The sequence below is a fragment of the Pogoniulus pusillus genome, chromosome Z (assembly GCF_015220805.1).
Source record: "Pogoniulus pusillus isolate bPogPus1 chromosome Z, bPogPus1.pri, whole genome shotgun sequence".
Taxonomy (NCBI): domain Eukaryota; kingdom Metazoa; phylum Chordata; class Aves; order Piciformes; family Lybiidae; genus Pogoniulus; species Pogoniulus pusillus.
This window is the reverse complement of record NC_087309.1, coordinates 104627710-104699798: the sequence shown is the minus strand read 5'-3', so window position 1 is coordinate 104699798 and position 72089 is coordinate 104627710.

Sequence of the window (72089 nt, the reverse complement as noted above, 5' to 3'; positions counted from 1 at the left end):
TGTGATGGGAAGAGATGTGGTAATATTTTTTTGACGGTGAAGAAAAAAAAATCTTCTTTCATCCAAAAAGGTTATTTGAACCGTTGACTCATTTCAGTGAAAACTCATCTCTTTCCTAAAAATTCAAGCCTTCATTTGAATTTGCTTTCCTTTACAGTGAAATGTGATCGTACATTAATTCTGAAACATGTCTACATTTCACTGTTAAAGAGCCTTTATAGATCTCCAATGTATCCCAAAACTAATCTAACTGGTTTCAATGCAAAGCACTTTTAAGGGAAAGCAATCATTTTTATTTTTGTCAGTTCCAAACTGGCTTTTTCATTTGATTTTTGTTCAGTGAACTGAAAAATAATTTACTGGAAAATGTCAGTTCAATGTAGCAACTGAAAACTGAAGCTAGAAAATTCCAAATAGAAAGTAAGCATGCAATTTTTAACAGCAAGACCTATTAACCCTAGGAAAAAGTTTAGTTAGAGTCACTGAATTATTGAATTATTTCAGTCAAGACTGAATAGCTTTCTGAAACTGCCATCATAACTCTGCCTGAATTTGGTGACTTGCTGGGATTAGTGAGGTTGCCTTTTGTGGCTTACTGCAAGTTAGGTTTTGTGGCAGCCGGATTCATATAGCCTTATAAATTCATAAAAGTATGCAGCCAACACAGAAATCTGGAATTAGGCTGGGAATAGTCAAAAGTCTTTTTTGTTCATAATAAAGTAAGAGCAAGGAATAGACCTTCCTTTTCTCTGTCATCCAGTGAGAGATATCAGACTGATTTGTAAACCATTTCTCCTAGCTGATCCCACAGTGCTTGCAGTGTTGCTGAGGTTAGCTTTCAAAATTGAGTAACCCTCTCCTCCTTTCCCCTAACACTTAGGCACTAAGTGAATGTAAGTAAAAAAATAGTTAAAGGGTTCTGTATTAAATTCTAAAACAAAAGTAACCAACTTTGTCCTGCCCAAGCAGCCAGGAAGACACACCTGTGCTTTAGCAGGGACACAAAGTGCGTATGAATTGTTGTCCAGTGAGATGCTTTCATGCACTTAAGGATTTAAGATCACCCAACATAAAAATGTGGAAGTGTTTTCTCTCTTTTTTCTCTCTTCTTCTCACTTTTACACTTCCTTTCCCACTACTTTCCCTCTCCCTTTCCCTCTTCCTCCCCCTTTCCCTTTTCCCCTTTCCCCTTTTCTCTTTCCCCTTTTCCTTTCCTTTCTCCCCCTTTTCTCTTTTCCCTTTCCATTATTTCTTTTCCCTTATTTCCCTTTTCTCATTCCTCCTTTATTTCATATTTTCCTGTCTTCCTTTTTCCTTCTTCCTCTTTCCTCATTCCCCCTTTTATTTCCCTTTTTCATCCCTGCTTTCCCCTTTCTTTTCTTCCCTTCCCTCTTCCCTGCTTCTTCCCTCTCTGAAAGCCTTACTGGACCATTTTTCCCAAGGCTGGGACTGGCCAAACATGCATACTGACTTCTTCTTTGCCTTATTTCCTGTTTTAATTGAGTGTCGAAGGTTATACATTGCTATTAGAGCAAGACATGAGTGGCAGCAGAGGTCAGGGACTTTGTGGCTTTCTATTAGAGCCATAAAAACAAAATGGAATGATAATTTCACCTGCTCTAACCTCAATTTTTCCAGGATGTGATAGACACTGACCTTAGTGTTTGACTGCTATTGACTATGTAAACCGCAGTCACCCTAATTCTGCTTACTAAACAACAAATGTGCCCTTTATGACCAGGATGGGAAATAAAACAATAAAACATACACACAGCCTAATCCAAGTGACATAAAATGATAAAATAATGCCTTACTGGGGAGGTTAGACCCTTTCTTTGACTGGTGTGCCCTTGCACTTTTTTCTTCTGCCAATTTTCAATTTCTTCTTTTTTGGCAGAGCATCCTATTCCTACCTCCAAGTGTTGGGACGTGGACAATAAATCTTAACTGTTAGGGGAGTACCATCTGTGACACTTGAAAGATTTGTAGATCTCAGGAAAGATGAGTTGATTTATTTTGTATGCATCTATGTTGGAGAAATGGAAGGTGTTCAAAGTGGTTTAAGGAAATTCTTTTTATGAAATACAAGAACATTCCGAAAAAAAAACCCTTACTGTCTGAAGAATAAAGTGAATAAAATTAAGGCTGTGTCATACCAACAATCATTATTTGATATTAGTAAGTTAAAGCATAGTATCTATTTATCATGAATGTCTAAGATGAGGTCTGCAGCTGGATCCACATACTGGTCAGATCAGCGGAGGTACCTCCTTTCACCTACTCTCTGATCCAGGCTCATAATGAGGTAAACCCAAAATGTTGTACTTCACTGGTTTGTGACTGGGATAGCTGATGTAAAAGGATAAAGTTCAATTCCAAGTTCATTAATAATTACTATGAGAGAGCTTCAAAAGGTGCTGAGATTCGTTCTCCTTTGAACTTTAATTTCTGACTTTGACAGAAACCTATGAGAAAGATATTTAGTAGAGTAATCCATTTGTTTTAGAAATCAACCTGAAGTTTGAGGAATCTTCTAAGACCATAATCAATCACAAATATTCACTTGTTCTACCCATCCCCACAGAGTACTTTTGCTCAGACTGTAAATGAGATTATGCAAAACAATATGAGCCACATCTGTAAGCTTTGCCATAGCAACAGTGAGGAACTCCAGAGGGTCAGAAAGGAGGACAGTCCTCTTTCATTTCCTATTGATGGCAGTATCCATGGAAACCCCTTTTAATAGTATCTGCATCAGGCTCAGAAAACAGGTAGACTCTCTCCTGAAAGGGGATGCATAAAAGAACACAATCTTTTGGAAGGTCAGCTCTTGAAAGCCTCGAAGAACCTCTTATCTGGGAAAGCTGGAGGACGGTAAATCCTCTTCTTTTGCTAAGGAGCTCAACTATAGAGGATCACATTAGCACTCTCTTCTCATGGACAGAGGGAAGTAAAGCCTTTTTAACTTGCCTAAGTTATTACACCTCTGGGAGACAGTTTCCTTCACTAGGAGGATATACAAAAAAGGTGGTTACATCAATCGAGAGATTAATTAAGAGCAAAATTCACTGGGGAAAGACTGACAAAAACATATGCACTGTCTGTTAAAAAAAGGGGGAAAAAAAAACAGGAAGAAGCAAAATAAAAAAATTAAAAAAAAAAAATCAGGAACACCATATGGCCAGAGCCCATAAACTAAGAATATGTACACAAGAATATTATTCACATGGTAACATTCTGAAATATCTATAAACTCAGCATTTTATGGATAAGTGGTTTGGAGGAAATGGTGCCACCTCCTCCCATCTGGGCTGTTTGAGTGAGAAACAAAAATGATCATATTTTTAAATCAACATGGACATGATTTTGAGTAACAAAACCTTAGAACTTTATAACTTTGTGATTCATTTGCAAATATGAACCATCATGCACTAAGGTTCAGTTAGGAAGCAGTTTGTGATGATTTTAAAGCCAAAAGTGCTGTCTAAAGTTATTAAAAGCAAAGCAAAGCAAAGCAAACCATAGAAAACATCCCAAACAACCTACCAAAAAATCCAAACAAAAAACCCCCAATCAACCAAAACAAAAAACCAACCAACTAACCAACTAGCAACAACAACAGCAACAACAACAGCCAAACAAAACAAAAAAAAAAAAAAAAAAACAAAAACAAAAACACAATACTACAGTAAAAAATGCACTATAAAAAAATCAGGACTCTGAAATCTTAGTATAACCTTTCAGTTAAATTCATTAGCTTTGGGAGTACATACCACAGAATAAATCTTTATTATATTACAATGAAAAAAGGATTCTTCTTCTATAGCAGATATTGCCCTTCAGTTAATTGCAGAATGTAGCAATGAATGTGGCATTGTGACAAACCCTGTCTTTTTTTTCAGCTACACCTGGCATGTCACAGATAGATCTCCTAATCTCTCCTTCCTCTCTGAAGAAAGGGAAAAAAAAAAAGAGTTCTCCTAATGAGTCAGTAGTTTGTGGCTAAGGACTGAATATATTGATTGCATAGTCTGCATGACATGCAGTCTGCCAAGGAAGCAACTTGAGGCCTAATTGATGAAGGAATCACATTATTGGAAAGATCTTGTGGTTTAAAGAATTCCATACATATGATGACAAGACAGCTTCGTGATATGTTATAAGGAAACTCAAAAAGTGCAGGTAGATCTGCCTTGTAAAATCATGAACTGCAGAAAAAATTAAAGAAAAATACAGTCCAGTGAAACACTGAGATATAATTTTATAATTAATGCTTGTAGCCCAAATATTTATGATTTCTGAATTGCTCACAAAAATTCCGGGACCTCTGGAGTTTATGTAGTCTGAAACCTTGCTCCACATAGAACTCATTCAGGGACTTGTCTGGCTGAATCTTAAACACTTTCAGTATGGGACATCACACAGCCTCTCTGGGCACCTTGCTTCAGTATTTAGCTACCCTCATAATAGCTTTTTCTTTCCTTATCAGACTTTATCATGTTTCAGATTTTCTCTGTTGTTTCTTCTTACCATCAGACATCTACAAGAAGACTCTGGCTATGTTTTTTCCCTTCAGGCAACTGCAGACAGCAGTGAGGGCTCCCCTTATCCTCCTCTTCCCTAGAATAACCAGCCCATCACTTCTCCATGTATCTTCCTGGCTTCAGCCTTGACCATCCTTCCACAGGACTCATTGCTGTGCATCAGAGCCTGTCCTGTGCCAGGAGCCCAGATCTGGACCCTGCACTCCTGATACAGTCTCACCAGTTCTGAGCAAGATCAGTGCATGGCCCTGCTGCTGCACTTCCCTCATACTGCTGCAGGGCTGGGTGTGGGTCTGCACCAGTTTTGCTGCCCAGGAGCACTGCTGCTTCATTGCAATGTACTACCCCTACAGGGCATATCCACAGAGATACTGTTTGGGTGAATAACACTACTTTGCTGAGGCCAGTGCTCCAGACAATTTTCCATCCACATTACTATCCACTTATCCCCATATCTTACCAATCCGATAAGAAGAAAACTAGGGGAGATTGTGTTAAAAGTTTTGCTCAGATCAGCAGCCACTGTCCTCTTCTTGTCCACTGCTGGTTACCTCATCACAGAAAGCAATTGGTCTGGTTGGGCAGGATTTGTCTTTGGTAAACCCATGCTGGCTGTTCCTAGTTACCTTCTGTGCTAGTCTGAAGTAAGCAAGAATGTTTTGGCGAGAAGAACTAGATTATAGACTGTGAAAGGAAAACAATTGTGATGTCTACTTCCCTCAGAAGTTTCGCTAAAGAGTTTGGGAAGAAGAAATGAAAACATTAGGTAACACTCTCGCCATTTTCTCTCACTCTTGCTTGGGCTGCTGGCTGAGCTTCATCTCTCTAACACACCCTCCACTCACCTTTGCTTCTTAACCTCTTGGCCGAACTTCCATTCTTCCTTGGGACTGGGATAAGGTTGAGAGGGGCAGGGGGAAGGTGCAGGGGTGGTTGAGAGCCCCTCCTGGGGAGTCAGGTTTCTGGGAGGGGAGTTGTGTTTCTCTATTACCTTTTACCTTGTGTATTTCTGTACATAACTGTATATACTGTAAATATCTGCTTGTATATTGTGCTAGCTGTAAATAAATAGCTTCATTCATATTCCCAGAGCAGTCTGAGTCTAGTCTGGGTAATTTCTGAAGTGGGGGAGGAGGGCAGGGAACATCCAAACCATCACACCTTCTTGTCCTTTGTGTGTGGCTTCCAAGAGTTTTGCTCTTTACCCCCACAAGGGGCTATAGTGAGCCTTGATTTAACCTCATCTTTCTTTAAAGTGGGTTCAGAGTTTTTCTTTACCCTTGGGTCCCACAGCCTTGTGTGTGTGCAAGTGTTCCCTACCTCAGTCCTCCATCCTGTGAGTTTTGCTGCCCTTCTGCAAGCTGCAGTGGAGACCTGGGAAGCATTGAAAAGGACAGAATCAGCAATTCTGAAGTCCATGAATGTAATTCTATTCTGCTCAATTCTCTGAGGATGTTAAATTTCACTTTCATGGTCACTGCAGCCAAAGCTGTCATTGATCTTCCCATCTTCCTCCAATTCTTTCTTGTTTGTGAGTAAGAGGTCCAACAAAGCATCACCTCTAGTCTGTTGATTAATTACTTGGATCAAGAAACTGCCTGGACTTGCCAGAAAATGGTATTGCTTTTGCCTGGCTGTGTTGCTCTGCCATAAGATATGTTAGCATCTGTATCTGCATTTATAGACAGAAAATTCAGATTGTTTGAATTCACTGCTGATAAACAGAAGAAAGAAAAAATTCACGGTATTTCAAAACAAGTGTGGGAAAATGATTTTTGAAAATCCTGTAAGAGAAAGGCAAAAATACATGTTTTTTCCTTTTTGTCCTCATCTTCCCAAGCCTTAAACTGCCTAGTTTGGTAGGTGCAAGTTGAACACCAAGGCCAGTGCCAGCCAATACTAGTTTTTAGCAAGAGTGTAAGTCCTTGAGGCTCACGCTTTGGGTCAGAAAGATTGAAGCTTGTTGGCAGGGATCCTGTTTCTGAAGACAAACTGACTTTGGGGAATAATCTGAACCTGCAAGTTTCAGTTTTTACTTTCATACCTGAGGAGTGAATAACCAAGATATTGAGATCTATGTAGCCAGTTTTTCTTTTTTGAAGCTGGGTATCAGCCTGGAATGTATGAATCATATATATTCCATATATATTGACTAACACGTATATTCTAGAAAAGGATATTCTGGGAGGCTTTGTGGGAAGTAAGTATGCATATGTGAACAGTGCACTTATATATAAGAGAGGAATAATGAACCATAACAACTATTCACATTTCATAGACAGCCTGGGCAGGTAGGTGATCTCTCTTTGTTCTAGCCACACAGCTTTTGGAAAAGGCTTAAGTAATATATGAAAATTTAGTGGGAGGTGTGTGTGTGTGTGTTCTCATTTCTGAGCTTGACTGTACTCAAGGTCAGAAGAGAAGATCATAGAATCATAGAATGGGCTGGGTTCTATGAGTTTCTCTAAGGCTACTACTGTCCTTTAAAAGTCTTTGAACCTGCTTATCTGACCAAGTTCAAGTAAAGGAAGACATTTGTTTCCCAAAGCAAAAAGAACTGCCTAAATTTATACTCACAGGAGTATACACCTCCCGCTGCCCCCCTACCCTGTATTCTCGCCCCACCCCCCCCCACCCCCCCCGCCATTGAGCAAAGTTACTTGCAAATTTTTTGGCTTTTTAAAAGTACAAGAGCAAAATGACATCACTCACCTCGAGAAGTCAGTTTCTAAATTGCAGTGGAAGCCTATCTTTCAGAGTTCTTTGGACCTCATTTTTATTTCTGTAGAGCAAAAGCAGTAATCTAATCACCAAAGGTTCTGAGTTGGAAGCGACCTTAAAGATCATCTAGTTCTAACTGCCCAACTGTAAGCAGGGACACCTTTCACTAATCAGGTTGCTCTAGCCCCATCAAACCTGGCTTTGAACACTTCCAGATATGGAACATGCACAGCTTCTTTGGGAAACCTCTTTGAGTGCTTCACTGCTCTCACAGTAAAAAAATTCCTCTGAATACCGAATCTAAATCTACTGTCTTTCAGTTTGAAACTGTTACCTTTGTCCTATCACTACCCTGCTTGATAAAGAGTACCTCCTTATGTTTCCTGTAGACATCCTTCATTCAGCCTGCTGTTCTCTAGGCTGAATAACCCCAACTCTCTTCCTGTACACATACAAGAGATGTTCAGGCCCATGTCCTCTTCCTCTGTGGGTCTCAGACCTGAATGTGGTACTCCATGTGGGGTCTAGGAAGGAGAATCACCTCCTTTGAGCTTCATATTCCCCATCAATTCTTTCGTGGAACAAGTTCCAGCATGCCTCCTTGTCCTGCATGCCATTAGTAGTTTCAAGTCAGACAAGGCAGCTGACCCAGGCTGGCTTGCAGCCATGTCTCAGACTGTAAATATCATACTCATTACAAAGGGAGAAGTTTGCTGAGGACATGGGTCCTTCTGCTTGGACATTATTCCTGCTTCAATTCCTTCTGCTTCCAAGAACTGTCTTCCCCTTTGTGATCACTGCACTTTCCCTCTGCTAAGTATAACTTCTTATACTTCATATTGGCATTAGTATTAGTTTAACTGTTTCATTAGATCTGTGTTCACTTCAGCCCATGGATTTCCTTTCCATTTCCTTCTCTCTCTTCTCTTCTAGGGAGGGGTCAGCAGCTGTTGTAGTTTGGCCTTGGACATAGGCTAAACATAGACAGAGATGGAGAAGCAAGTTGTTGTCAACATTTTCCAGGGACTTCTTTGATTGCTTATTCCCTGCTGTCTTGTTCCACTTTTAGACATTAGAGTGATTGAAGTCATTCATGAGGACCAGGGCTTGTGGATATGAGGCTGCTCCTATGTCTGCAGAGGCCCTCATCCTCTTGGTTGTCCTGATCAGATGACCTGTAGCAGACTTTCCCTATAACATTATCTGTCTCTACCTTCCCTTTGATCCATATCAAGAGGCTCTTGGTTGGCTCCTCATCCATCTCCAAGATCCTGTGAGACAATCTTACAAAGTGGAGCCATTGCAGTATTGCAAGAAACATATAACAAATATTCATCAAGAACCGCTTTTGTCTGCAAGAATTATCATACCTTTCTGTGACTGCTTTGATAAAGGCTAATTTAATTATCTTTACAACCATGCAAGCAGTCAAAATTGCAGGTTGTTCTTTATAGTATAGTAGCACCAAAAAAAAACTTCTACAGGTAGGAGTCTGTCCATCAGGAGACAATAATCTTAACAATTGCCAATAGAAAAGTTAAAAAACTAGATTAAAAATTGTACTTCTTCTTACTGCTGTCCTCTAGAGTAGTTCCATTCAATGAGCCTTTGGGGAAATGACAACATGCTCCTTAGGGTCTGATGCATTTGCATATTTTGGATATGAGTGTGAACACAGTAAAAGAATTATATTTGAAAACATAATATTTTCATACATGAAACTTTCAGCCTCAGGTAACCACCTCAAAATCAGGGACTTGTGGGAAATCTGGGCAATAAGGCCAAAGGGACAAGTCAGGGAAGTGATTTGGAGATACATGAAGAAGGCTAAGACAAAAAAAATATTCGAGGTTTAAATTGATGTGTGAAGGCATCTACAGCTACTGCTGATCAGTGGAAGTCATGTCATTGTCTTGTATACAGAAAGACTTCCTTCTTTTTTTTTATATGAAAATACTATCTTCATCCCCAAGAAAATAATTGTGAAGAGGAACTATTTTTTTTTTTTTTACCAAATCTGCATAAATATACCTCTCGTTTTCTTCTTCCAGGCCACCCAAAAGTTCTCTGTCCTAGAAAGCTTAAAATACATTTTTTTTCCTTTCTTTTTCTATCTTATGACTATTTCTTTATTGAAAGCACACAACAAGAAAAACTGTCCTCAATATAAGACATTTCTTTAAGAAGTATGTGAGGACAAGTAAGGGACTTGAATGTTCATTTCTCCTATGAAGAAAGCCTGAGAAAGCTGGGAATGTTTAGTCTGCAGAAGAGAAGGATGCAAGGAGATGTCTACAAATATTTGATGGTGGATGCCAAGAGGAAGGGGACAGGCTCTTTTCAGTGGCACCCAGCAATAGGACAAGGAATAGTGGATGTAAGCTAGAACACAGGAAGTTCTGTGTCAGCATGACTACAAACTTCTTTACTGTGAGGGTGATGGAGCATTGAAACATGCTGCCCAGAGAGCTTGTAGAGTCTCCTTCTCTGAAGACTTTCAAGGCAACCTGGATGTATTGCTGTGTGGCCTGCCCTAGGTGATCCTGCTTTGGCAAGGAGGGTGGACCTGATGATCTCTGCAGGTCTCTTTCAACTCCTAATATTATGTGATTCTGTCTTTGAGTACAAGGACCATGTCCATGGTTATAGCTGCTAACTTAGTGCCATTCTGTGGAGGCCATTGTATTTTATAAAAGCCATGACATTTTTCCAGCTACTGCTATCAAAGCAGATAATCATGATAACAGATAATCAAAGATGTTTGGATGGCAGAGTATCACCCCTGCCTCCACGCTATTTCAAGACATCTACCCTGTCAGATGATGGCCAATGCTCAAGTGCCAGTGGAGTCAATTGATTCACAACATCAAGGACGGGTGGAGCACTGTGTCATAACATGTGTAACAGCAGCTCATCTCAAAAAGCAGGATGTTTGGAAGTGCCTAGTATTGATTGATCAGAATCACCGTCTGACACTCTCATCAACTGATAATGTGTTTTTGTAGCTTCTCTGGAGCTCTATTCGTTCATATATAATAGTTTTTATTAAATCTAAGAGGCTGTGGCACTCTTACTTTGTAGAATTGCTTGAAGGGGTGTTCACTGCACAAATAAAACTATTGTCAGTATTGTGCTGAAAAGGAGATGGTGGAGAAATGGGTACTATTCTACTCTGCTCCTTCTCTAGTTAAGAGATGTCCCATCCTTTATAGCAAGTCTGCTATAGCTTGTTAACATTTTGCTTCTCTGTATTCAAAAGACATTTCCACTTATTAGAATATAGGTCTTCTATGTGTGTTTTTTCTGTTTTCTAGACAAAGTTTTGCTTTTGTGGGTTATTTTCTGGTTTTCAAGAGATCCATCTGCTCCTGACAATATAGAGTGTTGCTACAGAAAGTAGTACTCTTTGCTAATGTAACTGTTCTTAAGAGGAATAATGGAAGGAAACCAATAATTTAAAAAGCAGAATTTGTTCTAATGCTTTGTAGCAGTACTTACTTCCTCTTCTTTAACTAAATTTCCAGGCCTTTAATGGAAAAATCTGTATGAAAAAAAAAAAACATTATTAGCAAGAATTAAGTGTGATGACAACAAATGAAGTGTGACCGCAAAAAGTGTCCCATATGGAGCTGAGTTCTGCAGCAGGAGAAAACATATACATTTACCTGTCCAAAGACCATGGACTTTTGTGAAACTCAAAATCATGCAGGTACCTTTATAGAGGTCTGGTAAACCCATTTTGGGAATAGAATTCTTCCTATAGAGGAGGGAGGAAAGCCACCCCAGACAAATTGTAGTAGAGTCAATTACAGTAGACTGAAAGGGGTACTTTTATAAGGCTGTTTTGCTTTAACACTGGTGTTAAGTATTTGTCTTCCTGTATCACTGTGGTAAAAGATAAGCATATTCTCTGTGAACACACTGAAAAAAAAAATCAGTTGTCTCCTAAAATCCTATCATTTTCAATACCTTCTTACAGACTGCACTGCTGCCATTCTCATGAAGCAGCTTTGAAAAAGCTAAGATGCTGCTATGGGATCCTAACAATCTTTTTTTTTTTTCACTGAAAAGAGTTAAGAAACCTGAAGAGACTGATGAGACAAATCCATTCACTTGAGATTTATCCTTTCTGCATATTAGGAAGAAATTCTTTATGGTGAGGATGGTAAGACAATGGAACAGGTTGTCCAGGGAGGCTGTGGTTACCCTCTCCCTTGAGGTGTTTAAGGTCAGGTTGGATGAGGTCTTGAGCAATGTGATCTAGTGGAAGGTGTCCCTGCCAATGGCTGGGTGGTTGGAACCAGATGATTTTTAAGGTCACTTCCAACTCAAGCCATTCTACGAATCTACCATCCATGAATAAATGGCAAAATTGTAGTTCTGTAACTTTTAAATGTAACTCAAAGTCCGTTGCCATCCAATTTGCATGTTCAATGAAACTACTCTGTGTACCAAAAAATTGTGCTGGTTTTTAGCAATTTATTTCTAATTTACAGGCATTTTAAAATTACATCCAGGGCCTCTTTTTATATTGTCTAGAATTAAAAAATATTGCTAAAATTAAATTAGTAACATTTTTGTCTGATCTGTTCAATGCACAGATGCTAGATTTTATTTTATTTCTCACACTGAGATTGAAATTCTATTTTAATATGCAGAACTGCAGTCTAGGGAGCCATAAAATGCAGAGTGTTTTCATTACATGATGGCTCTGCACCACCAGTTAACAAGAACGCTGATTCATCAAACACTAGTGATCCAAACATTGGGACCTAAAGGGGAAATTGACCACGAAGAAGAAAAAAGGGTATACTGTTTTTGTAGCATGTGACTGTTTGCTTTGGAGTTAAACTCTAATTCTGCCAATTTTTATTCTCTCTTTTTTAAAGTATATCCATTTGTTGCAGATCAAAGCAATGACAAGGTTGAAGTGTGCATTATTCTTCCATTTGCAGACTATTAGTTATGGAATTTTAAGGGTTCAGTTTTAAGTGGTGTTGTGGAGGCAGGGAATTAATATGTCTGAGTCAGGAATATATAGAAAAATGCAGTTATTTTATTTTTGTGAAAACTCTCCCCTAAAACTATATACAGAAAATAATTTAGTTTTAATTAGCAGATTCAGTTAGATTGGGAAGATCTATAAGGATACCATAGGTAAATTTGACTATTTGGGAAGTCAGAAGTTGGAAAAGACTAAGCTAAACTTCCCCCATTATTAATCAGGCTGAGTCAAAGGTTTACTCACAGGTGAGTCAGGATGGTTGAAAGGAAGGGCGGTCCAGATGCTTGTCCCCTTGCTCTCTTTCAAAAGCTGTCCAAGGATCATTAAGGGCTATCAAGCTGTCCCGGGTTTGGGCTGATCCCGCCCCCGGGAAGAAAATTCACAACACAAACCCCCCTTCTTTTTTGAAAGTCAGGGAAAGATGAAATTGTATTTTCTTATAGTATAACAATGTAAAGAGAGATAATAACTAGAGAAGGAAGGAAGGGAAAAAACAATACAATAATCTTAAGGGAGATGGGGGAGGGGTCAAGCGGCAGTGAAGCAGCAGAAGCAGCAGTAGCCAAAACAGCAGCCGGGGAAGATAGGCGAAGCTGAAGCAGCCGAAGCCAGCGGGAGAAGGGGGAGAACAAACTGTGCTTCTAGACATTAAGTTCTTGATGCTCCAATGAAATTATATTAATTTATCTATTGTTGCCATTTATGTGGCCTATCCCTGGAATGTTCATCTCTCCCCTATGTCTGAGCTAGAGGATCAGCTCAAACGGCCACACAAGCCTATCAAGGGTGCTTATGGTGGAAGCCCTCCAAGGCAGAGAGGCTCTGTCCCTCAGGAGCTTGTCCTTCGGAGTGCCAGGGGACTCTTCTTGCAGAATCTATCCAGGTGGGGAGGAGAACTCTAAGGCAGGAACCCCAAGGTGGGAAGTCTCCCAATATTTATACCCTTCCTAGACAAAGAGCAGAGTTACCACTTCCTAGGCGTGAAGAGCACAGCCAATCCCCAGCCTGATTCCAGTGCTGGCACTGCACGGAGCACCCCTCATATTGGAAGGGCCCCTTGCTACCCACCTTCGTGCTTTCAGGGCAGGGGAAGGGGAATAGGTCTTTTCACGCCTTTTCCTCTCCCATTCAAACCACAGAGGGAGAGGAATTTTGGGGTATACCAGACTCCAGGACAAGTGGTGACTGTGTTTATCCTGGTGCCTGCATAATTTATGGGCTGAGTTTGTTTGTGTAGTATATTGCTGTTAAAAATGTAATAAGTGGATTTAAAAAAAAAAAAAAATTGGTAAAGACAGCAGAAAATTACAGGTGTAGTTTTTTTTTTTTTTTCTGCATGCAGTCGGTAGCATTTTAGGGAGTTATTTTAAATATTAGGTTGGTAATTTTCTTATGTTGATTGCACACTTTCCATGAGCTAACCACCTTAGCTGGCATGGTGAAATGTTGCAGTCCTCTGTCACAAGACACTGACCAAGCTCTTCTGTGTTAGTCATGGTTGATTGGTATTTCATGGAGTATGATGATGTAAAACAATCAATTAGAAGCCTCCCTGTTTCAGAGCATAAGCTACCATAAGCAGCATAAGCAGCACAGTGTTGCTCCATATGGTTTGAAAACGGGGGGACACATTTCAGCTTCCCATCAGAATATTTTAGGATGACCAATATAGGGAAGAGTCTAAAAGCATGTATGAGAGGCTGCATCTCATTTGTCAAATAACAAGGAACTGAACATAACAATAAAAAAGCAAGAAATACAAGATAAGGAAATTCTTCCATGCAGGATAGTACTTTTGCATTATAAATCTTTGCATTTAATCTGTTAGCTCTTAAATGTTTCTTGGATGCTTCTTGATATCTGGTCTTTGACCCCATAGCAGTTTTTCTGTTTTTCAAATGTAACCTATAAGGAGCTTCTCAAAACTACCTTTATATTTAACAATCCAGTGTGCAGTTCCACAAACTGCTGGAGCAGCTGCAGAGTGGTATCATGCAGCTTCAAGACAAAGCTGAAGCTCACCCGCAATTTATTTAATCTAAAATCAGGTAACAGCCAGTTTTAAGAAGCATTTCAATATCCAGAAATAATCATATCTGACAGTGAGGGTCTACAGGCAACTTTGTGCCTTGTTATCTTCTGGGGGTTCTCTAACCTTTTTGGAAGCTGAGATCCTTAATTCATGCACCTGAGATGGCAGCATATAAAATCCCATCCTTGTAATGTTCTGTTCAAAGTGAACTTTTCCCTTATTTTTATATATGTATTCAGAAAAAAAAATCAATCCTAAATTTGCCATTTATTCTTTTTGCTTAGTAAATCATATGAGTACATACTGCATCAAGAAATGGGTGCACACATGCCCAGACTTGGAATTTCCCTGCAGCACTTTATCAGCAATTATATTTTAACTGACCCCTGCAGTATAAGCAGATTTAGGGAAATCTTATCAAGGGAAGAACATTTGGAAGTCCCTGGAAGTAAAGAAATCTGTGTTCTCCATGTATTTGTTTATAAATGAAAGGCAATACTATCTCACCCTCTCCATCCCCACAAGGCAGTTCTTTCCTTTGATTTTTCTGATTTTCCAAAATTATAAGATAAATTATAATTGTAACCTGTTTTATGTTTGCTGTTTGTTTGCTTGTTTGTTTTAAAGGAATATAAACAAATCAACTTCTGAGCTGTGACCTTGAGCCCTTCAGAAAAACTACATAGCCATAGCTCTTGGGTGAGAATGGTTCCATGCTCTTAGAAGAAAAGTGGGGAAAACAAATCAAAATACTAAGAACAAAATCATTTGAATTCATCTGATGTTCTCTGATGCTGATATAATGACACCATTGATTTCCGAGTCTTTGGGACAAGCTTCATAGGCATATTTGAAAATCTTCAATTTTATTTTTTTCTTTAAGAAAGAAGAGAGGAAAAAAAAGAGAAGGCAAGAAATCCAGCTAAGAGCCCAATATTTATTAGAACTTTCTTTTTCATTTTAATATGTTTTCTACACTGTGGTATGAAAAAAACACAATCTCTTCCTCATGGTGTAACATTCCTTTTGTCCTGAGTGACTTGATAAAACTTGATCAACTTTGTTAATGCTAAATACAAATAATGAAAAAACTTTTGTTTATCCAGAATTTCAACTACTTTTGATGCCAGCACACTTCCCAAAAGTTCTCTCTATGCCCTTTAATTCCTCACAGGCTAAGTCCACCCTTTCATCAGAAGACAGCATATTTGTTCTTTCTGTTGTACTGCTCAGTTGGAAAGGAGGGACAAAGGCTGCCTTAGATCACTGCAGGTTTTATTCTGATGATGGAGGGTTTTTTGGTTGTTGTTTTGGATTCTTGTCCAAAATGATGCAAGTATGCATGAAAGTATTGTAGGGACTGTGTGGGATTAATAACTAATCTGCCTCCGGATGACAATAGGAAAGCAAAGACTTGCTTCCTTACATTTCACTCTTTCATTTTCAATTTTGCTATCATTGGACAATCCCAACAGGCTTAGTCCCTTCCTTCCAGAAGCTCCTTTGCTCAAACTCCCACTTCCATTTTCTTATATGTTTTCCACAAGGCTGTCTGAAGAGTTACTCTCAAGAAAAAATCTTTTACTGGAAGAACAACAATGTATGATATAATCTAAATTATAAATGTTTTGCTTGCAGAGTCTTAGAGATTCAAAAACAGGACATAAATAATACCAGCTTAAAAACTAGAAGTAATCACTGTTAATAATTAATAGTTTATTACCAATATAGTTATTGGTTGTGCTTTTTGCCTATCAAATTGAAATATTTAAGTTGATTCAAAACAAAATATTTGTGTCATCAAGTATTTTGTAAGTACAATAAAAACATTTCCTTCTAAGTTTGTTTTTTTTTTTTTTGGTTGCTTGTTTTTTTTTAAGTGCATTTTTATGTAGGAAAAAAATGACTTGGTTTCTTAAAGCTTTTCTGTTGCTCAGCGCTGACCTTTAAGTATTTCTCCTGCTGTATCTGCACATTTCAGCTGTATGAATGAATGAAGATAGTACGTTTTAAGCACTGAGACCCTCCCAGCTCTTGGCAGGTCAAGTCTTCTTTTCAGCATATGAATATGAATAACACTGGGTTATTGTTGGAAAATACTTAATCTCTGAACTGATCATTCGCAGTTGCAGACTACTGAGCATACATCTTCTAGAAAGTGTTTTGGCAGTTTTATTATTGGAGCTGTGGTGAGCAGATGGCTTCACTCAGCAAATAGTGAAAATGCTGTAAAGACACACAGAAAATCTGATCTTTTCTTGTAATAAGTCTTGTGCAGGAAAGTGAGGAATCTATTCAGGCACCAACAAGGACATATGAGGAGAGATCAAAGCACCTGGTATCTCTTTCTGATGAGCATTAAAAAAATACATGTGCCACTACTCGTGAACTGATGCTTTTTTGCTGGTAATCCTCCTGTATGCCGCTCAGAGCCTTTTCATGACAAGCTCAGCCCTCAGAGAGGACTTTTAATATCACTGGACCATAAAACCAAGGAGTGACTGGGTGCAGAGTGATTTTTCACTATTCATATAATTTTGAAAGTCAGCAAAGTTACTTGAGTTCTTTGAAGCTCTAAAGGGCTGCAAGGAAAATAGGGAAGCTGTAACTCCTGAGCTGTACATAGATCCCTACAACATGTCAGTTCACAGACTCTGAGTCCCAGCTCAGGAGCTGGCCACACTGAGACAAGCATTTCTAGCAGTGAGCAGGAGAGATGATATGATCAGGTGGCAGATGAACCCAACTTTGAATATTTCAGCCTCAGCTACAATCCCTGGCCCACCCACTGGACAATAACAGGAATTACAAAAAGATATTATCTTCTTCTGCTTTAGGTCTGCCTGTGGCTTTGACAAATCCTTGACTCTCTCAGATAGTGAAATGTGTGACCTGAGGCTGGTGGAGCACATGGGGATGATGATGAGCAGTTGGATGTGCTACCTATGACCTGCAGTGATGAGCATGTTTTCATGGGCAGAGGAGCTCTATCATGTGAGCTGACATTACCAGGTAATTTGTTATAAATCTTATGCCCAAGTCAGTAAGAAGAAAAAAAAAAAAACCACCAAATTTTTGTTCTCAATGTTTTTCAGTTTGTTTTGCAGTTGTTACTTTTTCCATAATATTTTGTATTTGTATTGCAGCATTTGTTTATAGAGAGCTATCAGTACCCTCAGTGTCAGATGAAATGAAAAGATCCTTGCTTTCTACTGGAAGCCAGATAGGGCAACATTAATTCATTCTACTGCCTGGGAGATCTGTTGCAGAATACTGATTTTTTCCAGTCAACAAACAAGGGGACAAACACAATAAAACAATCAAGAATGATGTATCATTAAAGGTACTTTGTGGGTTTAGTTGACAAATGTAATTTGAATTAAACTATTTATTGTAATACTGCATTTAGTGGTAGACTTGTAAGTGCTTTGCAATACAATTTGTAAAAATAAAGCAATAGATTACATTTAAAACCAATTGTGCTAAATGTGACTCTTCGTGTCTGTACAGTGATATATGTGTACAACTAACACATGTAACACTAGAATGATCAGGTGTGCTGCATAGGCTTAATTTTCTGTGTTTTATTGTTTGCAGTTTTCACACAAAATTTTTGCTGTACTCTTGCATTATTTTCATTTTCCTTTGTTTTGCCTACCTCAAAATATGCAGTGAATCTGTAACAACCTTCTAAGGGCTCTTTGTGGATGGAGTTAAATCACTTTGCAGCACATTTTCCATCTGTTTTTGCTGCTCCTAAGTCACTTAAGAGCCTTCAGCATCTTATCTGTTTTCGCTAGGTGCAATGGCAGCAGCAACAAATAAATCTGAATTAAAAATCTGCCAAGTACAATGGATAATACACAATGCACAAACACCATATTTTCCTGTACATCAGAACACTGAATCAAAAGATGTCAAGGACTTGAAAATAAAAGAAGGTGTTTAGGTGTGAAAAAAACCAAAACCATGTGCCACTTTTAGTAAACCAGGGAACTGGTTTTATTCTAGGCAGCTGTCATGCTACAGGCAAGATGTGTGCCCCAGGACTCTGGAACCATTTGATAAAATAAACGTAGTCTCTTTTCCACTATCCCAATAAGGGCCCTCAGTGACACAGAAAGCTTAAACAATCAAATAGTTTAACTTATTAAAGCTGCAGATATGACGAATTTGGGATTGTTGGTGACAATGGCACTAACAGCAAGACAACCTCAGGATTAAGAAATCCTGGGCAATATGTGGCACTGCCAGGTGCACGAATCTTTGTAAAAGCTGTGATAAAGAATCGAAAACCAGCAAAAGGTCATATATATAAGGTGCAATATCCCTATCTTGAGTGGAGAAAAAAGAGCTCAGCCCACTGACCATCCTCATCTCTGTCTTTCCTACCCAACTTCTGCTGTTGTTGTTGCACTCTTTACTGCTGCTCACTTGCTGGGGCTGATGCTGCCCCCAAGAGATGTTCTTTTCATGGCTTTTGCATCCTAACACTGTGTGACCCTACCTTCTACATGATGTTTAGCATGATTTGGGAGAAGAGTTTAATAACATAGTCATGTATGTTAAGCACATTCTCAGTTTTGCTCATGAGCATATTGATGAGCGTTAACTGTAATACTAAAATATAGTGGTTAATTATGCAAAGGGCTTTGCTAAGGCATCCTGACCCTCAAAATCTGTTTTGAAGTTGTGTGTTTATGTTATTTTATCCTGATTCATCAGTTTTAGTCAAAAGAGGGCCAATATTACTTCATAAAACTCCTTCCTTCAGTTCTTTGGCAGGCCAGACCCATGGATCTTCATTTAACATTGTTGTTGAAATAAATAATAATTAGGAATTATTAATATTAATTGTATATGAATATTAATTTTATTATTTTATTACTGAGTCCAGCATCAGTAAGTTTCCAGATGACACCAAGTTAAGAGCAGGTGTCAATCTGTTGGAAGGTAGGAGGGCCCTGCAGGCTCTGCAGACCCTTGACAGGCTGGATGGGTGGGCAGAGGCCAGTGGGATGAGATTTAACAAGGCCAAGTGCAGAGTTCTACACAGTGGCCACAAAACCCCAGGCAGCACTACAGGCTGGGGACAGAGTGGCTGGAGAGCAGCCAGGAAGAAAGGAACCTGGGGGTACTGATAGATAGTAGCTGAAGATGAGGCAGCAGTGTGCCCAGGTGGCCAAGAGAGCCAATGGCATCCTGGCCTGCATCAAGAACAATGTGGCCAGTAGGACAAGGGAGGCTATTTTTCCCCTGTACTCAGCACTGGTCAGGCCACACCTTGAGTACTGTGTCCAGTTCTGGGCTCCTCAATTCAAGAGAGATGTTGAGATACTGGAACATTTCCAGAGAAGGGCAACAAAGCTGGTGAGGGGCCTGGAACACAAACCCTATGAAGGGAAGCTGAGGGAGCTGGAGTTGTTTAGCCTGGACAAGAGGAGGCTCAGGGTGGACCTCATTGCTATCTACAACTACCTGAAGGGAGGCTGCAGCCAGGTGAGGGTTGGTTTCTTCTCCCATGCAACCAGCAGCAGAATGAGGGGATGCAGTCTCAAGTTGTGCCGGGGGAAGTATAGGCTGGATGTTAGGAGGAAGTAGTTGCCAGAGAGAGTGATTGGCATTGGAATGGGCTGCCCAGGGAGGTGGTGGAGTTACCATCCCTGAAGGTGTTCAAGAAAAGCCTGGATGAGGCACTTAATGCCTAGTTGACTGGCTAGGGCTGGGTGGTAAGTTGGACTGGATGATATTGGAGGTCTCTCCTAATGTGGTTGATTCTATGATTCAGGAAAATTCCCTGAGATTCTTTGGATTTTTGGTCTACAGGAAGTAGTTGCTCAAAGGTTATTTATAAATATGTCATTAAACAGGTTAAACCATCAGAAATTGGAAAAATAGGAACACAAAACCAGGAAAATTCCCACTATTCTCATGGAGTCTTAGCACTAACTCTAGCATATGTACTCATGATGGTTTTGTCCCTGAGTAAGTTTCCTGTACAAAGATACTTCCAAAACTCATGATAATTATCTCGGGGTAAAATACAAAATATTCCAGGCAGATGGAAGGAGAGAATAGCTGAGTTGCTGCTGTTGAGCTAGTGCAAGCTGCAAACACATGACCATTGTTATTCCCAGTTAACAATCTGCAAATGGGGTGCTTCTCCTGGTGGACGCTCAGTGCAGAAAGGCTCAGTTTCTAAGTCACCCCCCATTAAATACATAATTTTGAAATCAAACTGGCCAATAGACACTCACATAATTGTTCTGGCCAATGAATTCAAACCACTGTACCTCGTGTGATCATTCAGGCACGTTGAGGGGCAGCACAAGACAACTGACACACAGTGTTAGCCCTCAAGGATTTGCTAGGGCCAGACCTTCCGTTGTTTGCTCACCCACTGAACTCCCGGACCCACAAGAAGAGGAAGAGACCACGAGTTAAACTGATATGGCAGAATTTGTGATCTATCATGACAAACAGAAACATCCGCTGATGATAAATGGTCTTGGTCCTGAAGATCTTGCTTTCCTGCCCCACAGCAAGCTAGGAAGTTATCCCACAGCAGCATGTTTGTTATGGGGGTTAATGCTCATTAGAGCATTAACTCAGTACCATGAGTACTCACATGTTTTACTCTTTTTTAGTTTTCATGTTCCTCTTATCCTGAGCAACAGATGTTTCTGTTTTCCTGGTGATAATTTGGGGACTCATACATTTTCTGCATATCTTGCTCTAAAACATGTAGGAAACACTCATTACAGGAGTTTTTTCTTAATTTTTATTTTTATATCCGTATATACATACATGCATACACACACACAGATATGTACCTATATACCCATATATATATACATATATATATATATAAAAAAAAACCCTAAAACCATAACCTGTAACATTTTTTTGGACATGAGAAGTGGAGATGAAAAACTAATTCTCAAGATTCTAAAGTTCAACTTTGAGAAACAGGGTGTGGGATGTGGAGCAGTGTAGATTTAAGCAAATAGACATCAAACAATGGTATAAAACCCTGCAGTAATTTATGATCTGGCAGATGGGAGTGAGAAGAGCCTTTCTCTGTACTCTAAAATATAATAATTACCAAAAGGAGGCTGTATACCTTTTCTTTTAAAGCAGGACTTTTATGTAGGAAGTAGTTCCTTTAGATATATAAATAACAGTGGAGTTCTTAGAAATTAATTAAATTTAACTAAATTAGATACAAATCTGCCAGAGTAACCTAAATAAGGCTGGGGAATAAGCTGTTATGTTTTACACAGGTGATAACGTGGGTGCTGCTTTTCAAGAAAGTATCTTATTCTGTAGATATTTTCACATCTACAAGTGAAGCTGATCGACAGCTTTAGGGTGAAATCTTCCTGACTTGGAAATCTATAAGAAAAATAGGGAATGCAGAGTTTCCAAATATGAAGTAGATAAAAATAAGTCTTTGTTCAGCTGCTTTTTGTACAACTGTAGAAATCAAACATGTTTTCAAAGTCATGAAAACCAGTAGCTCAATAACATATATTTAGCATTTTAAAAATTCATGTTGCAAAGCAAATGCACTACAGAAGATTTAATTTTTCTCTGAAGAAACAGAAAAGATGCTCAAGAATGTTTACATTAAAAGTCATTATTGTGGAAAGAAGCAAACCACAAGAATCTGGAGACAAAGAATAGTGTACGATGTGATGGATTTATTAAAGAGGAAATCCAGACTAATCTGACTAATTTGTCCCCTTGATCTGTATTATCAAAAATTCACAGGCATTCTCTGCACTGCACAGAACACTGAAACTGCTCCCAACATGCTTTTGTAGTTTCCTGAGAAAAGAGACACAGCCACCTTTATTGCTACTCAACACATACAAGACTTGGAAAGAGTAAAGAAAGCAGCTACATCAAACACTTAGCTGGAGAAGAGGAAGAGAAAGCAAAGGGAACGAATCCAATTATTTTGTATTTGTTTTTCTAAATGGTTTTTCTGTCAAGGATTGCAGAAAAGAAATCCTTCCTTCCTACTCTTCTCTTTTTTTAATTTGTCTGTCTTCTATAAGGCTGAGAGTAGACAGCACCATATGACTAAGCTATACATTGCTGCTGAGACTTCTGCCAACACTAATTAACCTCCTCCTACAAATATCAACAAAGTACAGCCTAGGCTTTGTCTGCATATGATTTGAAACAGCAACAATAACAGGGAAAAAACTCAAATCTTTTGGAATCATCTTGCAGTTGATATTTATTTGGTTTCTTTCCCTTGAAGATGATCCTCCATCTGAGCTAAGTGTTCTCTCCCTTTGACCCTACAAATATTTCAGTATTTGTTATAAACTTGAAACCACAGCTGCAGATGTAGTTCAAAAAGCGTTAGTGCTAGTCTTCAGGCTTTTTGCAGCTGATGAACTTTTGGATCCTGCAGTGTGCAGAGTGCTCCCAACACTCCACCAAACCTCAAAAGGGCAGAGAATGCTCGACATCTCTCAGTTATGACTCTAATTACTTCAGTAACTCCTCTTTGGACTGTTAGTAGACTTTAGGTCAGGCAAAACACACTGAAATGCTGAGACTAACAGGTGAAATTATTGACATGCACAGGTTCTGCCCTTCAGCTTTGTGGCAATGCCAAAATCATGTATTTAGCTTGTGGAATCCATTGAATCACACAAATGTGGCAATGATCAAGATATGGACAATTTGTTTGAGACTATTTTAGCTGAAGAGAGCTGCAATGATATCCAATCAAGGCATGTGAGCAACCTAGAGTGAACAAGACCCAGACTCGGGAGGTAGGTCTGGCAGCAGAAGTGGTGCTGTTGGAAACCAAGTTTCCAACACTATCCATTATCACCAGTACTGAGGGAAACCTCATCAAAAGGAGCTCCTCACTAAATCTGGCCAATAGAGATCTTTCTTCTGCACCGAGCTCCCTTTCTATTAACCCGCTCTTAGCTTTTGAAAGTCTTGAGAATTATTATTTTGTGTGTCACTGAAAATGACCAAATTATGGTGCTGGGGTCTTGTAGATGATTCAGTGTTAAAGAAAGAGGGTAAGACACTCCTTTCCATAAAAGATGACTACTCATTAATATTAAAGCACAACTTATCTTAATTATCTCTAGAAAAAAAATTAAATACAATTTTGGCTAAAATATTTAAGTATTCCCAGGATGATTTCAGAGACATATACATAAGAGAAAAAAAATGTATCACACACACCTCTCTATTCTTAGATCTGTGCCAAAATCTTAGTGTTGTTATGTTTGTTTGGGGCTTTTTTTTGGTTGTTGTTTCATCTGTTTGTTTTGTTGTTTTGTTTTGTTGATTTTGTTTCTTTGTTTGGTTAGGTTTTTTGGTTGGTCTTTGTTTTTTTGGGTTTTGGCTTTTTTTCCCCTACTCTGTATTTTTCATCCTCCAAGGTATGCGGAGGCTTCTTTGAGTAAAAACAGAAAAGAATGTAATTGTTGCAAACTCTTTCTGCAGGACAAGATTGTTTTAATTCTGTTCTCACATTTAACTTTCTCCTTATGCATATTTTTCCTGAAATGTTTGGTTTAGGCATGTTGCACTCTCACCAGAATCTCTTAGTCCACTAATTATGAAGTTGCTAGTAGTTGTTATGATGAATTCAAGTTATAGTTTCATCTGTTTTATTTGGAATGTCTGATGTCCTGTAAGTGTTGCTAGATGGGGTCATCTCACAGAGTGTACACAAAAGGTGTAGCTGTCACGTTGTCTATGAAATATGTGTGATTGTCTCTCTTCAGAGTAATTTTTTTCCTGTACTCAATGTACTTCACAGAAATCTAGATTGACTACTGTGTCTGTGCCTTGTACAGTGCAGCTTAACACTGTCTGATTCATAATGAGCTTGTGCTTAATATTGAAGGCAGCAGAGAGTAATTAAAGGGCAAGATCAGGCCATATATTATCTGCACCTTGAACATAACTCTTCTCTGTAGGTCAGAGACAAATACAGTTAAGTATGGCAGGGCTTATATAAAGATTTTTTAAAAGGAATAATGTTGATATATATAACACACTTGGTATTATACAGCTTTTCCTACCTGAAAGCCAAAGTCAATCTGTGGCTATGCTGAACATTTCTTAGAGGTTTCACATAGCTCTATGAAACACTAACTTTATTTCTGGCTATACCTAACTAATCAAGGATGTCATCAAAAAAAGGATGTCTGTGTGCCCAATATAAGGTGTTTTCTTAAATGTTTTGCTGAACTGGGGAGTGGACATCTCTGAGACATTCTGTGGAGCTTCTGAATTCCCAAACAGCCCTAAATAAATCTATTTAGTTATAGAGACTTCTTTTTTTTTCGTTTTCTTTGTTGTTTTTTTTTAATACTGTACAGTATGTAACACTAGGCTTGACATTTTTATATATGTGCTCTTGCTGAGAGGCAGTTGTTGTTGGGAGGTGTAATTTAGAATTTTCCAACCATTGCACATTTAAGCATCTCTGTCCTGTCATTACACTAATATGTTTATCATCATATTTCCTTTTTGTAATTTTCCTTTTTATCTGAGTGTTGTGCTGTGTATTATTTTAATAAAGCTCTATAAAATGTATCTAACTAAACCTACCCATGGTTTGGGTTTTTGTTTAATGGTGAATTTCATCATTAAAGTTCAGATATCTAGCTAAATTGAAGTTTCATTAATATTTTTTATTATATCTCTTCTGACTAAAAGTGAGAAAGCAGCAATATTTGTTCATGGCGGTACTTTCCAGTAGAATGCTGAAGTGGTTCAATTTATATCACAGGATTTCTTTGAATTATTAACCAGGTACTTTTCTGTTCTTTTACTCTGCATATTGAGGCTATGGAGTTGTTCAGATTTACATTTTCTTTTAAACCCCAAAGCCTGTATCCATCACGTCTTAGAATAACCTTCAGACACATGGCATACTGCATAAATAATTGATACTATCAAGGCTTATGTCAAGGTACAACACAAACATTTAAGGTAAAGTTGACTTGAGCTAAAAGATGATATTAAATAAAATCACATTTTTTCATGTCTGCTGTTGGCATTGCCACTGACCTTCTCAAAAGAGAAATTGAATTGATACGATCAGGGCATTAAATGTTTAATAACAGCTTACAACATTTAAATTTTGCCTCATACAGACTTGTCTCAATCAGTGGTTTAATCAGTAGATGAGAACAGAAGACTGATCAGCCTGCAGAAACAGTGGTGATGACAGCCCTAGCAGGGCCAGAGCTGTGAGCTGCCAGGAGAGTTGGTCTGGTGGCCTTGTGGCTCACCAGTCTGCTTACCTTGGCACCCAGGAAGTCCTGAGCATCCATTTGTCTCTGAGGATTCACAGTTTACATGCATATCTCTTCATCAGAGCTAATCTAGGAAGAGTCTGATTGGATGCAGAAATGAGGGTGGGAGGAGAAAACACAGAGCAAACACAACTGAAGAAATTTTCCCTGCTTGTTTGGCCTGTGGTCTGAAGCTGTGAGGCCACATTTCTCTTCTCATTGTCTCCTCCTAGAGTTGGTTTTCTTAAAGGCAAGATGCATGGGAAGTGGGAGACCCTGACCCCTTGGACTCTTATCATCTGTGCTATGTATACTGATGCTATGCACATTGATGCTATGCACATTGATGCTTTCCCTTGCCTGCTGTCCCTTGTTCCCTGGTTGTGATAATCTATCCGAGACACGTGGCCTGGGTACATGCATCTAGCTGTGACTATTCACATGTTGAAAGGCAAAATGCTGCCCTTTATCACAGCATACACGGTGCTAGTCTGGGTGAGTCATGAAGGAAAAAACTGACTTTTTCTCCATGAAGGAAGAGGTGCAAACCCCATAGTCTGGGTGTCTCACAGAAGGTTGAAATTTAAGTCATAAAAAGTCACAAGTTGAAATGCATATTATACATTAGAAAAGCTCTAGTAGAATCTAAATTATGCTCACATCCAGCACAAGATATTAAAGGTTTTCATTTAGCTTATATTTTGGGGCACAACATCCTACCTGATAAATTAATGCTAGGCAGATTCTTATCTAGAAATTTCAAATTCTCTCCACAAATGTTATGTGTGATAAATTGATTTAATGAAAGATGGAGTTTGCTGCACACAGATCTTTCTAACATTTTCCCCTAAAAACATGTCAATAATATGTGTTGAAGAAAATAGCATAAATAAGTCTAATGATCTGCCCTTCTATATGGAATCAAAATTTTCAAAGGCTACATTCTCAAGAAGGACTATGGTTTAGGAGAAAACTGACATGAATCAGGGAATCTGTACAGTGTTTTCTCACAAGGTACTTCATTTGAAAATGCTGATTAATTTTAATTTATGGTATGCATATATTTTTGTTGGGTTTGGGGTTTTTGTTTTGTTTGTTTGTGGGTTTTTTGTGTGTTTTTCACATCATTTCATATACTTTCTTTAACATAACAGTAATGACTGGACATATAAATTTTTCCTTGGTTCTTGGCTTCTAACAACCTTGTGTGGATTCCAGACTAGACAATCAGTATTATGTCAGGCAGGCAGACAAACAGCAGGAAAATGCATTACTATGGAGCCCTTTGTGGAGTCATGGCATCATAGAGCCATGACAGGTGGGCTTCATCCTATCAGTGTTTGCACATGTCTGAGAACAGAGGCTCTACAGCCTCTCTGACACCTACCCCAAAGCTTTATCCCTGCTGCATATAACAGTAACATCTCTCATGTCCACCCTTGTCCTCACCCCTTCTAATACTCATGCTGAACCAGCCCAGAACACTCCACCTCCCACTGTGGAAACTCTGCTCCAGGTCCAGCCATCATGGTAACTTTCCTGTGAACTCTATCCTGTACATTAAGATCTGCTCTGAGCTAGCAGACCAAAGTTCAACCATGTTCTCTCAGTATGGTCTCCTCAGTGCCAAGCAGTGAGGCAAGATAGTGCCTGGCCTTACTGCTGTGCCTGAATGAAGAGACCAACTCTTGACATTCTTTGCTGCTCTGCTGACTCTTTCTGCCCACCAGGACAACTACATGTCTTGTGCCAAACTCCTATGGCAAATGACTCACAGCCTGTGTAGACCCACAGAATTATTCTGTGCTGTTGTGTCATATGCAGGCCTTTGCATCTGACTTCACTGAGTGTAAGGGGACCAACTGCCGCCAGCCAGTTTCTCAATCTTCCTGAGGTCCTGCTGAATGTCAGCCAGAGTATTGACTGTTCCACCCCTCCCTCACCACTCGGTCAAATATCAATTGCAAACCTGCTAAAAGTGTACTCTGCTCTATAATTTAGGTTGTTTATAAAAACGTTGTGTTGGTTTTTACTCTAGTCCATTGCTAGATGACACTACCTACTGGTTGAAATACCCAGCTGAGCCCCAAAATCAAGTCTCTTACCTACCAATTTATCTACCAATTTATCATTTACTTATCAGGCCATATCCTGCATGATTTTTTGCTACAATTTTGCCACCAGAAACCACGTGCCTTTGCTAAAGCCAAAGTATACAATATTCATTGTCCGCAGCACCAGCTGTCTCATCACAGGAAGCAATTACCTAGGTCAGGCAGAATCTGTTCTCAGCCAGCTTCTCGTATTTCAAGTGCACGGGGAAAGACCATTTCAGTATTTTATTGCTGAATTAATACCCTGCTGATGGGGTCCTCTTGGAAGATGCTTGCCAGATCCCTCAGCTTATTTCAGCATTTCAGCTGCTCAGTTTCACTATACTTGAGTAGGAAGAAATTCTGAATGGTCCTAAAGAATAATTATCATTTAAATAAATGCATAGGATTCTAAATAAATCTCAGAACTTACAGTACACAAACCTTATGTGAGACTTTACAGCAGTGTGCAGACCAAGAAAGTTAGGAAACATAATCCAGTAGTCTCTTCTGACTTTAATTCTGCTGAAAATAAGAGCTGTAAGTTATCAAAATAAGTCAATAAAGGAAGTTACTCAAATAGCTAAGGGATATATAGTCATACAAGGAGATACATTTCTATATTAGGGGGTATGTCTGGTCTTAGAGTAGGAGACATCTTACATGTAATGCTAGTGAAGAAGTCTAGATGATAGTTGATGTAGCAGTGTGATGGTTTGGGCTCTTACCCGCCCCCCCACACTTTGTATTTGCCCCAGCTAACTCAGACGGCCTCTAGGAATATAGATGAAGCAATTTATTTACAGCTAGCAGAATTTACAAGCAGCTATTTACAATATATACAGTTATATACAATTATATACAGAAATATACAAAGGATAAACAATACAAAAGCACAACTCCCCTCCCAGAAACCTGAGTCCCCAGGTGGGGCTTTCAAACCACCCCAACACCTCTCCCGGCCCTCTCAACCTTACCCCAGTTCTCAGGAAGAAGAGAGGTGCAGCCAAGAGGTTAGGGAGCAAGGTTAGTAGGAGCAAGGTTAGTAGGAGCAAGGTTAATGAGATGTGACTAAGTCTGAAGGCAAAGGCAGAAGTGAAAGACAAAATGGAGAAAGTTTACTTCTTCTTCCCAGAGTTCTCAGCGTGACTGTGAGAGAAGGAGACACAATTGTTTTTCATTTTACTGCCTGTTATCTAGTTCTTCTACCAAAACATTCCAGCTTGCTTCTAACTAGCACAAGCAGGTAGAAGGCCCTTTTAAGTAACACAGGAAGATGAACTTAGTAAAAAAAAGTGAGAATAAACCATGCTGTATTGTGTCGTGAGACAGTTTCGGAGGGACATTGAGGTGCTTGAGCGTGTCCAGAGAAGGGCGATGAAGCTGGTGAGAGGCCTTGAGCACAGCCCCTGAGGGAGCTGGGATTGTTTAGCCTGGAGAAGAGGAAGCTCAGGGGTGACCTTATTGCTGTCTACAACTACCTGGAGGGTGGTTGTGGCCAGGAGGAGGTTGCTCTCTTCTCTCAGGTGGCCAGCACCAGAACGAGAGGACACAGCCTCAGGCTGTGCCAGGGGAAATTTAGGCTGGAGGTGAGGAGAAAGTTCTTCCCTGAGAGAGTCATTGGACACTGGAATGGGCTGCCCGGGGAGGTGGTGGAGTCGCCGTCCCTGGAGCTGTTCAAAGGAGGATTAAATGTGGCACTTGGTGCCATGGTCCAGCCTTGAGCTCTGTGGTAAAGGGTTGGACTTGATGATCTGTGAGGTCTCTTCCAACCTTGGTGATACTGTGATACTGTGAGACCTGCCAGGCAATGAACACACTTTGGTGGGCTGACTTTTAGTGTTTGTGAAGCATAAGTTCAAACTCAAAACTGATGTCTTCAGCCCAAAATCCACAGTTGCAAGTCCTATCCTTATATATAGATGAAAAGTGTGTACTTTAAAGTTTCCTGGCATCAAAGTGTCACTTTTTTCCCTGAATATAAAACTTGCCAATATAGATATTTTAGATCTATGTGATGCAAGCAAAATAGTATGCCTCAACAAGAGTAGGATTCTCAGTTGTGGTATTTCCTCCACAAAGCATAACAAAATGAGTGGACTATATTAATTTTCTGCAGGAGCGTTGAAATTTAGTTAAGAGATGATTGCATTTCTGGCAAAGCATGTGCAGTTATATTCCCCCCATGAGCACATAATATGTGACTTAATACATGTTAGTTGATCTGTACTACACATACAGGCTCCTAACATAATGTGCATTCCTTGAATGGTGATGATGGGAGCAAACCTACTCTAGCTTATATCTTTTTCTGCATAAAGTAATGGCAGAATAATTGAATCTAAAAAATGTCAACGTTTCAGACAAAAAAGGTGTTTATGAAATCTTACATCTCGAAGAGCTTGTAAAACTAGTAAATCTTTCAGTGATACCATGTGAGTGTTTTTGTTCAATGATGAGGACATTGAAAGCACTAGATGAAATGCTTTTTCATTCTTGTCAGCTGTCAAGCTCCTCCAGTAACAATAACCTGAAATGATGTTACAGGTTTGCTGTGGCTTTTTGTTTGGTTAGTTGGTTGGTTTTTGTGTGTTTTTGCGTGTTTGTTTGTTTTTCTAATTGTTCACCCATATCTTCTATATCCCTAGAAACGCGCAGGATCAGGTTGAACAGAGCTTCGAGGAACCTGATCTACTTGAAGATGATGCAGGGGTGTTGGACCAGATGATCTTTAAAGGTCACAGTATCACAGTATCATCAAGGTTGGAAGAGACCTCATAGATCATCAAGTCCAACCCTTTACCACAGAGCTCAAGGCTAGACCATGACACCAAGTGCCACATCCTATCTTGCCTTGAACAGCTCCAGGGATGGCAACTCCACCACCTCCCCGGGCAGCCCATTCCAGTATCCAAAGGTCCTTCCAATACAAACCATTCTATGATTCTATGACTATATGTGAGCAGTCCACTACTAATATGTGCATGCACTGACAAACTTATTTTGTCACTTACTTATGTATATGCTGTGGATAAATCACAGAAGTCCAGGACATGCCCAGACCTCAATGAGTGCTATTTCTTTAGCTTCTTGAAAACAGATTCCAGGAATTTTGAGGCACTATCCTACCTTTTCTAGTCTAAACTGAGAAAAACTAGAAGTTAAACAAGAGATGTAAGCTGGTCACCAGCAATGATGAAAAGGCAGAGGTCCTCAACATCTCTTTACCAAAGCTGCTGGATCTCAGGACATGCCTAAGTATCTGTCTATTTGTGGAGTGTGAATGCACTTTAATAACTCCAGTGCTTCATATCTGGCTGATGTAAAAGGAGTCACCTTTTATATCTTAATGAATTTTTTTAAAGGCAAAATATAATCTTATTAATTAGATCATATATTTCAGTCTCAGATAATTTAAACAAGGAGATGCAGAATGTTTATAATGGGTGTTATAAATTGCCAGACTTTTTGCTAACTTACTGTGTAACCTTCACATGAAAAATGCAGGAAGATTGAAAAGATTTTTTTTTTCTTTTATTATCTTCAACATACACCTTTTTTGGTTGAACATGGAAAAAAACAAATTCTAATTGATGAATTGTTATTACCAAAGGTAAAGAACTGAGTGAGGATAAGGAATTTCTGCTGCTTATTATACAGAATGCAATACAATTAAATTTGGATTCTTCTTGGTTTAATTTAGTTTATCCCCTTAGGAGAGATCCATTCACCATATTTAATTTAGCTGTACAATTGTGTAGTAAATAATTCCCAAAAAGGAAAGCTTAGTTAGTTGACAACCTGAATTACAAACTTCCTGTTTTCCACCTTACCTTTTCAAAAGCTTTTGTTTCAATTCTGTCAAAACATTTTGAAGGTAAAATTAGACCTCCAGAAATGTTCAGTTTTGCATCCTTAGCGAAGGTTTTGTTTATTTGATGAGGCAAAGTCCTGATTCTGCTGAAAGTGTAGGACCTTTCCTCCAGAGATGCCCTTAGTCCTAGCAGCATCTCTGCCAGGGCGCTACTTACCCAGGGCAGGGCTCCACAGTCCTCCCACCCAAATGCATATGGCCGTATTGGGTCCCTTCTCTCCCTGTCCTGGCCTCCCCTCCTCTGGGTGGCAGCCCTTCCTTTGTGCATTTGTTAAGAGCAACTCTCAGAGAAACCTACATCTGATATTTCTCCAAGCCTGATGTTGTACAGTTAGATCTAGACTGTGGGGAGATAGTCCTTCTGCTCCATTTGCCCAGAATGCATGAAAAACAGAGGAAGAGTGACCACTGCCTTAATCTACCTACTTGCAAGAAGCTTGTACGCAAAGTCCGGCTCCTGATTTCATCATTTGTGTGGCACAGTGCTTGTGTGTCAACAAAAGAATTCTTAACTTTCAGAAATAAAATTTGAAAGATATGAGATTTTAAGGAAGCATTTTTTTATCTGCTCACTAGATTGATAAAGATGTCTCATATTTAAGTTATTTTCTGTAGAAATGGAGAATTAGATCACATACTTGTTTAGAATGATTCTTGTGAAATTATTAAATATTCTAGGATTTCAAGGGGAATGAATGTCTTGCAATCATTGTCTGAGATACCAGTGCTAGTGGTATTAGCAACAGATTTACAACTAGTTGATATGCAGCCAATATTTTTCTCCATTTTGATTTTGGTCTCCATTCTGGTGAAACTGCTGCTGGAGAAACTGATGGGAGTCTTGCTAGGAATGGATCATGGACATGGCACTTCCATCATGTGCCGAGAGATGCAATTTGTTTTATCAAGCATGGATTTAGTAGAAATACAGACCTCATATTTATATTTCCTGTCAGGTGTTCACTCTTCACACTCTGAAAATAAATGTGCAAGAAAGGACAAATATTAAAACTGACTTTTATGCAACTCTAAGGTTGCATTGTTTAATGCCATGAGTCAGAATTGAAAAGTTTAGGAGAGAAAGGAAAATAAAATCTTCAAAGGTGTGCAAAGTTCTTTCCTAGAAACTGAAGAAAATCGGTTTATACGTGCCTAAAGACCTGAACCTTATTTGCTGCTGCAGTGTTAAAAGAACAACTCTATATACTCACAAAACTGTCTAAAGCCTTATCTGCTTTATAAATTTGTAAACTGACAATATCTGGGTGAATTACGGCAATGTCAGTAGCATCCTGACAGAGTGAGAGAGTTTGCTCTGCTAGATACTCTTTTCTTTAAGCTCAAATCTCTGATGTTCCTTCACATTTTTCTTTTCAAACTGCAGAACCTGTAAGTCACAAGGCTGCAGTTATTTTTGCACTTTATAGCCTTTGGTGAGGCTAATGACACAAATGCCTTTGTCAAGGGTAGATACTAGCTTTAGCATACTGGAACCAATGACTCAGTCTGTGCCTTGCTCAAGATGGAAGCTTAGCAACCTGCATTTTCATTATAGATCTGCAAGAAAGGCAGCACATTACACAGGCATCATTTCTTCAGCAAAGCTTTAGGTGAGGCTAACATGGACACAAAAGGAGGGGAGAAGAGCTGGTAAAAACCAGGGACTATGTTCATTGAAAAGGTGCATGAAAGCTCTGTGACACTCTTCACTCACCTATCAAACATGCAGCAGCTGCACTAGGGTTGAAAGAGTGCAGTGACAACATCACTTTGTCAGCTTATTCATCATCACTAATTGAAGGGTGCTGCAGAGCTGGGGACACAGGTGTGCATGGATTTAAAATATCTAGGGTCAGGCTTCTGGGGAAATTAAAGCAGTCTGAACCTGGGAGTTACTATGGGATATGCTCATTCCTTCAGCTTTTCTAGGTTGAGGATGATAATCAGGTTTCATTAAAACCTAGGCTGGATAATCATAGGACAGTACAGAAGCTGGTGAATTGCAAGAGAAAGTTTAAAGTACATTAACAAGTAAGATTAGTGTTGATATCCCTGTTCACTTGTCAAATCTGACCTAACTGGGGTTTACTCAAGTGCCTTTATGTGTTAAATCATAATGTCCTTTACCAGACACTAAGGTCAAAGAGTGAAAACTATCAAATATTTCATGTTTGCAGCTGTTTGTTCCCTAACTCAAGCATTCTTACCTGAATTTACTCAAAACTAAGTCCACCCATTATCTGAAAATACTGAGAAAGCAAATAAACTTGAATACAGTATTCTCTTTTGCAATGTTTCTTGGTGAAATAGTCTAAGAGAAAGAGACTAACACTGTTCTATTTTTTCACCTTAGTTTTCTAAGGGAGTTGGGAGTAGTGGTAGATAACAGGGTAAAAGAAGAATGGACTTCTCAGCCTGGGAGATGAACCTTTGTCTATGGGAGAAATTTTATAGCAATTTGTTTTCCATTTTGTGAAAAAAAAAAAAAAAAAAAAAAAAAAAAAAGGATGCATTGAGTAGAATTGAGTAGAAGTAGCGTCTCGGTTCTAATTTAAATTTCCAGAGACTCAAATATATTCGATAGAACCAATAACATTTTTTTAGAGTGCCCTTACCTCTTTCCCCTTCCTTCCCAAAAGAAACAAATGAGATGTAGAGAGGGGAAAGGTAAATACACTCTGATTTGGAAGTTAAAAAAAATGAAAAGTTTAACAATAAATTAAAAAGGTATGAGGTAGGAAAGTTACAAAGGTATAGGGGAGGGAAAACAAATACAAAATGTGTGAGTACAACCTGATTTTGATGCTAATGGCTTTTTCTGCCTCGTGGGTGATGGCCAGGTGGTAAAACAAAGAGGAACAGGATGGTGATGCTGGTAAGCAGGGAGTGCAGGGAAAGAGAAACAGGAAGTCCCTCTGCTTTTATAGACTCTTAGACAGGCAGGGGGAGTGGGCTAACCATGAATCACCTGTTCAGACCCACCCCTGGGGAGGGGTCAAGACCACCTAGGGTCAGGTTCAAGGTCACTCCCCCTGGAGGGTTAACCGTGTAAAAGTAGTGGAAAACAGTGATTCATTAAAATGTTGGGGAAAGGTTGTGGATGTTTTGGTTGTTTTGTTTGGGGGTTTTTTGGTGTGGTTTTTTTTTTTTTGTGCGTGGTTGTTGTTTTGGGTTTTTTTAATTTTTATTTCTTTTAGTTGAATTAGGAAATCCAATATTTTCATTAGAGATTAAAGCAACTATTACAGAATCACAGAACCTTAAAGATTGGAAGGGCACCTCTAGAGATCGAGTCCAACCCCTCTGCCAAGACAGAGCCCCCAAGAGTAGTTCGCACTGGAATGCATGGAGGCAGCTTTTGAAAGTCTCCAGAGGAGGAGACTACACAACTTCTGTGGGCTGACTGTTCCAGTCCTCTATCACCCTCACTGTAAAGAAGTTTCTCTTCACATTGAGGTGAAACCTTCTATGTTCCAGTTTGTAGCTGTTGCTCCTTGTCTTATTGTTCTAGACCACTGAAAAGAGATTGGCCCCATCCACTTGATACCCACCATTCAGATATTTGTATACATTGATCAGATCTCCTCTTGATCTCTTCTTCTGCAGACTAAACAGCACCACGTTTCTCAGTGTCTCTTCATAGGGAAAATGATCAAGTTCCCCAGTCATCCTCATGGCTCTCCACTGGACTCTTTCCAGTAGGTCCCTCTCTCTCAAGAATTGTTTTAATTAATTAATATATTTTTTTTAAACCTCTGTTGGAATAGCTTGACTCCTGAGAGTAAAGGAATGTATAGCTATTCAAAGCTGGTTTATATTTGCATAGGTGTTTGGTTTTTTTTTCAGTGCATACTTCCTGTATAGGAGTAGATATGGTATATAAAGCATTGCTATAGTGGTAAGAAGTGTCCACCTTAAGACCACAGCTTCTTGATGTAAATGCTAACATCGTTAAAGCAGATCAGTTTGCTATAACAGAGGAAGCCTGTATAATTTATTCAACTTACAAAAGTTGCATTTAAAACAGAAGTGAAATAGCCAATGCAGATATAAAAGTGTTACAAGCAAAGTTATATCTGTGCTGCAGTGTATGGGTGGTACTGGAGGTATGACTGAATGGACCAGACTGCAGGTTAGGGCAAGATTATTTTTCTTCCACTCAGAGCTGATGCCTCAGCTGCTGTGGGCAGAAAGTTGTTGCTGTTGAGGATAGGAGTTGAAGGTCTGCACTACACGACAGCTCCTCCTTTTTGAAGTTAAACTAGTGCAGTTTTCACAGAGGGATTTTCTCAATTCCATCAGTAATTTAGAAGTAAAATGTAAAATACTGTTTACCTGCAGGGTGAAAACACAGGAGTTTCTTTTTGGCTAGAAAATTTTTCCAGTAACAAGTATATATTTTAATTAAAATGCCCTAGGAAGGATATTCCAGAGTCTTTTCCCCAGTATAAAAAAACACACCAAACCCAAACTAAACCAATGAACTTGAAAATAATATCTACAATAGCAAAAGCTGATCTTGTTTCTCCAGTGTTTTGGAATCTTGTTTTTAATTATGGGATGAACAAGACTTGTTATAACCTGTTCTAGGCAATCACATCTGTAATATAAAAATAATTGCTTTGCATAAAATACTGTTGCGGAGGGCAGGAATTGATACGTGGCCGAGTCAGGAATTTATCAAAAATAGTTATTTTTTTATTTTTCCAAAACCCTGCCCCCACAACTATATATACAAAGATTAATTTAGTTTGATAAGCAGATTCAGTTGCATGAGAATTAATCTACAAGGATACCATCAATAATCTGACCATATTGGAAGTCAGAAGTTGGAAAAGGCGTCGGCTATTAATTAATAGCGGTTTCTTACTAAATTAAGCTAAGCCAAATAACTCACTCAGGCTGGCTCATGCGGTCTGTGTTCCTCCTCCAGCAGCTGCAGGTGAATCGTTAAGGGTCGTTAAGGGTCGCTAGGCACACAAAGGTGTCAGTAGGAAAGCGAATTCCTGAAGGTCTCTGCAGTCCAGGCACAGGGGAGTGTGTGAGCTCAGGCAGACACATACGTCCAGGCACGGGCAAAATCCAAAGTGGGAACCCCAAAGGCGGGAAGACCCCCAATATTTATAACCTTCACTAGACAAAGGGCAGAGTTACCACACCTTAGGCGCGAAAGCGCACGGCCAATCCCAGCCTGGCTCCAGCGCGGGAACTCACGGGGCAGTCCCCCCCTTCATGGCTGCAGGGCAGGCGAGGGGGGAGGGAAACTTGGTGGCTTTTCCCCTTTCCCCCCGAAGTCCGGGCAGGAGAGGAATTTAGGGGTACAGGACTCCAGGACAAATACAAAAGAAAAGCATAGTCTCCTTTCAATCCTGACTGCATGCAGGAAGTTAGCATTATTGGAATAAGCAAGGAAGGTTGAACGTTTATTCTACTACAAAAATATTTAAGTAAATCCTTTTGATTTACTGCATCATAAGTACAGCTCAAGCAATTTAGGTTTAGAGGTTGTACTTCAGGTTTTGTCTTCTTGTGCTAAGGGAACAATGGAGAAGGTGATTGTCATAGGAGACAATGTATTGTAAATAAATGAAACACAAAACAAGAAGGAAACAGAAGTTTGGGACAATGAAGACATACAAGAATCACAGAGTAAATCAAGTCAGAGTTAGGTGAAAACATAGATTTCTCATTTCTGACTCAATAATCCCAGGTACTGAAATGTGATTATTCTCAGCACATAACATGAACATGCAGTGCTTTGTAAAAGAGCATACACTAGATATCTTGGTGTTACTGACTTGAGTATTTGTAATTACTAAATCCCAGGAGTATTTCAGTTGGTACAAACAGGACTTTTAAAAGAAATCCCTGGTATAAATTCTGGTAGAATAATCATTTTTTTCCATGAGCACAGAAAAATCAGTGAAAACATCCAGGGAAAACATCCCTGTCAGTAAAGCAGGATGTGCTCTTTGACAGGAATTAAGAGAATAAATACTCTCCCTGCAATATTTGCCAGTGCAAAAGCTGCAACAGGGGAATTCAGAAGCATCTTTTCTGCCCTATGCAGTTTTGAACACAAATAAACAAAGAAAAACAGTGATATGCTTTTCATTACTACTGCCGATGTCTAGTATCATGGGCTGCAGTGATGACAGATTCAGTGATTAGAGAACGAAACACATAGAATATTTTATGCAGAGCAGTGGACTGCCTTTGCTTATTAGGGAAAAGGCAAAGTCTCTTGATATCACATGAGTTCTCTGTATTTGCATTTGTTTCTTCAGGGACTGCAAGAAGCTAAATGCATCCATGACACCTGGCAATCCATTACTCTGTCATTATTAAGGTGCTCATGTTTGTAGAATCATTGAAAGGTTGAGTTGGAAGGGACCTTAAGGATCATCTATGCAAGTGCCCTTCCATGGGCAGGGACACCTACCCATAAACCAACTTCCTCAACAGCCTCGTCCAGTCTGTTCTTAAACAATTCCAGGGATGAGGCATTCACAACTTTTCTGTGCAACCTGTTCCAGCACCTCACCAATCTCATAGTAAAGAATTTCCTCCTAATGTCTAATTTAAATCTACCTGCTCTAATTTAAAACCATTACCACTTGTCATGTTACCAGGTGCCCCTATAAACAGTCCCTTTCCAGCTTTCCTGTAGGCCTTGTGCAAGGTACTGGACACCCTGCCTGCATATCTACCCATCCATGTGGCACTCAGTGTTTCTTTTTCAAGGGAAACCTCGATAACCATACAGCTACCTTTCACTGGCCTCAGGATAGCTTCTGGACAGATGTGCAGGAGACAATTACACAGCTGTGCTATGTGAGAATGAGCTGTTCTATACACACTTTCAAGTATATCCTGGTGAGCAGAATATGCTCAAGAATTCCTTTATGAGGTAAAGTGCAGGATTGCCTTGGATCTACTTCCCAGGTGTTCCTTCTGTTACATAGCAGATATCGAACTCAGCTCCTGCATCATGACTGTTTCAGCATGGCAATGGCTATGAAGGCATGGAGAAGAAAATGAATGCTTTTGAAAGTCTATCCTTTGTAGAGCCTGTGTGGAAGCTAAGCCCCTCTGAAAGTATGTTGCCTAAACAGATAGAGACCTAGCACATTTTCCCAATCTTTTGAGGTTCATTTATCAGAGCAAGAATACAGCAAAGCACATGGGAAAATACACCCTGCTGTGGTCTTTTGCAGTATTTTTATTTCTCAGATTCACTGAAAAGTCAAAGACAGTGACTGCAAACAATATTAAATTTATCCTTAACTATTTTTATCCCTGATCAAAACTTCCAGAGTGGCTAGTGGTTTTGAGTATCACTGCGTCTTATGAGATACCTGCCCTGAAACCCACAAAAGTGGCTCAGCTTTCAGAAAGAAAAATTACTCAGGACTTTATATTGTGCAGTCACAGATTTTTCTGAACATTTTTGCTAGAATGCTTATACAAGAAGAACTCTTTTGAGAAAATTATTCTAGTTGCTGGTGACCCTCCTGTTGGTTTAAAAAAAAAAAAAAAAAAAAAAAAAAAAAAAAAAAAAAAAAGTAAGATGAGACTTTCTACTTATCCTGGCCAAATTTTCTGGTCACAGAATCACAGCATCACAGGATGTTAGGCGTTGGAAAGGACCTATGGAGTCCAACTCCCCCTGCCAGAGCAGGACCAGATAATCAAGTGCATGTCACACAGGAACACATCTGGAAGGGTCTTGAATGTCTCCAGAGCAGGAGACTCCACAACCTCTCTGGGGAGATTGTTCCAGTGCTCTGTGACCCTTACAGTAAAGAAGTTCTTCCTCATGGTGAGGTAAAACTTGCTATGCTATAGCTTATATCCATTGATCCATGTCCTATCACACGGCACAAGTGAGAAAAGGATGTCCTTCCTTTCTTGACACCCAGCCCTCATATATTTATAAACATTTATTAATGGTAATTTAAATTAATATACTAACTTCACTTGCATACACAGCTTCAATTCACCTTTTCATTTTAATAACTAAAGAAAAAGTTTGCACCATCTGGAAACCCTCACCTTATTTTTCCCCTTGATTTCTGAGGCAGCATACATAATTACTTGGAAATGATCTGTCTGATGCTGCTGCATCTCGTCAATAATTTATATACAAAAGATGAAGTCTCATGTGAATGATAGTTCCTTTGAGGCAGGAAAGAGAGCAGAGGAAACAGTTTTAGCTGAACAAAATGTAAGCTTCTTGTAAATATGTTGCCGAAGCACTTGTTCTTAATAGCATGTCCACAGAGACTTATATTAATGATCCAGCATACCAGAGCAGTGTGAAAAATTACTAAAGTGCTGGCACTGTTTTGTAGCTTACATTACAGCCAGTAAAGGCTGTCAAACGGAAAGGCAGGGCAGTGAGCAAGAGTGAAAGGCATCCAAAAGAGAAACTGTCAAGAAAAATGAATCAGAGCTGGAGAAGCACAAGGCTTCAGAGCACGGATAGAAGGCGGATTGGTAGTGGAGATGGGCATGCAGTGTCCATTTCCTCATTTGTTTTCATCCCTGGTTTTGGGAAAAAAATTATCTGTATGCATATTTTTTTTTTTTTTAAACGATTAGCCAGAGTGTGAAGGAAACCACAGGTTTCTCTATTTAATATTATTTCATTTTATTGCATAGATTTCTTGATTCAACAGAAGAAAATTATTTTCCTCTTGCTATTCATTTGAAGAATTAATTTTTTTCTTTTTAGGAGGGGGCAAAAAGGCAGGTTTTAAAAGTGTGTTCACTGTATCTGCTAGTCTGATTTTTTCAACTCCAACGTTGCTGATTTTCATTTACAAACCTTTTACAAAAATGTTTCAGCTTGACTTGAGGAACTGAAGCATCTTTCTTATGAGGAGAGGCTGAGAGTCCTGAGGCTCAAGAGGAGAAGACTAAAAGTGCGTCTCGTCAATGCTTAGAAAGATCTAAAATGCAGATGTCAAGAGGATGCCACTGGATTCTTTAGTGGTGCCCAGCACTAGGAGAAAGGTCAGTTACAAACTAGAGTGTTGGAAGCTTCACCTTAAAATAACTAGCAGGTTCTTCCTTGTGAGGGCAATGGAGCACTGGACCAGGATGCCCAGAGAGGTTATGGAGTCTCCACTGGATACTTTCAAAACCTTCCTGGACACATTCATGTGCAGTCTGGTCTATTCAAATGTGGTTTAACAGGAAGGATGGACTGGACGATCTCCAGAGATCCTTTCTGTCTTATTTTTCTCTGTGCAATTCTTTGTCACTGACAATTACTCCATGTAAAGACGTGTAGGTGTGGTGTTAAGGAACGTTTAGTGGAGGATTTGGCAGCAGCTGAGTTAACAGTTTGACTTGAGGCCTCTTCCCTGGAGACATTTCAGATCAGATGTGGCCTTGGGAAGTTTGATCTAGTCCCCGTTCACTGCAAGGGGGGTTTGGATAAAATGACCTTTGAAGGTCCTTTACAACTTGATGTAATCTGTGAATCTTAAAGGTCTTTTCTGACCTAAACAATTCTATGAGTCTTTGACTCTAAAATAGTTTGGTTTTAATGGGAATATTGCATGTATCAGTACACAAAATATTTAGGGTGTCATAGAAACATAACAGAATCCTTACAGGATATTCTTTCACTATTTTGCAATAAAGTTTCTGTTCAGCTCTTCCTGGCAGGAGATGAACTTAAACTGCAGCAGGGTACTCAATGCTCTCTGCAAGTAAAGATTCTCATTTGGTGTTCATTTCTGAGCATAAACTTTCAGTTTAACACAGGTGTAGTAATTTTCCATAGAATGAGTGCAAGGAAAATAAAATGAAGTAGTAAAACTACACATACTAACCTAAGGGACATTTTTTTTCTTTTGTGTTTAATATTTACACCTTAGCACTGGTACCAAATCAGAAATGAAGAATGAACATTTGAGAGTAGGCAAAAGCCTTTACTGTATGCTATGGTACAAATAGACTTCCATGAGTGTTAACTTCAGGGTTAAATCTTCTTCCAGCAGACTAGACTTTGAATTATTTTTGAAAGCTTATAAATATTAATTATATTCCTTAACATTTAATCATATTTTTCTAATAATTTTTGTTAAGATTTTTTAAAAAATAGTTTTGAAAACAGCTGACTGTCATAAAGTAAGTTTGTAGATTTATGTTTTATGTACACAGTTTTACATGCACAATAGTTCATATAGAATAACAGTGATATCTCAGAATTTTGTATTATCCTTTAACATGATTTTCTAAACCATAGGCACTTGCCATTGGAATGGGCTTCCCAGGGAGGTGGTGGAGTCACCAACCCTGGAGGTGTTCAAGAAAAGACTGGATGAGGCACTTAGTGCCATGGTCTAGCTGACTGGATAGGGCTGGGTGCTAGGTTGGACTGGATGATCTCGGAGGTCTCGTCCAACCTGGCTGATTCTATGAGTCTATGAACAATTTTCCCAGGCAATAAGTCTTTAGTCTGTTTTTATTGCTTTTCTTAATCTTTATTAATACATATGAAATTTTTCATTCAAGTACCTATGCTTATTACCTTACAAAAAGGTCTGCTTCTGTTTGTTTAATCTCCTGACTTTATGACTTGATCTACCATGTGTAATCTAAACTGTCTCTTACATGTTGTAAAGTATTAAACTCTCTCTTACATGTTGTTAAGTATTAAGACAGACTCCTTACACTTTGAAAAGCTTCTCTTTTACAAAAATTATTTGGATCAAAATAATTTAATTTTAAATTAAAAAAAAATATTGTGTTTGCTACTATACTGTGATAATTTCACAACTCATAACAGGAATTCTGCAGAAGTGTGTTGACTTTTATTATAACTTTCTTAAATCAGAAAATGTTAATTAATTGCTCCAGCTTTGTTTTATATCTGTGAGGCTGCTTACCTAATATAAGGAGTAAAACAAGAACATTTGAAACTAACCGTTGCTAATGTAGAGAGGAAGAAAAAATCCTGCCATTTTTTTATCATACTGTAAAAAAGGCAATCTAATTCAGTTATTACTCTGCGACTGTGCTAATAACTATTTAGTCTTTAAAACTGACAGCCTACATTGAACATGGAGATGACCCATGCTTTTAAGAATAGAACTATTTTCCTCTTTTGTGTTAATTTCAATCGGAATGGAAAATTGTGTGCAATATTATTGCTTAAAATTATTATAGTAAAAAGAAATATTTGAAGCTTTGTGCGTTATGTCATTAAAACGGAGTGTTCTTGAGAGAATGGAGAGGTTTTTGTCAATAGTTTCAACAGCAAAGTTGTAAAAAGGTTTCTAAAAAGATCCATTTAAACAAAAAAATGTACATGCATGGTGTTCCATCACACCAAATAAATTCCTGCTAAAGCACTGAGTCCTTGCAGCAGAGTTCCAACCACTATCAGGTAACAGTCACATTTGCAAATATTTCCATCTACACATATGGAAAAATCACATATGGAAATGTCAGATTCTCCTGGTTCTCATGGTTTTTTTTGCTGGGACTGTGACCAAACAAAGCAGTTTCTTGAACTTAAACTGGTTCATTGCACCTTGTCCTCTGTTCTTCGATAACCACTTCTGTGCAGCATTTATCCAGTACAGAGGTAATTACTACCTTTCTACTGTTAGTTAGCACTGATTTTGTGTAACTTAGACATCAGACCTCTGATGGTACAGCTTGGGCTGTTTGTGGGGTTTGATGTGACCTCTAGCACTATAGGTACTGGGTGAGTGGTGACAGTGACTGTGTTTAGTGCTCAGTGGACCTCTTCTGCAAATTGTTCTCACTTATAGCAAAGGTGGCATAGAATCATAGCACCAATCAGGTTAGAAGAGACCTGCAAGATCATGCAGTCCAACCTATGTCGGAGTGTTGCTCAAGCACTCGGATACCATCATTCATATAATGCTGGTACCGCTACAAATGTGTGGCCTAATAACACCTGCAGTATCTCTGACCTACAATGCCTTTACCTAGAATCTGCATCAACACTTTTCACGGATTTTGCTTTACCTGCCTCCCTGGGTTATTCTGGCTTTGCATCTTCATGAATTAAACAGCAGAGCTCATTGCTGTGATTGTATTGAACTAAAACCCTCTCTCTCTCTCTCTTTTTTTTTTTCACTTTTCTTGCCCTCTGCCTCTGCTTTTCAGCAGATTCTCAGGTGCCTTGCTAGGACATTCCAAGCCTCACAGCATACTCTTACAAGAATGCATCTGTCCTGAGGCTATAAGTAACTTTTATAATATAATTTATGAAATTCCAAGTTCATTATCCTTTTATTCCTTTCTATGCAAAGCTAGGCAGGAACTTGGGCTGGTTGCCCTTTAATAGACCACACAGACAGAGTCCTCCAAAAGAGAGACAGACAGTCCCAAGGGACAAACCTGACCATTCTTGGATGCTGTAATATTGTTATTCTGTTTTGTTTTCCAGTACCATAGATTATAAAGCAGTGCCTCACTGATATCACTCTCTTCTCCTCCCTGCTTCTCCTCCCTTCACTTCTCCTCCCTTCACTTCTCCTCTTCTCTTCAGGAAGAGTGTGCCCCTGCTTATCTCACTATTTGTGTGGGACAGACATCTTCCGACTGGCACAGAACATTGAGATGCATCATTGTCTTGGGTTCTAATTCAAATTCCCAGAGACTCCCATAAATTTGATAGACCAAATAACGATTTGTAGAGTGCCCTCCCCTCTTCCCCCTTCTTTCCCAAAAGAAGGGATTAGATATAGGGAGAGAGAGAGGTAAGCACACACGAAAAAATCAATCTCACTCGATTTGGAAGTTAAAAGGAAAAGTTTAACAATAACTTAGAAAGAGGTAGCTGAGGTAGGGAGAGTTACAAAGGATAGGGAAGGGAAAATACAAAAGGTATAAACACAACCTGAGTTGTGTGATGGTGGCTTTGTCTGCCTCGTGTCTGCCACGTGGTATGGTGGTATGCAGGCAGGGATGTGTACAGTGAGGTGTGTGGTGAGAGAGAGAGAGGAACACGAAGCCCCTCTCCTTTATAGGACAAGAAGTGGGGGCAGTGGCTAACCATCACCTGGTGGTGTGACCCACCCCTAGGGAGAGGCCAAGACCCCTAGGGTCAGGTTCAGGGTTACTCCCCCTGGAGTGTTAACCCTATACAATCATGAGGCCTGCTGAGGCCTTGTAGGTCTGAGGTGGGGAGGGCAGTTTTGGCCTACTCTCAGGTCTGCTGAGGTTGGACGTGTTGGGAGATTCTAAAAGGTTTTAACTGCTGAGCTTGGCCCAGTTTGTGAATGTATTCATTCTATCCAAATGCCTTCCATGCCTTCTGTACTTGTAAATACAATCTCCTTTTAAGCTCCTAATCAGCATGCAGCATTTTTGGTTTTACTCCCCAAAAGGAGTTTTTAAGGTCAAAACAGTCCAGCATGGAAAGGAGATAATTTTTTACCCTTCTGTTTGTTGAGCTTGTGATGGGGATTGAAGATGTGATTATTTAATAGTGGACTTAATGCCCAAGCACTGCCAGGCTAACAACACATGGCCTGCTCTTAGCGACTCAATTCACAACCTTGCCAGGATTTCACATTTCTTGTCCTTGACTTTTTTCTTTTTTCCATTGTTTGTTTGTATGTTTGCATTACTTTCATTAAGAGAAGAACAAAGCTCAACCATTATGCACAATACAGCCTTCCTACTCCTTTATGTTGGTATTTTATTGTCAGAAGAAACTGAGTTTCTGGTAATTTTGTAGCATTTCCAGTTGAATAACTTGATTTTGCTTCTGCTTTCTTATAAGGAAGCTTTGCACAAGTTCAAATATCTCAAAGAAAAAGTGCAACAAACAGCAGTTTGTAACCCCAGGTAGAAACTGCAAGTTTCCCTTGTAAATATTTTGGTGAGTTGATTACTATAAGCTCACCTTTCCTTTCAAGCATATGGTCTGACCAGTGTACTTTGCCAAAGAGCTGAGCAGTGGAAGGAATTACCTACAGATTTTAATATGGTAAAACTCCTGAGAGCTACACAGAGAAAGCAAAGGATTTTAAAAGTGTGTCACAGATCTTGGACCTAATTTTAGCTACAACTTCTGATTTTGTTCCTATAGTTTCACTGACTTAAATTGATGGCGTTTATGTATTCAACCATTGAATGTGAGCTACTTATTAAAAATCCAGATTTCTAAGCAATTGCGCCTAATGTCTCTGGGACAACCATTTTTTGTGACCACAAAACTGCCAACAGAGACTGAGATAAAGCTGCTGATGGACTGTGGAAAGTATGAAAGTCTCTACTTATTTAAAGCATTAGTATTGTTGGTTGATTTTTCTGACTAATACTAGAGGTGAAAAGGGGTCATCTTAATGTCTAAGTACCTTTATAAAAACTAACAGAAATTGTAAATGTTGTTCTTTTAAAGGTAAAACTTCAGAAATCAGAGTGGCTACTGTCTGAAGTTCTTGATCTGTCCCTTGGCAATGACACTATTTCTGTTTTGTCAGCACCATCAACGAATACAGCTACTATAGTGTATAAAATAATTGTATTATATGGTAGATAAAACAAGAGGTATGCATCAGATTACAAATAATTTAATTTTACAAAGGAATTTTACATCTTAATCTGTTCTACCATCACTTTCACTTAGACTCTGAAATAAAATTATGTTATTGTATTCCTTGCTATAATCTAATATTTCACCCATAAAGAAATGTCAGGTCACATTTACAGCAATCTTGGGGCCTCTAAGCCAGATTGGAAGGTCATTCTGTTTGAGCATTGTAAATGAACCTGTCCAACAAAGTTTTGGTTAAGGACAACCAAGGACTCATTATGTAGTCTGTTTACCCAAATGCCAGCAAAAGTAATGCCCAGGCTGTTACTGTCCTTTGAAATTTGTAAGGATTTATCCTTTGTTATCAAGTCTGGGGGAAAAAAATACTAAAAAATGCAGAAGATTGTTATGCTACAGTGCAAATAATGTTTAACAGGATACTATTTTGCTAAAATGATACCAAATGCATTCCTGCAGGTGCGTTTCTTTACATAAACTACGCAGGGATGCTTGTTTGTCTTTTATAGTCTTTCTAAACTGATCCATAAACATGATTAAGTTCTAACAGGAGATTTTAATTTTCTTTTCAGCAGACTGTGACTTCTTGTCTTACACATGGTTGCATATGCCTATATTCTGTGCAAGCACTATCAGGGAACATGATTGCAATCTTGAAAGTGGTTTCCACTTTGACTTAGCTAGTGTTGATATGAGAAGCTGGGAGAAATAGAGATATAGCTGTGAGTGGTTCTTAAATCACTAATCAACCTGTGTTCTTCCACATGAATAAAAGAGAACAAGATTTTCTATTGCAAATTTGTGAAAGGGCAGGGGTTAGTCAGCATATTCATTTTTATGTTATGACTATTGGTTTGCCTTTCTTCCTGTCTATGCTGCTGCATTATAAAACTGTCTCAAAATCACTGAGTTAGCTCATCTTCTAACTGAGATTTCCAAAGGTGGTGCAAAGAGTGCAAGATGCTATAATACCTCCAGTGGTAAGCCATATATTTTGAGCAATACAATGGAAACCTGAATCAAAGCATTTCAGTGCTTTCCTCATATTGATTACTTTTACCTATCCCCACCTCATCCTCATCTGCTTTTCTAATTTATGTGAAAACTCTAACTATAAGGTGTCAGGTGAAAAGCTGATTCTCCTTCAAAAAGGCCAGTATAAATAAAAGCACTAGAATCATGCACTCTGTCATGTGTGCTGTGTAGAGTACATCTAAGGAAGAAGGAGGTTTGTTTTTTGTTTTTTGGTGTTTTTTTTTTTTTTTTGTGGACTTAGGGTTTTTGTTTGTTTGTTTGTTTTTGTTTTTTGGGGTTTTTTTGCATTTGTGTAGTGGGTTGGGAATTTCCTCCTTACCCCCAGCTGAAGTCTACCAGACCAGTTCAGACTGTTTGGAAGTAAAATAAAGCCACATTTAGAGCAAAACAAAAATTACAAGCACATATAAACAATATATTTACATAGAATTTAGAATCCACATCCACATAGAATCCACATAGAATCAACCAGGTTGGAAGAGACCTCCAAGATCATCTAGTCCAACCTATCACCCAGCCCTAGCCAGTCAACTAGACCATGGCACTGAGTGCCTCTTCCAGTCTTTTCTTGAAGACCCCCAGGGACGGTGCCTCCACCACCTCCCTGGGCAGCCCATTCCAATGGGAAATCACTCTCTCTGTGAAGAACTTCTTCCTAATATCCAGCCTATACCTACCCTGGCACAACTTGAGACTGTGTCCCCTTGTTCTATTGCTGGTTGCCTGGGAGAAGAGGCCACCCCCCACCTGGCTACAATGCCCCTTCAGGTAGTTGTAGACAGTAATAAGATCACCCCTGAGCCTCCTCTTCTGCAGGTTAAACAACCCCAGCTTCCTCAGCCTCTCCTCATAGGATTTGTGCTCCAGGCCCCTCACCAGCTTTGTCACCCTTCTCTGGACACATTCGAGCACCTCAACATCTTTCTTGAATTGAGGGGCCCAGAACTGGACACAGTACTCAAGGTGTGGCCTGACCAGTGCTGAGTACAGGGGAAGAATAACCTCCCTTGTCCTACTGGCCACACTGGTCCTGATGCAGGCCAGGATGCCATTGGCTCTCTTGGCCACCTGGGCACACTGCTGCCTCATCTTCAGCTTACTATCTATCAGTACCCCCAGGTCCCTTTCCTCCTGGCTGCTCTCCAGCCACTCAGTCCACAGCCTATAGCGCTGCTTGGGGTTGTTGTGGCCAAAGTGCAGAACCCTGCACTTGGCCTTGTTAAATCTCATCCCATTGGCCTCTGCCCACCCATCCAGCCCGTCCAGGTCCCTCTGCAGGGCTCTCCTACCTTCCAACATATCAACACCTGCTCCTAGCTTGGTGTCATCTGCAAACTTACTGATGCTGGACTCAATGCCCTCGTCCAGATCATCAATAAAGATATTGAACAGGACTGGGCCCAGCACTGATCCTTGGGGAACACCACTAGTGCCTGGCTGCCAACTGGATGTGGCACCATCCACCACCACTCTCTGAGCTCTGCCATCCAGCCAGTTCTTGATCCAGCACAGAGTGAATCTGTCCAAACCATGAACTGCCAGCCTTAAGGCCAGGAGCTTCTTGTGGCAGACAGTGTCAAAGGCTTTGCTGATGTCCAAGTAGACTACATCCACAGCCTTCCCCACATTCACCAGGCGGGTAACCTGATCATAAAAGGAGACCAGGTTGGTGAGGCAGGACCTGCCCCTCCTAAACCCATGCTGGCTGGGCTTGATCCCTTGGCTATCCTGTAGGTGCTTTGTGATTGCACCCAAGATTACCTGTTCCATGACCTTGCCTGGCACTGAGGTCAGGCTGACAGGTCTGTAGTTTTCTGGCTCCTCCTTACGACCGTTCTTATGAATGGGCATCACATTGGCCAGCTTCCAGTCTTCGGGGACCTCTCCAGTGAGCCAGGACTGCTGATAAATGATGGAGAATGGCTTGGCCAGCTCAGCTGCCATCTCTCTCAGCACTCTAGGGTGGATCCCATCCGGTCCTATGGACTTGTGAAGATCCAAATGATGCAGCAGGTCCCTTACTGCTTCCTCATGGATTACAGCGGGACTGTACTGGTCCCTGACTCCATCCAGAAATAATACAGAAATTCAAACTTCCCTCTCAGACAAAGAAAAAGAAGCCCAGAAAGGGACCAATGCCACCTCTCTCCCAGACAGAAAAAAAATGGCAAGCCTTACATGTTATTTGTTAGCCAAAGTTGGTGGAAGAGATTAGAGAGAAGTGAAGTAATCTAGTGCTCAGAAGAGGGACAAATCATTTGTACTTTGGCTTTTTATCCCTTTTAGCAAACCAATGAATGATATACACTGTCTCATTATTTTCTTTATTACAACCAGTGATCTCTTATTAGAATATAACAATGAGCCTTAAACCACCAGAGTTTGGTTGGTTTGGTTTTTTCCTTTCTACATCATCATAGTCTATTTTGACTCATGAATAAATCTAGTGTAAATAAACTATGCTCATTTGAACAATTAGGGTTTTCTGCAAAAAGAAATTATTTTCCTTCTCTTCCATTCAAAGTGCTGTATGAGTAGATTTTTCATGATGTCACAGCCGTTCCTGTGATAACACAAAATGGTCATATGTAGAGCTGAATAGTCTTGTTGACTATTGCATCATTCAGAAAGGGAATAAGACTAGTTTTAATAAACGGATGCTCCTGATGTTAGGCATGAAGAGAATACATAGGGAGAAAGGTAGAAAGGTCAGTATTATTCTATTTACCACCCTATAGAAATCTCTGCATTCCACACTGAACATTCTTCAAGTCTTGGTACGGTAAAATGCAGTGTATTTGATTCTCTGAATAGCTCAGTGCTCTGAAACTCCTGGAAGAAATGGAATGATCTATCATGGATGATAATATTTAGTAATCTTTTACCATACCTGGATAATTTTTTGTATTCTCTTAAATGATTCTTTGTTCCTCTGTTTCTCTGGAGAGTTGACCTGTCAGAGTATTGGAGGTGCTATAAGCTACCAAGTGATCTCCTTGCCAAGCTTAGAACAAAACTCTGGTAAGGGTCTGCATTGCTGTAAATTTTAGACATGTTGGCCACAAGTCTGGTGTGAATGTTGCCATGCATACCTCATGGACATCTATAATTCTGTCAGAGGTGACATTATTTCTGATTTGATTTGGGAAGCTGTAGTACTCCTAGAGCCAAAGTCTCTTGTTCAGGATCACACATGGGTAGGAGTTTCACTAGAATGGATCAGTGTTCTTCTTTAGTGTAATCTCTAATGTATCAAAGATTTTATCATTCTGTCATAATTTTTTGTGAGACATATAGTAGAGCCTGGGAACTTGATCATGATGAGGTATAAACAGACTATCTTCTCCAGGTTTCATCCTTTTCTTTTGGAGACAGGTTTAGTCACAGGAGAGATCTCTCACAGCAGCCAACAATAATTTGCTCTTCAAATTCTTCTGCATTAGTAATAATTCTTGAAGACTGGAAAAGTACACTCAGGCACTCTGAAGACTGAACTTCTGGAGAATAAATAATATCAGGTAGTATAAATCTCTATGTGAAATGATAAATAATTCTTAAAATACATCTCCTGTTTCCTGCAGGTTTAATTGACATTTCTGGAAACAATGCTGGAAGTGCTGTTTACCAGTGGCTGTGGCGTCATTTCTGGAAGAGCGATGTTTAGGAGAAGCTTATCAGAAGGAAAAAAAGCACAGTAATTAATTGGTCCCTTGACTGCGTATCTCTGGCCTGAGAATGCTACTGCAAAGTCATGGCACCCTCCATGGTGGCTTCTAAGGACACTGTAGACTTGAGTAGCCAAACATTCAAGTTTCCTTCACACTTCAAACAACAGAGGGAAGAGCAAGTGCTTGCCTAAGGCAGGGCTATCACAGGAAAGTGAAACATATATGGGAGTGTAATTGCTCCCAGATATTCTGGGTTATTTTTTTTTAAAATATATTTATTTGATTTTGTTTGTTTGTGGGATTGTTTAGTTTTTTTTTCTTTTGGAAATACTTTAAGAACAAAATGGAAGGTTCTGTTAATTATGCATTTAGAGGTTATAAGAAGTAAGAATAAAATGTGATTGATGGCTACTAAGCCTCCTGATTTCTACATTGCTTCTGTGATGATTCTACAATCAAAACAAAAGTCATAATGCATTTAACATATTTTATGTTCAGCAGAGTGATAGGAGCCACCAGTCCAAAGAGCAGTCAAAGAACTCTGCAGGTGTAGAGAAGCCATCACAGCAGACTATAAAAGTGGTTAATTTGGGGTACTTTCAAGAGGGTAGCATATACTGTGTGTCCCCCATTATTTAGCAGAATGAATTGTCCCTTGGATTCAGTCCCTTTTCTGTTTGTCAGCCAGCTGCATTGTAAATGGTCTCTGCCTTCAAGCTCTTTTCCCTTTAAATGGTGCAATTGTATTATGCATTCCTTGCCTATAGCTTTCCCCCTTTAAATCAGTCCCTGGCATTTGACACTTGCAAACTAAAAATAAAATGAGCTGAGTTCCTAGTTAACGTCTATTTATTAAAGATGATCTTTCATGTATAGAATTACCAGGACATTTGGCCTGATTTACTATACTAACATTTCCAATTTGGCCCTGGGTAGGGAGCTGTGCTGGTAATGCTGCACCTTATGGAGAAATAGTGCCTAATCAGTATTTATGAGTAGGGTTTTGGAAGTCATTAAAGAGCAGAGCATTCGCAATGGACTGCGTAAGAGGTTTTACCTCCTTAAAACACAAATATTGCTGTGCTTTGAGAATCTGTGTGGCACATTAGGATAGAGAATCTTTCATATTACAAGTGCAGTTAAAAAACATGTAATGCTGTCACCAATTTAAGTGATGTGTACCTTTTTCAGACATTTAATGCCATCTGTTAAAATTTGTAATGATTATGCAAATTAACTGCTGCACTTAAAAAATGGCAATACAGTGAATACAATACAGAAGAACACTTGACATTCAAACAAGTGTGAAAATAGCCCTCTTTTTTATTATTTTATTTTCTCTGTTTTCTGTTTGGTTGGTTGTTTTTTTTTCCTTTTTTTTTTTTTTTGTTTGATTGGTTTTTTTTTTCTCCTCTTTTTTTGGTGGGGGTTGGTTTTGGTTTCAGTGTATTTTGGGAATATTGCATTTGGGGAAGAGAACATTTTTTGTTGTTGTTGGAAAGAGACTGGTACGGCTAACTCTTTGTAATAAGAGAGTTCCAGCTGCATAATGCACGTGGTTTTCCTAAATCTGAAATCTTTAGAATGGCCAAGTACTAATATTAGCTGCTTTTATTTTGCCCCCCCCCCCCCCCCCCCCCTTTTTTTTTTTCTCTCAAATATCTGGCCTCAGGGAGTAAATCTAAAGCTGTGCACAGATTTTTGTGTTACTGGTGGCCTGTCCAGCTCCATAAGTTGGAATCACCTAGACATGACCAAGACCATGTTGAATCCCTTTGCTTATCTGTTCTCTCCATTTTTTAAAATGCAACTGTCTTAATATAATTACAAATTATCACCTTGTTTTCCCACCATCTGGACACCTAAGAAAGTGCATTATAATTTTCCTCAAGGTCCTGTCTTCTAGACTTGTACACTTACTTTCCTTAGAAATTTCTCCTGTGATTTTTAGTTTTTATTAAATTTGTAAGTAACTTTTAGATTACTTTCTAAAGATGTGTTATCTAGAAGCAAACTATTCTTCTTTAAGTGTCAAATTCTGTGATTTTCTCACTTTAAAATGCATCCTCTGTTGGTTCGTTTTTGTTTTGGTTGGGTTTTTTTTTTTTGTTGGTTTTTTTTTTTCAGTTGGTGTTTGAAACATTCCCCTGAGCATGTCTAGGAAAATCCTTGGAAATTTTAGAGAGGAATACTTATATTTAAATGCAAAGTCAGAAGGTACATAGTTGATTTGAAAATGTCTGCATCAAATCTTTGCCTACTACACGTGGTGCCAATGACTTCCGTGTCTCCCAGCATCATGTCCTGAACTTCCTTCCTCTTGAATTTCTTCCATGATCTGATTGTGGAAAGTGGTAGATTTGCATGGCTGGCTGTTGTGGATGACTTCTGAGAAATGACAACCACCTGGTCGAGCTAAAATCATAAGCCTGGTGTATGTGCACTATAGTGAAAACTTCAGAAATGCATATTCTAATCCATACACTGATAGATAATCAGGAAACAATTCAATAGAAGAATACGAAATTCAGCATTAGCAAGTTAGTAAAATAGACTCATAGAGTTCTCACAAGTAATTCTCAGAGGAACCATTTAAAACTTCATATGACTCAGTAATTCCTACAGTAAACTTGACTTTTAAATGTATGGCTTAACATTTAGAGTGTATTTTTTTAATTAAGGAGAAATATTTTTTCCTAATATTGGAAATAAAAAGATCAGTGAGATAAGTTTTCAGTAATTGGCCTACCTAAAGAGATCCATCAGCATTTTGCACCCTGTTCAGATCCATGTCAAATGTTGACCTGGAAGAAAATCTGCTGAGACATTTGACTGAGTTCAAATAATTTATTCATTGTGCTGAAGCTGAATTTTTAAGGGGGGGGGGGGGGGGAGGAAGGGGAAATCTTATCCTTGGAAACATATAGCTGCCCATCAGCAAATGAGAGTTAGCAGAGACTGCAATTTTCAGTGCTAAGAAAATATTAACTAAAAATTTACAAATGGCCCTCCACAGTCTGAATTATGAATTATTAGTTTTAGGTTACCTAATTCTGTTAAAGTGTTTTCAATATAGAATTGCACTCTGTGCTCCAAATAAGCTGGGAAGGTAGCATATTTATCTGGTGTAGAGAACAGTCAAAAACAGCATGTCTTGCCCTGCAGCCCTCAGTGAAGCTTCCGGTTACTAATGTAAAGGGTCATGATACAATAAACATCAGTGAAACAGACCATAGAAATTAATATTCTTGAGTTATTCCTTCTCCTATATATAAGAATGTGCTCTATTTTGAACTCCATCTTTTTGCAACACATCTTCCAAACTAGTTATAAATGTAGTTGTCCAGTGTGAAAAACTGGATTCCTCTGTGAGATAATGTCAAATAAGAGTGAAAAGCAATGTTTTTTTAGATCTTTCAGAAACTTTATAAATAAGATTAGGAGGAATTCTCATATATGGCCACTAAAGGCAATTCCTATGTAAGGCATTTGTTTCTTTCCTGGATAGGAAACAATAATATATTGAAAATTAGGCACCGTGGGCAAAGGGGAAGGCAAAAATGTCAGAATAAAAGCTACAGGAAATTTTATTATTAGATCAAGAAGATGTTAACAAAGAAGGATAGTTTTAACCCCACTCCTTTTTTTCCCTAGTTCAGCTTGAATTATGATCTAGTCAATTTCAGTTCTCTAAAGTGAAGCCATCAGATGAGGCTGAAGAACTGCAAAAACAGAAGTGCTCACACAACTACAATATGTTAATACTGTTCATCTGAGTGACATGGCCTGTGACTGCAGCTGGTAAAGAAAATGAGTAAAAAACAACTATGTTATATGGAAAATCCCCAATCTCTTCTGGTTTTCATTTTCTTTTCCTCACACTATGAAGATGATGCTTATTTTAATTTGTAGTACAGAGACTTACTTCCAGGATTATTCATCATTTTAGCATATGCAGTAGAATGGGGAAATTAGTAATAAGGCAACACTACGATTGAATTAAAAAAAAAAAAATCAATCAATCCAATGTTCTCTGCCAACACTTTGGTGATCTCTGCATGGAAGAGATAGCATAATGGTTTCTCTTCTGTAATTGTTTTCAGTGACTTGGTGCACATCAGAAAAAAAATCAAAATCCAAAAAATGGAGAATCATCTTCTATAAAATGCCCTGCTTGTGCTGTGTAGCATTCTACTCTGATCAGATTCAGCCATCAGAGGCTGAAATGACACCACATAGGCTCATTTCTCTATGGTTCTGTGGTACTGATTCATGAAATTTATGACTCCTATGTGAGCTTAATTCAGTTCATGGTGAGGCATTTTTATCAGGAAACCAAGGAACATATCCATTATACCACACAGTCCATTACATTGTCTGATCCCCTAAGCTCATTACTGCATTAAGCAGTCATTCAAATCATATGCTTTATTCAAATATTTTTCCTTTGGAAGCAAGTAGCACAATGAAGATGACAGTCAGAGTAAATTCAATGAGGACATGCATGTCTATATGACACAGTAGCTGCTGTTGTAGCTCCTTTTAAAAAAAAATATTTTTTGGTCAGGTGATTTGCAATCAATAACAAATTGTGTGTCTTCAGCAAAAGAACCCTGTACTAAATAAAACTGTTGCTGATTTTTTTTTTTTTGGAGGCTGAAAATACTTTGTGATAACAATAGCAAGATGTTTTTGGTAACAACAACATTATTATTGCTATTATTATTGTTGTTATTGTTGCTATTATCATCTATAATAATGATAATAATAATAATGATGATAATAATCTTATAAAAAATCATAAGCAAAATATTCCCTTCTTCAGAAGGCCACAGGCTGCAAATGTCATAACAGAGATTAGTTTCCTTAGCTCTTCTGTTGTGCTGCTTTTGAAGATGATTCTTGTCATTTGCTCAAAGACTGTGTTCTTAGTTGTATCTAGAACTGAAAGGGAGAAAAGTCATCCTCCTTCAGCCTCTCTCTTTCTTGTACAAACAAACGTGTATACATACACATGAACAGAGCAAATGTTCATGATCTTACTCTGCCACTTTATTTATAAATATTATCAGTGCTTTGCATTACAATTCAATGAACTTGGTGTCAAGGTCTGATACTTGGAATACTTTTGCATATTTCTTTAAAAACGGCAGGAAGCAGTTTGCTCTTGGGCATCAACTTGACAGCTAAGGTGTGTAGTCTCTCTTGTGACAGAGTCCACCACCAGAATTATCTAGAGCAGATGTGAATGAATATGCTCACACAGAATCACAGTATCTCATAATGGTAGGGTTTGGAACGGACCTCTGAAGATCAGTGAGTCCAAGCCCCTGCCAGAACAGGATCACCTAAAGCAGATCACACAGGAACATGTCAAAGCAGGCCTTGAATATCTCCAGAGACAGATATTCTACCACTTCTCTGAGGATTGTGTTGCAGTAGTCTACCACCTTCAAAAGTAAAGCAGTTCCTTCTCGCACTTTGTGTGTTCAGACTTATTCCCTTTATCTGTCCATGAACACCTGTACTGATATCAACATTGTTAAAGCCTTCCTGTACACTCAACAGGCTTGTCTTCATGACACATTTTTGAAGCAAGAGACTGCATTTATTTCATGTACAGAAGCTAGAGGTAGGTCATGTAACTTGCCCAGCCTGACAAAGCAGCCTGGGGCACATCAGGGAACTGAGATATGACCAGCCAGTGGCTAAGCCAGTTGTTCTGATCTACAGTCAGGTTGCTGCTTGATTAATTTGCCAGCTGAGCAGGATTCATGTAATATGTTGCAAGACAAAAAAAAAAAAAAAAAAAAAAAAAAAAATTGAATCTGGGCTTCTAATTTCATTTTATGGAGTGGTGATTGATTTAGGTGACTGACATAATTCTGACACAGTGGAAAAAAACAGCAAATGGACAAGTTCTGATTCTTCAACACAGCAGCAGTCTGAAATTCAAATTTCTTTTATTTCTGATACCATCTAGCTAGGTGAGGCTGAGAAAATCTTTCCCTTTTCCACTGCATCAGTTTCAATATCTGCAACTTTTCATGTGTTTTCACTTCCTTTGTGAAGCTGTTTGAGATCCACTTGTGGAAGAGCTGGATCTTACAGTGCTAAATCCTACAGTCAGCAAAGACATATTTATACAAACGTGAGTTATGTGAAAAATATTTGAATTTCTTCATTGCTGTTTTTACAGAAATTTTCATTATTGTTAAATTGTAATTCAGTGTTTGTTTCCTCACATTACAAACACTGGTCCTGGTGTCAGCTGACAAACACATAACAAGTCATGCCTTTTAACTTACCTTTTTAGGATGGAAGTGATCTAACCTTTTGCTTTGCAAAGGAAAGTCATCGTCACCACCACTCTTGGTTAAACAATAGCAGTTAAAAAGGCAGGAAGGAGTATGGAGAGAAATTCCACTCTGCAGAATTGAAAATGAGGTGCGTGAGAGTACTCTGATAATTACAATTGTCATTTATACACTGCCAATTTGCAAAGGCCACATTACTGAAAAATAACATTGATGCCACTAGTAGGATTCATCACAGACTGTAAATCAGTTTCAACATTCTGTAACAGTGTCTCAACATTAAAAAGAGAAATGTCATCTTTAAAATTTAAACAATAGTTTAATGTTTAAATGTTGTTCTTCTTTATAGCTGTCTAACCAGGGTGAAAAAATAAAGGAAGAATTTTTTGTCTCCTGAAAGCCTCTGACATGGAGTATTAAACTACTTACACCATCGGTATGATGCCTGATCAGAAATTATATGCTCCTTTCAGTAAGATACTATGAAGGAGAATGTAGGATATAATATTAACAGAAGAAAAAAAAAAGGTAACAATTGCTATGTCTTGCTGCAAAAGGGAAAAATTAAAGTGAAAGCGTACACTTAAGGAGCCTTAAGGCTGGCAGCTTGTGGCTTGTACAGATTCACTTTGATATGCATCAAGAACTGGCTGGAGGGCTGGGCTCAGAGAGTGGTAGTGAATGGTGCCAAACCAGTTGGCAGCCAGGCACTAGTGGTGTGCCCCAAGGGACAGTGCTGATCCCAGTCCTGTTCAATATCTTCATTGATGATCTAGATCAGGAGATTGAGTCCATCATCAATGAGTTTGCAGATGACACCAAGCTAGGAGCAGATGTTGATCTGTTGGAAGGTAGAAGAGCCCTGCAGAGGGACCTGGACAGGCTGGATGGGTGGGCAGAAGCCAATGGGATGAGATTTAACAAGGCCAAGTGCAGGGTTCTCCACTTTGGCCACAACAACCCCAAGCAGAGCTACAGGCTGGGGACAGAGTGGCTGGAGAGCAGCCAGGAGGAAAGTGACCTGGGGGTACTGATAGATAGTAGCTGAAGATGAGCCAGCAGTGTGCCCAGGTGGCCAAGAGAGCCAATGGCATCCTGGCCTGTATCAGGAACAGTGTGGCCAGTAGGACAAGGGAGGTTATTCTTCCCCTGTACTCAGCACTGGTCAGGCCACACCTTGAGTGCTGTGTCCAGTTCTGGGCCCCTCAATTCAAGAGAGATGTTGAGGTGCTCGAATGTGTCCAGAGAAGGGCAACAAACCTGGTTAGGGGCCTGGAACACATCCTATGAGGAGAGGCTGAAGTAGCTGACGTTTATCCTGCAGAAGAGGAGCCTGCATGAGGCACATGTTCTAGTTGATTGGACAGGGCTGGGTTGTGGGAATCCAATGTGAGAAGGAATAATAACAAGAGAATGCTGACCTTCATTCCCACAGCTGGCTACCTTATCTGAGAAAGGATAGATAAGTGGACAACTTGCTAATGAGAAAAACAAGGTGTGGTGTAAAAGACTGGGTTGTTCTTGCCTAATTATGCTGACGTGGAGGTAATGTGCTCTGTGTTCAAAACTATATAATGAGAGCCGGAACAATCAATAAAGGTCTCTGGTACAATTCACATTGAATCGTCTGGAGTCCATGTGGTATCGCTCTGATCACACTGATCTGTGTGAGCTTTGATCATATTCTCCCACAGCAGCAATAGGTAGCTGCTCCATCTGGTGGGATGGAACCTTCCTCTAAAAGCTGTAATTCTCCTGGAGAGGATGTGTGGACAGCAGAAGAGAGAAGGGGAAGAGGGAAAGTTGACCAAATTCAATCTCTGCCCTGAACACTAGTTAAGGAATTTGGGGAATTTCACCCTGATCAGATGAGTGGTTGGGGGGAAGATAGGGTCCATGCTCAATGAAGAAGAAGCAGTGGTGGAAGCTCCACCAGAAAAAAGAGAGAGAGAAGAAAATTTCTCCAGATAAATCATACAGAGAGATCCACCATATAGAAGGCCCATAGATTTGTTAGCCTAGGGAATGAATGTGTTTTTATCTGTTTTTGTATCTACTTGTGTTTGTTTATGTATGCTCACAGGTCTTTGATGGATACCAGTTTATATGCTTATGTTGAGTCTGCTTTTGGCAGTGAGTAGAAGTCTTGCTCAGATGGCTGTGCAGATACTGTGGCAGGAAATTGAAATGTATACTGGGATATGGTTGTTGACATCAAGCATGCTTAAGATTGTAACCTATAAGCATGGACGAATAACAGGAAATGCGCTGGCATGGATGATAGTTACATTATCCTGACACTGCTAGGATTTAGTTGCACATAGGCATTGATCACACTTAGTGAATTTAGGTATTTAACAAGCTTTCAACTATTCTGTTTAACGAATAGGCAACTGCAAAATGGAGCTGCCAGTCGACCTTCGTTATTAGGGCCAGACCCACTCACTGGCAAAAATGGGGAACAGCTGTTTCTGTTAGGAATGTTTAAGGTGTTGTGTTTGTCATCTTTTGCAAGAGCCCTGAAATGGATGAGAAATGCTGCCTTCATTTTAAATTAAAATGGGGGAATTGTGGGAATGCAACATGAGAAGGAATAATAACAAGCAAACGCTGACCCTGGTTCCCACAGCTGGCTACTTTATCTGAGAAAGGATAGATAAGTGGACATCTCACTGATGAGAAAAATAAGGCATGGTGTATGTAAAAGACTGGGCTGTTCTTGCCTAATTATGCTAATGAGGAGGTGTGTGGTCTATGATCAAGACCATATAATGAGAGCTAGAAAAATCAGTAAAGGTCTCTGGTATAATTTGCATCGAATCATCTGGAGTCTATGTGTCATTGCTCTGATCATGCTGATCTGTGTGAGCTTTGATCATGTTCCCGCAGCAGCAATAGGTAACTGTTGTGGAGGGCTTGAAGGCCAGAAAATCAGCTTATTTATGCTTTGCCTTGCCTGGACATGTTTTTCTGTCCAAACCAGAAATGGATAAAAGGGGCACAATAGGCCTGGTACCATAAAGTCTGGCCTGCCTAGGAGCCCTTTTGTGTAAACATGTTTGTGTAAGCCCATGCGCCCAGCTCATGCTTGCCGGGTGCTAAGCCTGCATGTTTACCTTATTTGGGAAGTCCAGGCCTGTGGCTTTTGCCTATTATGGTATTGTTTGGCTGACTGCCAACCTGATTGGTCATTCTAGTGGCTAAAGTACCATTAATCTCAGCCCACATTTGATAAATAGAGACACGCAGCTAAACAACGTGCTCGGAGCCCCCCCTGTTCATGCTCACTTACTTGCACAGGCTGCCTTGCATGCTCACTCATTCATTATTAGGCTTACTCCCCTGCATTGCTTGCCTGCCTGCATACTCACTTGCATAGCTCACTTAAGCCTGCCTTTATATATGTGGAGCTCAGACTCCAGTGCAGCTGTGCACCCTATTGCACCCCCTCTGCCTTATCATTGCCTGGTAAGCACGCCACTGCCTCCGAGTTAACCAGGAAGCAGACTTCACTTGTCTACACATGATCGGCCTGCTAGCCAGCGTGAGACCATGCTGAGACTGCATGGCATCCTACTCCTGCACCTGAGGTCCTGCCAACAGTTCCTGGACAGAACATCCAGAAGAAGCCAGGAGACAAGGGCAGAGATTGCATCCTTTGCCAGAACAAGGTCAGAAACCGTAATTTCTCCAGAAACCAGGAAGATTCTACTTTCCCCTGAATCTGGGAGGATACCAGCCTCAAAGTCCACGGGCAAAGACTCACTTGAAATTTGAACATTAGTAACAGGCTGTGACGTAGCCCCAGAGGGTGATTGATAATTAATCAGAATTTGTAAGTAAATGCTTTAATGCCTCTATAATTTCTGTTGCCTCCTGCCATAGAGCAGAAAGAGCTTCAGCCCATCCTGCTGGGCAAATAGTATATAGACCCCAAGCGGTATTAAGCCACAGGGAAAATCTTCTCTCTGTTTATAGTTTGAACTGTTTGCTAGTTATTAATAAGTTATGGTTGGATATTATTCCTAGAATGCCTTCATGACTGAGTAAGATCCTTTTAATATGAAATTCAGTGGTTGGGGGTGGTGAGAATTCAGAATATTTGAATTAATAAATATGTATTTTTATATAATATTATCTCGCACCAATTGATTTCTCCTCTCTGCCACAATCGGCATAGGTGGCAGAATACCCCTCCGCAACAGTAACTGCTACACTGGGTGATAGGTTGGACTGGATGATCTTGGAGTTCTCTTCCAACCTGGTTGACTCTATGATTTTATGAGTCTGAGAGAAGAGCAAAATAGCAGAAGTATGTGTTTAGACATAGGAGATTACTGCAACTGATCACAGTCTTAGTTCCAGGAATATACTCAATTGATTTTTAGTAACTGCTATTTAGAAAAATAAATCCAGGATCACTTCTATGCAAGCTGTTGGAGTTGCTGTGCCCACAATGGCACATCTTAGCTGGTAGTGAGTAACATGCAAAAGAAGGGTGTACTTCTTGATACTCAGGGGAAAAAGGGGGCACTAAATACTATGTTCACCTTTTTCTAAAGAAGTATTTGAAATGATGACCTCTTGTCCTTTTCTTTATCCTCCCAGGTTCTTCAACTTTCAGTAGTGAATTTTGCTGCTATTTTGTCTATTTTTTTTTAATGTAGAACAAATAAAATATTTACTCTGAAGACTTTTATTCAGCAGCCCTTCATTTCCTATGTACTCCACGTAACTTGTAATACTTCGTTATTTTCAATATCTTCTTTGCTTGGTGCTGTTTATGTGTTTGATTTGGTTTGGTTTGATTTGATCTATACATGATCTACAAGCACATGTGACTGTATAGTTCCTGTCTTCAAAATGTATTTATTTTCAGAAGCTTTTTGGTGGTCACAAAAAAGTGTGTCATCACAGATCTTTACAGAAGTTGCTATAAGAAAATGAAGTGATGTTTAAAAAAAGCAATCTACACCGGTTTTATGTATGAATGTAGAAACTGTTGGATACTGCATTCTGCTATAACTGTGTATCTTCACTCAGACCTGTGGTATATCAGTATTTCAGAAGATCTGAGAATAGAAAGTAGTCCAGGACAAACTAGTTTGTAAATTCCACTCTTTTCCCACCTCCCTCCCACCTCCCCCCAAATTCTCAACTATCTCAAGAATCCCTATTTTCAAGATATTGCTCCTATAAACTTTTTTTTTTTCTGTCAAGAAACTCTCAGTTTGTTGAAGATTAGGAATTTGATGACTCTCACATGAAAATCAGTGCCAAATTTCTTCTGGTTTTGGTAAAAACCCATTCTTTGCCTCCTTTTGAATGAATGCTTTACCAGTTCTTTAGCACATTTCTTTTTTTCTGAGTTGTCACTTCAGACTGTGCAAATCTCAACTGCATAGATGATTGGCCAATTAGTTCAAATACAAAATAAACTTTTAACCTTTGCACTAAATTAATATTCCTTTCAGGATTTTTAATTGGAAAGAGTAACTCTTTGATAACGTTAACTTCTTTGACAGAGTAACTTGATTAGATTACCCCAAGCAAGTGTCCAAACAATTGTTTGTTGTATGGTTCAGTGACAGGAAATCTTTGTGCTTAAAAAAAAAAATTATTATGAAATGGATCAAAAAATCCCAAACATTAATATGGATAGCAAGAAAGTCATCAAAGAAATTAAAAGGTATAAAAAAACTTTGTTTTCACCCATGCACACACTACGTTTAATTATTTCCTTTCTGGTGACCATGGTAAAGTCCAGATTTCGCTGTAATGAGTAAAAAGACTCAAAGTAAAATCAGATTGGAAATGACTGAGGGTTTGTTCCTTGCTCTCTGATATATAGCTGAAACAACGATTATTGATGTTTTGTGGAAGCTATTCACAGGAGGTGGCTTGAAACAGCCCAGGGGAGTGCATCAAACATCTCCAGCTCGCATTTTAGTATCTTGGCATATACCGTGAAAGAAAAGGTGAAGACAACATGAAAAGAGATTGTTTGTCACATTCCTCCTGCAGTGAAAGTAGAAATTGCAGAACTGAGTCTCTGGAGAGATAGGGTCCCTTTCTACATACAGACTTCCAAAATGCAGTTTAAATGCTTGATTTGCACTGAGACATATTAAAGCGTTCTAAATTTTTCCTACTTGTATCCTAGAGCAAACACCTGTAGTCTAGTCTTACCGACACTGTTAGCAGGCTTGCATTGACAGTATTTGTTCCACACATTCATGATTCTCATTTTCTCTCTTCTTGACTCTTCTGTCACTCTGAAGCATGCCTGTAATTCTTTTTGCCCCAGTGATATTAGTAGCAGCCTCAGAGATTCTTCTAGAGAAGGCACTTCTGCATCATGCCTATGCTGCTTCTGAATCTTTCAAACAGCATCCCAGTAAACCCTAATTCTTACTGGACATTGTGCAAAAAGTGATCTACTTTTTTTTTTTTTTTTTTTCTTCCTTGTAATAATGTCTAACAGTTCATGTTCTTGAGGTGTTTCTTTCTAAAACTAAAAAATAAGTCGGGTGAATATATGGTAGAGTTAAAGTTTACTAATTTCAGGAAATTTATTAGCTGATACAGGCACTTGTAAAACTTGATAATTGAATGTGTTGTCATTCCTTCTAGTTGTACATCTCCCCATAAGCCTCACCACATAAACTGAATCTTACCTTAATCCTGAATTCATGTAAGAATATGATGTAACATTTCCAAAGTACATTGATGTGTTTTCCTTTTCTAATATTTGCAATGCTTTTCCTCTTCTGTTCTGAGAATCCCAAGAATAATAGCTCTTTGTGACACATGCCTCTGTTGTATCATTTCGCAGAGTGCTTTTCTTAATGCCTTGTGCTTCAGACCAGCTTAGCCCTGATATTTTGGGCTGGAACTACCTGGAAACTGACATGCCTCAAGTTTCCCATTTAAATGCCTCACTAGGTGGCAAGAAGTGCCACTGACGTTGTGCTCTCTGCACGTCTGCAAGAGATCCTGCCTGCACCTCTGCAAACCTCTGTGCCAAGAGGAACCAGGATCAGGTCAGAGATCATCTGCCTCTTTCCCAGCACCTTGAGAAGATCTAGAAGCCTCTCAATGGCTGAGCAGTTCCAACACTGCAACAAAGGAGCCAGGGACTATCTTGAAATTTCTACTCCACCACAGTGAGTAGAACAGACGTTCCCTAGGGCTCCAGGCTACCTATTTGTAAGTGGAGCAAAGCCGTTTTGTGGCTAAACTTTTCCAACTTTTCTGACTCTCCTAAATGAATTAATTGCCCATAAGCATCCTTGTGAAGATTTTCCTGACTGAATAAGAACCCAAATTTAACTAATTAGTATACAGTTGTGGTCAGGACTTTCCAGAAATAAAATTAACTACGTATCTTGTAATTCCTGCCTCGTTAATTGCCCCAGCTAAATCAGACACTTCAAAGAAGTGCTTTGGGAGTGGTTGGATACCACTGCAAAGACCTTTCTAAATATAGTGACATCCTTATCTCCTAGAACTTGCTAGGTTACTGTTTGTTATCATATTCACTGATTTTTCTACCCCAGAAGCTATTTTTCATTCTTAGTACAAAATATTGAGTGTTAATATAAATATGAGAATCATATACTTAGCAATAGCTATTGTACAACCCTAATATTTCCAGTTCTTATCTTGGAAAGATTGTTTCTGAAATCTTGGTGACAGCTGTGTGCTTGATCCTTTGCAAAGTTGTTCTTTGTTGTTGCATTTTCAAACACCACGTAAGCATAATTTTGGCTTTAGAAGGGACTTCTAGTGTAAAGATTTGAAATTTGAGTAATACTCTCAAGATCTGGGCTTAGATGTTCATTATCAGTGTCTTTAGAATTTCCATTAACATGACTCATAAGCATACAATTTCCTACTTGATTCTGTTTTGGTTAATTTCATCAGTAGACAAGGTGGCATGAGAAGGAAGTGAGATATTTGTCCCAGTTGAGTAACACTGTTTCCTTACCTGTTTTCTCCTGTGGGTTACTGGCTTACATTAAAAAAAAAAAAAAAAAAAAAAAAAAAAAAAAAAAAAAAGCCCAAATTAAAAAAAACTCAAACAAACAAACAAAAAACCTTAAAAAATGATAGTGTTTGTCTGTCCCTGTCAAACTAAAGTTAATGTCTGCAAAGGCTTATTTTGAACATTTTCAGTGTTCAAGTGCCAGAAGTATGCTCTTTTCAATTTAAAAAAAAAAAGTTATTTTCCACAAAGTATCAGTGTTTGAAAACAAAACTATTTTCATTTACAAGAAAACATCACAGAGAAAAATTTTCATCACCTCCACTGCATGCGTAAGGCTCAATAGTGTTTGACACTTGAAACTGATAATTTGTCTTCTAAATGATTTCAAGACCTTGAACAAATTCCAGAAAACAAGGTCCTAGTAGCTATTATCAACTATGTATGGTGTGTTGTGATTGTGTTTTAATAATGCTATTAATATGCACCAAGATGAGCTGCACTGAGTAGCTTGCTAATATATATATATTAGCTATTAGAATACCCAGTGTGAACAGACTGAGATGAAGTAATTATCACAAACAGTGCTAATTTAGCACCTGTACTCAAACCTTCATTTGCATTGCCTTTGAGTTAAAGCACTGAAGACAGATTTCTTCTCACCAAAATTGAGGGGCTGTGATAGTATCAGAAAAAATGTCAATGAGAGACTAAGAAGTAGACATCATGTCTGGTGCTGTATCTGCATTTTTCCATGCATATGAGTACTCATGGGAAATTTCAGGAGCTTCTATTTCAATAATTTAGCTGTTATAGAGAAATTGTTCCTCTAAAATGAAAATGAAGCTAGCACTTTAGAACTAACTTTTATTAATAACTGCCTTTATAGGTCTGTGTGTTCCACTGTCTCAGTGTTCAGAATGAAATTACATTTATTGACCTCTTTTTTGTCTTCCCTCCACCACACTTGAAAGTCCACTTAAGTGACAGTTTTAAAATATGGAGCCATTTTTGTTGTGTTCAAGATTCCTGCTAGATCTCTGCTGCTCTTTCTGAAGTCATCAGTCTGGAAGGCGTAAAATACCTATTCTTGGACAGGTTAAACTCTGCCAGGTGAACATGCATCACAAATTGTTGCGGAGAGCAGGAATTAATATGTGGCCGAGTCGGGAATTTATCAAAAATAGTTTTTTTTTATTTTCCCAAAAACCCGCCCCCACAACTATATATACAAAGATTAATTTAGTTTAATAAGCAGATTCAGTTGCATGAGAATTAACCTACAAGGATATCATCAATAATCTGACTATATTGGAAGTCAGAAGTTGGAAAAGGCATTAGCCATTAATTAATAGCGGTTTCTTACTAAATTAAGTTAAGCCAAATAACTCACTCAGGCTGACTCCTGCGGTCTGTCTTCCTCTTCTTTTCCAGCGGCTGCAGGTGAATTGTTAAGAGGTCGTTAAGGGTCGTTAGGCACACAAAGGTGTCAATAGGAAAGCAAATGCTTTGAAGGTCTCTGCAGTCAAGATGAGGAGAGTGTGTGGGCTCCGGCAGATACATACATCCAGGCACAGGCAAAACTCCAAAGCGGGAACCCCAAAGGCGGGAAGACCCCCAATATTTATAACCTTCGCTAGACAAAGGGCAGAGTTACCACACCTTAGGCGCGAAAGCGCACGGCCAATCCCAGCCTGGCTCCAGCGTGGGAACTCACGGGGCAGTCCTCCCCCCCTTCACGGCTGCAGGGCAGGCGAGGCAGGGAGGGAAACCAGGCAGCTTTTCCCCCTTCCCCCAAAGTCCGGGCAGGAGAGGAATTTAGGGGTACAGGACTCCAGGACACAAATACATGCTCTCAGGTTTTCTATGTCCATGTCCTGACTCTACAGTATTGAAGGAGATTTCTTCAGCTACTGAAGAGATGAGACCTGAATGAGGAAAGTGGTAGTAGAGAGATAAGCAACAGTCATGACAATGGAAATCTGCACTGAGAAATTGAACCAAACTGACTTGATGTGCCTCACTTTTTGAATGCTTGACTGGAGTTCTGAAATCTGATTTGCAGAAGTGATGAGTACTGGCAGCTAAAATGAAAATTAACACAAGTTATATTTTGAATATGTTAAGTATTACATGCTATTGAATTCTCTAAAATCCTCAAGTTCTTGATATTTGGACTTGACCAGTCAGAATGTATGGGTACCTCTGACTCTTTTGCTTGCTAGGCTTCAACTCTAGTTTAGAGATTCTCTTTCTTCTCTCGCAAGAATGAAACATAACTATGGGAGGTTTACATGCTGTCATGGGAATCCATTATTGCATGTATGCAGTGTCATGTGATTGGATAGCAGTTTGTTACTGAACTCTAAAGCATAAATGAAACATCCAGGAGAACACAAATACCGTGCCAAAGTTTATGTAAATGATTACTAACTTCTTGGTTAAGTAAAAAGGTCTTTGAAAAAGAAAAAAGGATGCAGTATCCAAATTGGAAACTCCCTATGCTCAGTTGAAATTGAAAAGTGTATGTCCACTGGTGTGAATCAAAGTTGTACAGTCAATTTTAGACACAGAATTTTAATATTCTGTGTTGTTTGTCATTTTACAATTATTTTTATTCCAGTGATACTGAACATAGGGCTTGCTATGTTATGAGGAAGGGTTGCCTTCATGGGAAGTAATAGATACTTTCTAACGTATTGACATGTTAATAAGAATATGGTTGACTTTAACTGGCTAAATTCATCACATATAGAAAGAGATTTTAACCATATAAATCAGAAATGTCCTGTTCAGAGAAGTATTCAGCCCTTGACTGAGAGACCTTTTGTTTCTCTATGTCTTCGTCTTCCTGGAAAGGTCAACTAAAGTTTCCTTCAAGTTCTATAGTAGCTTCACAGCAGTTTGTGTGAGGATCATCTGGAACAGAACATGCCACACTATACAATTCTCTGGCCAGAAGAGAAGACAGGGTTGTGAGACTGGGCCCAAGACTGGTATGACACTTACTGTTTCCTAAGGTTTACAGTTTTCAAGCAATGTTAGGGCATGTGAATTCCAAATACTTTTTCCTATGGCTACCATCAGTCTTAGTGCTTTTCATGATTTCATTTCTTTCAATAATAGTAATAATTGTAACAACAACAACAATCATTGTCATCATCACCTCAGGGAAACCTGATTCTGGCTCTGTGTGTTTGTATTGGATGTGGTCTGTAGTTGCAGAATTATTTATTACATTTTTACTTGCTTGTGTTAGAACAGAGAGTACATAGCTGCATGAATTACATAAGCTATAGTTTGCAAATAGCTTTTAATAGTTTGACTTCTAAATATTTTTAATCACAACTCATAATAAAAAAAAAAGCTGTAAAATTTAAGCTTGTATTTATCTTCTCATGCAAGAGCCTTCAGAGGAGATGCTTTTCTTTAATCCTTGACTCACCCAGTTGTACATGAATATTCTAAGACTTTATACATTAGTAAAATTTAAGATAGCACTATCATCTAAAAGCTTTGCAGTACCATGGGCATAGCAGCACGAGATGAGCTATTCTTATCCTTAGATTTGTCTATCAGAGCTGACCAGAACATCACAGATTTTCTTTTCTTCTGCTGTTGAAAAACAGTTGGCAATAACAGCATCAAGTTATTTTCACTCACACTCATGGAACTGCATGAAATGTGATTTTTGCCCTGCTGTATTCAAGGCTATGATGTTGTGTATGTACAGATAAAGAGAGGCAAACATGTATAAAATGCCTTTGCAGACATTTAGTTTGGTTTTAATACAGATATATGTCATATAACATTAAAGGAAATTCTGCTAAGTGATATTGCTTCACATACAGTTAATGGTGTGGGAAAGCTGACTAGGTGAGATAATTTGTAAGTAAAAGCCCAATAGAGTTACATTTCCAAACCAACTCCCAGAAGTTGTAACTGGAAATCTTGAATTTATTACAGTAATTATCACATCTTTTTTATTTTAATGCTGAGAGAACCTGGTCTGAGGTCCTCTTGACATGTGCACATCAGAGCTACAGTTAGTATTTGCCCTAGAAAGCCTGTAATCAGAGCAGCACTGAAAGAAGGCAAGAAATGGACAGACAGCAAACTCATTGTACTAACAAATCCACTGAAATTAAATTAATAAGTAGCTGCTACAATACAACCATGGCAAGGAATTTATTACCTCTCTTTCAAAGCTCTTACTGAGTATATGGATATATTTTTAATGATAATGATATTTTATGCAATTATAAATTAAAAAATAATAAGTCTTGGCATGTCTGGAAATATGCTTGCATGGTGTAAGGGGAGAGAAAAGAAGCAAAGCGAGCAAAAAGTTTCATGTCTGCATCCTCTCTCCTCATTAGGACTAAACCTTAAGTAACTGGTGAAGGGCTGGGACAGGACACCGCAGACTGTGTGGTTAGAACAAGTTTGAGCATCCACATCAGTTCCATTCTTAAATACTGTTTTTTACAGGCAATACAACTAGATTGAATGTTTCCCATATAGAAGATTGTTCTATATTCAGTGGCTGTTACTGTGGATCTGAATGACAGTGAGTAAAGAGTCTGGTAAAAGGTTTGGAGAGTAGAAGAGGTGGGTGTTAAGAGTGGCAGGAACAGCAGAAGCATAGATAAACATAAAGAAGATGGTTCCTTTGTGTGTGGGTGTGGATTTTATGGTCCTTCCTTCTGTTTCAGCTTTATTTCTAATTGTAATGAAGTTCAAATATTTACATCTCAGGTGGTGCTTATGCAATGTGGTATCTGTAGCAAGAGTGTCATGCATTTAGTAGAATTTTGCTGATGCTACAAAACAAAAACTTACGAGAAACGTCACACTTCTTTACCTAAACATTATGCAGTAGACATTGTTTTAGAGAAGGCAGTAGGTGTGTCCAAAGTAGAACATTTCTGTCTGTAAAGAGAGCATGTTCAGCTTTTTATTCCATCATGACTTCCAGCATTTTTGGGAAAACGGTTGGTAACATCTGGGTTTCAGGAAGCAAGTATGAAACAGACACAAATGTACAACCCATGTATTATGAATATTCTTACATTTATTTAAAGCTTGTTTTGTCCAGATGAGCAAGCCTCTTTTGCTGAGGCTTATCAACTGTAATGCATGTAAAGGCCAGTACATTTTCAGTGCGATTTTCAGGCACTTGACAGTCTTAAACCATCAGCAAATACCTGTGAAACAGGAACTGACTGCAAACAGGCAAATGCAAAGTAATGTAGTAATGAATGGTGTGTTTTTGTACTATTTATCATTGTTGGTGGTGGTGGTTTGTGTGTGTAAGAGGCATAATGCTCAGAAGAGAGGCTAAGAGAAATATCACAGCAGATGATTTCTATGTGGAGTAACAGCAAAAATGTCTCTGAATTTGAACATTAGAAAAGCTTCTGATGATCATGCTGAATTGAAGAACACTTTAAGGGCAAAATTGTGTTTGCATGCTCATCTGCAGCATTTCTGTGTGGGGAAAAAAAAATGCTAGAACCATTTTGTGTTTCTGGACTTGGGTTACAATGAGGCAGGCATGTGGAAGATTGCATAATCCAGAGAACAAGATGGATGTATCCTGGGTAAGTAATAATTCACTTCATAAGGGAAAAAAAATGCGTTTACAACTAAATAAATACCAACTTTGTGAGTTGGTCCTGTTTCCACCTTGAGAAAGAAAGAATATATGAGTGTATTTGAAACATGTTTGGTACAAATATCTGTAGCAATTAAAAAAAACCCCAATAATTATACTTTTTAGCAGTATGAAGTACACTGATTTAATTGCTAATGAAAGGATCTGAGTCCAGACTCAAACATTTTACTACTTGAAAGGAACAAAAACCTCCCTGGATAAGGCAGGTAGCAGTTCCTTTATTGTTTCACAGTGACTATACATTTCATGCTGGATCTTTTCTCTGGCTAGGCAAGTTATACATGCTTCTATGAAAACAGCAGATAAGCAAGGTATAAGGTAAAAAACATAAACTGACTCATTAGATATTGATGGTGAGCTTTTTAGCATTCTGATAGTGTTCTTCATTTTGTTTGTTGAGTTTTGACTCTCAGAAAAAGTCAGAATATGAAGCATACTAGAATTATTACAGTAAAATTCAGCTAAAAAAAAAATCAATATCCACTGATCTTATGGAATTTTAAAAGTACTGGATGTAGCCCCATCATGAAGAGATGTAAAAAATCAGAAGGTAAGAAGACTGGAATCACACCTAGATTCATGAAGGTGATGACGTTGTTCCATAAAGGGCAGAGGCAATACTGAAGAAGTTTAAAATGTTGGGCAGCTCAAATACAGTTCATGCCTTTGACTGCAATGAAACCATACACTCAATTTTCTTAATGTAATTATTTGCTTTATGTTATTCTTACCTTTTTGCCTTAGCCTCCCTTTCAGTCCCAGTGCAGCCACTTCTTCCTGAGTGGGAAACCATAATGGATCTCTATATCATACAGAGTTTGGAGGACTTATTCATTTTTCCTGCAAAAGTTAAATAAAGTGCAAAACTTTCAGCCCATCAATCCTTTAGCAAGCTGTCCAAGGTGACATTTCATTAGCACATTTTGTCAGTGGATAAATTGTACAGCATGCTCTGAAGAGAATGTGGAAAACATCCAGTCCTTTTTCATTAGATCCATCTGAAGCTGAACCACTGGAGATTACATACAAAAAGCACATGAGACAGAGAAAGCACTATTCTGTCTATAAACTGCATTAATCATTCATTCCCTTCTGAGTGCTTTGAGTCACTGCCCTGTCTCTGGTTAGACCCAAACCTGGTGATTTAATTTTGAGCTGCATGACAGATACATTTCAAGGAAAATCACAGACATAATGACTCCTGCCAGGCTTGATAAAGTCCTCATTCATCAATTAAGGAGCTTCCAATAAGGTAAGATGGATAGAGCAAAATGAGGCAGATCACATG